The 72,089-nt window shown below is 40.0% G+C and overlaps 1 protein-coding gene and 1 long non-coding RNA gene across 7 annotated transcripts; one reads left to right on the top strand and one right to left on the bottom strand.

Moving 5' to 3' along the window:
• Positions 1-8,947: 8,947 nt before the first annotated feature.
• TMEM144 (transmembrane protein 144) lies at positions 8,948-34,474 on the top strand. 6 transcript variants are annotated; one of them, XM_039322825.1, is made up of 13 exons: positions 8,950-9,354; positions 12,197-12,399; positions 15,236-15,358; positions 16,837-16,936; positions 18,555-18,635; positions 18,984-19,062; positions 21,363-21,448; positions 21,686-21,804; positions 23,329-23,448; positions 26,557-26,654; positions 28,964-29,017; positions 30,023-30,151; positions 34,447-34,474. In XM_039322825.1, the coding sequence occupies exons 2-12, from the start codon at positions 12,261-12,263 to the stop codon at positions 30,104-30,106; spliced, it is 1,083 nt and encodes a 360-aa protein (XP_039178759.1). In that variant the 5' UTR covers positions 8,950-9,354; positions 12,197-12,260; the 3' UTR covers positions 30,107-30,151; positions 34,447-34,474. The 6 variants fall into 6 exon arrangements, with proteins under 6 accessions (XP_039178761.1, XP_039178762.1, XP_039178757.1 ...); XM_039322824.1 differs by having other exon boundaries at positions 34,387-34,449; XM_039322826.1 differs by lacking the exon at positions 34,447-34,474 and adding an exon at positions 30,586-32,661.
• A 13,690-nt stretch (positions 34,475-48,164) lies between these two features.
• Positions 48,165-63,751, bottom strand: LOC120298788. Its single transcript, XR_005554218.1, has 3 exons — positions 63,705-63,751; positions 61,160-61,261; positions 48,165-48,288 (listed from the first exon to the last, which is right to left on the bottom strand). It is a non-coding gene; the product is annotated as an uncharacterized LOC120298788 (long non-coding RNA).
• Between the last annotated feature and the right edge of the window lie 8,338 nt (positions 63,752-72,089).

The raw sequence follows: 72,089 nt of genomic DNA on the forward strand, positions 1-72,089 counted from the left end.
CATCTTTACTACAAAAGAAAAACAACTGAAATATTATTACAATTTGTGGCTACAAAATTAAGCATATTTCCTGAGACAGATCAGATTAACTTTAATGAATTTATTGAATATCAGTGTCCCAAAATACTTACAATTTTAAAATTATCAATAGAGAGAAGCAGCAGAGGAGAGGAACAGAACAGAGGCAAGGATAACTAGAAAACAATGTAATATTTAATTAAATGAAAAATAAATAATCGGGAGGAGAGGAGGCAATGGGCAAATGGAAATTTTGAAAGGAGAAAAATGCCAGGGGAAATTTTACCTGACCATAAATGTTTGCACTGCCAAATGTAGCTAGTCACAAGGCAGACATTTATCAGAATGAAAACTGGTGAGAATGTTGCAGATCATTTGCTTGTCCATCTCCCGACTCTCTTTTTCCAGGACAGGTAGATATTTTTAACAAGATTTAGCAAATATCTTTGGACTGTAGCCATGTATCATTTCTACTGAACTTATTCTTGTAAACAAAATTGATGCTGAAAGCACAAATCCCAGTAAATTCCCAGCATATGCAGTAGAATATCAAGGCCAATGGGCAAACTTAGCGGGATAACAGCATTCCAAGAATAATGGTGAACACACAAACATATGGTACAGTTTTGGTAGAGTTTCCTATATTGTCTAGGGGAAAGTGTGTTAACTTCCATATCAAGAGTGTCTGTAGACCTTATACTATGACTTTACTGCAAAAATTAATATTTAGAATGTATTGGATTCTACTACATTTGAATAGAAAAAAATCTAAGACATCATTTTGTTACAGATGTATTAAGGATAATACTTCTTTAAAGCACATGATTTTACAATCTCCTATACTTACTAAATTTTGTGAAAAGGTAATGGATTATATAAATACGACAGTTCAACAAAAATTAATTTTTCCAAAGGATAATATTCTCTTGAATTACATACCTATTACATAGAATTTGACATCTGGACACCATAAATGGATTCTCTGTGCCTTACTATGGCCAAAAGACTAATATTGCAGCATTAGAAAAATGTATGGCTCTATTCACTGAATGGGTCAATCACCTGATTTTGCTTGCCACCTATGAGCGGATTGCCTATAGATGTAGATTTTGGACAATAATAATAAAATTGGAACTCATTTATACAAAATATAGAAAGTTAAAGATGAATAATAGTCAAAACTTATTTAGAAATAAATATATATGTATTTGAATAATATTTACATTAGGGAGGGAGGGAGGGAGGGAGGGAGGGGGAGGCAAATGCCCCTTCCCCAATCCTGCCACCCTCTTCATGCTCTTTCTGACTTGCAAAGCACCTCCCATGCATCTGTACATACCCTTCTCAACCCTACATTGCCCACCCATGCATCTGCATGGCATCTTTGGCATACACCCACCAACTTTCCTAACAAATATATTATATATAACTCAGCTCATACAACTACTGCATATCCAGAAAAGGGTTGGCTTTTAGAAGGGTAGAAAGAAGATGGTCATGCCAGATCCAAAACACCTCTATTCATTTTGTATCAAAATAATACATTGTTGAAAGAAAAATCAGGTCCAGTTCCAAACTGGGAGTAAGACAGTGGAAATAAAATGGGGGCTAAGATGCTGAAAATAAAATAGAGGCTGCTTAGCAAAGGTTTCTGTTTATTGATGAGCAGAACCAACAACAGCATGTAGTTCTGGGACAGCTGACAAAATGGAGTTGAGAGTAGACGGATTTTTATACCTTCTTTGGGCTTTGTATTTGAGATGCCTGTTCCTGTGCAAGAACTATGTCCTTTAATATTCTAATGGCTGTTGCCAGATTCCTATGAAGTTATGTAGGAGTCATGGCTGGCTCTATAGCCAAAAGGGGAAATGCAAATCTTAGGTGTTTGTCTGAGCTAATCTTGTCAACTTTTGCCTAATTGTGTTGCTTATCTGGAGTCTCTGTTTGCTCTTTGCTTATGAATAGAATAGCCCAATCTTTCTGAATGGATTTCCTAAAGACTGGTCTCTTCATGTTTTTGCTTGAGGCTGGGGCTGCTTTCTGCCTTTGTTAAGATTTTTTTCTCCATTTCTTCTTAAGGAGAAACATTCTATCCTGCCTTTTTTTAATATTCTCCAAAATATTTCATTCTCTGGTGTGTGTCTGTGTGCTGACTTCCTACACATACTACTAATTCCCAATATTTAAGTGAAAGAGAATCAGACTCATTGTTCTTGTGCAATATATGTCAATGGTAATAGTTAGCAACTTTTCTGATGTGCGAAGTTAAAATTGGCTACATGGACTTGGCTTCCAGATTCATAGCATATATTACTATCTCTCAACCTATGCCACAGTGTGTTAATATTAAGTGAGTACTGTTGAGTCCTTCGCGGAAATGTAAGACACGAGAAGCAGTTGTAGTTCTTAGTTTTCTTTATTCTGCGTTCAGCTTACAAGTAGATGGCTTCAGCAGCCCCCAAAACCTCCCAGCTTCTTATATAGACATTTCCCGGGTCAATGCGATACTTTTCCCGCGCCAGCACCCGCGCATGCACACGGCGCTGGCGACAGCCTGTCTGGTCCCGGGCAGCTTTGCACCTGCCCGGGACCGCCTGCAAACGCCCCGAGCCGTTTGCAAGGCTCGGGACATAACACCCCTTTCCCCCGGGCTAAAACTACTACCAACATATAATCATTATTTTATGCAGTGTTCTGCTTCTCAGTGCTCCTATCGTTACCTGGCTTTTGTTTAGCCAGCAATGTTATGTAATCCTTCTAAGTATTTAGGAGACTTCCTTGCTCTCTGTGACCTTCTCAGCTCTGGGTTTCTGACAGGTGTTCCCTGACTGAGGGGTGACAAGAGCCTGTTCCCCTTATCATGCCTTGGTGCCTTCCAAGGACTTTGCCCCGATGCCTGGCCTGCTTGCTCGCCCACCGGGCTCGTCAGGCCAGGGCTTCTGTCACTTTGTGACCTGGTTGACCTGCCTAGCTGTAGGCCCTCGGGCCCCTTGAAGTGATAGCCACTGCTGGGCGTCTCTATAGAACCTCCTAGGTCCGTCCAAGACCTGTCAGGAGGCTGTCCAATCCCTAAGCCCCGTTCTGTGTCCGGGCTCGTGTGGGTCTCTGTACCTTCCCAAAACTCAGTTACTCCCTGATTTGGGCTAGAGGTGTTGCGGTCGGGACTTGGTTCCTCGACCACCTCCCTGTAAGTTTGACCCCCTGTAGGATTAGGGGTAAGGTCAGGCCAACTCTGGGGATTGTGTGCCAGCTCTCTTGCGGGGAATGATTTGTTGGGATGCTCCCGGGTATCCTCCGTGACTGGAGTGTTGTGTGATGTGTGTGGAAAGTGAGTATGCCCCCGGGGTGACTCCCTGGCTGGAGTAGGCGTGAGTGCCTGTTGTGTGGGTAAGCTCCATGAATTCCTTTTCGGAGCACTTGCGGAAGCTTGAAATGGGCCGTCAGTGGCTCCATCAGTGGAGATGGGCAGCAACTCGTGCCCTTCCCTTTGCTCCAAAGGGTCCCCCTCCCCCCCTGGAAAAGACCCAGGAGTCTCATCTGAAAGGTCCCGCCTAGGGCGGAGTTGGTCGATGTGCCGACGCAGGACACGACTGTTGTCCAGGGCTACCTTGTAGGAGAGAGGACCTGTGACCCTGGAAATAGAAGCGGGGACCCATGTATGACCAGGCCCGTAATTGCGAGTCCAGACCGGGGCACCCTCAAGTAGTTGTCTAGGTGCCCTAGGATGTGAGGTAGATGAAGGCAATCTGTCCGGATGCAACCGGTCAAGTTTAGTAGTAAGTTGACGCCACCAACGAAGTTCAGCTGGGCTTCTCCCTGTAGAAGTGGACGGTGTGGTGCGATAAGAAAGGAGAAAGTCAGCCAACCTGTGATGCCAGTCCCCGTAGGTGAGTCTTTTCAAGGCGTCCTTTGTGATGCGCACCATACGTTCAGCCATACTGTTGGTGGACGGGTGGAAGGGTGCAGACGTGGCATGACGAATCATGTTAGCCTGTAAGAAAGCTTGGAATTAGGAGGAAGTGAATTGAGGGCCGTTGTCAGACACAATGACATCTGGAAGCCCGTGTGCAGCAAAAATCCCCCTCAGTACCTGAATAGTCTTTGCAGTGGTGGTGGATGAGACAGGTACAACCTCAAGCCATTTGGAATGGCTGTCAACAAGGACCAAGAAGAACTGGCCCTGAAAGGGTCCAGCGTAGTCAATGTGCACCCTAGACCATGGGGACGGTGTTTCCTCCCATCTATGCACGGGAGCTTGGGGCATCTCTGGGCGAGATCGTTGGCACAGGTGGCATGCATGCACCTTAGCCTCAATATCTTTATCTAAACCAGGCCACCACAAATGGCTGCGCGCAAGAGCCTTCATACGAACAATGCCAAGATGACCCTCGTGGAGGGATTCTAAGACCCTAGTCCTCATTGAGGTGGGAATGACAACTCTGTTTCTCCAAAGCAGACAACCCTGAGAAAGGGACAGCTCGTTCCTTTTGGACCAGAAACTCTGAAACTCAGGACTAGGGCAGTCCTCAGGCCAACCAGACAAAACCCAGGAACGGACACGTGAAAGTGTGTGATCTGTACCTGTTTCAGCGGCAACATCCCTGGCACAAAGAGGGAGCTCGAGCAAGGCTTGGATTGATAGAATGTTGACAGCTGGCGCAGGGTCAGCTTCTACTACTGGCAGAGGCAATCTACTGAGGCCATCAGCATGGCCCATTTCTTTCCCAGGCTTGTGGAGTAAGAAAAAATCATATGCAGACAGAAAAATAGACCACCTAAGCATTCTAGGGGAAATGATTTGGGGAGTTTGTTTACGTGTGGTAAACAGTCCCAGCAGAGGCTTATGGTCAGTGAAGACCGTGAAATGCCTGCCATATAGAAAATCATGGAATTTTTTAATTCCAGCAACAACAGCCAGAGCCTCCCTGTCTATCTGAGCGTAGTTGCGCTCAGCAGAAGACAATGTTCTGGAGTAATATGCAACAGGAACCTGAGTTCCATCAGACCTGAGGTGGCTCAGGACAGCTCCAACCCCGTAAGGGGACGCATCACAAGCGATGCACACAGGAAGGGACTCGTTGAAATGTGGAAGTACACTGTTAGAAGTGAGCAAAGCCTTGACTTTGTTAAAACAACCCTCATGCGTTTGTGACCACTGCCACACTGCATGTTTGTCTAGTAGCCTGTGAAGAGACTCAGCTACACTAGTTTTATGTGGAAGGAAGGAATTGTAGAAATTCAGGAGGCCTAGGAAGGCCTGAAGTTCGGCCTTGGACTTTGGCCTAGGTGCTTCTAAAATAGCAGTTAGTTTGGATTCAGCAGGGTGAATCCCAGCAGCATCAATTTTGAACCCCAGAAATTCAGTAGAAGGCACCCCAATCTTGCATTTGTCTTTTTTGAGCTTGAGGCCTGATTTCCTGAATCTTAACAGAACAGCCCTGAGCCTTTCAGCTAGAATGTGTGTGGAGTCTCCTGCAATCAAGACATCATCAAAGTAAGGGCAAACCCCTGGTATACCTCGTAGTGTGTTTTCCATTACGCTTTGGAAAATCCCAGGACCGACATTCACTCCAAACTGTAGCCTTTTTACCTTGAAGGCCCCTCTGTGGGTCACAATAGTCTGAGCTGTAGCAGCATCATCATCAAAAGGCAGCTGTTGATATGCTTGAGCTAGGTCAAGCTTTGCAAAAACACGCCCCCCCTTGAGGGAGGCCAGGATGTGACTGACCACAGGAACAGGATAGGCATGTTGCTGCAATGCCTTATTAAGAGTGCATTTGTAATCAGCACAAATGCGAATGTCCCCATTTGCCTTTAGAGGCGTGACAATGGGGGTCTCCCAAGGACTGGAATCAACAGGTTCTAGAATTCCCTGTTGGATCAGTTTGTCTAACTCAGTGTCAATTTTACTCTTTAAAGCAAAAGGGAACCTTCTTGCTTTAATTCTAATGGGAGTGACAGTGGGGTCTAGCTTTAAGGACACAGGGGGTCCTTTGAATGTGCCCAGCTGGGGGCTGAAAAATCTGCAAATTCTTTGCAGACTTCCTGTAGGTCGAGTGTTTGTAAACTGTTGAGTCCTGTGACGTGTATCCCCAGGGCCTCAAACCAATCGAGTCCTATGAGACTCGTTCGTTCACCCCCCTACTACTAATAAGTCTAGTGGACCTTCAAAACTCTTGTATTGCACGTTAAGGGTGGCCTCCCCCTTAACACACACTCTTGAATTTTGAAAATCTGTTAACACAATGTCAGAAGGCCTTAGCTTGACCTGAGTTCCACTACCGGAACAAATCTTCCTAAATGTATGGAAGGAGATGATTGAAAGGGCAGACCCTGTGTCTAGTTCCATAGTTAATGGAACCCCTTGTAGCTTCACCTTGAGTGACAGCTTTTTCTTACTGGGCTTGTGTGTGCCTGTCCTAAGGATGCTTCTTCGCGAAGCGCAAAACCCTACCCTATTCTGGCTGGGGAATCTGGTACCTTTCAGGCGCAGTTCTTCCTGAGGTTGTACCTTTCGTCGGCCCAGACACACAGCTGCAATGTGTCCTTGTTTGCCGCATGCCCGGCAGGTAGTGGAGCGGAACTTGCAGTCGGTTCTCCTGTGGCGACCTCCACAGCCGATGCACTTGAGTGGAGCTGAAGAGCTTCCCTTCTGATTTCCTTCCTTCGTGGGGTGGAGACGGTCGACTTCCTCATCCGGATCCTCCTCGGAGTTCCCCTGGACGTCTTCCTGGTGCATGGATGCAACCTCTGGACTGTTTCTGATCGGCCGCATGTTCTTGACGGCGCCGCCTGCTGCTTCTTCTGCGGTGACTTCTCTTAAGGCATCTTGGAAGGACAATTCTTCTTTAGCGAAAAGCCTCTGGTGTAGATCTCGATGCCTTAACCCGCACACGAATCGGTCCCTCAGTCGTTCTTCGAGGTCCTTGAACTCGCAGTGCTTGGCGGCCTTCCTTAATGCGGCGATGTATTCTTTGGCCGACTCACCGGATCGTTGATCCCTCTGCTCGAAGGTGTGGCGCCATGCAATGACGGACATCTTGGGCTGGAAGTGCTCCTTCAGTAGCTTCTTCAGATCTGCGTAGCTGACAGACTCTACTGGAACAGGTGCTGCAAGGTTTTCTGCGATTTCGAAGGCGCCTTGACCGCAAACACAAAGCAGGGTGGCAGCCTTCAAGCTCTCTTCCCTCACTTGGTTTGCCTTGAAGTAGTTCTCCACCCTGGCTATGTAGGACTCCCACCGCTCTGGATGTGAGACGTCGAACTCCGAAAGCCTTCCAACCTTTGCCATCTTCAGGAGACGGGTCTATCAGCCAGCCTACCCCCGAATGCGCACTGGATTGGCGAGTAGCTGCCGAGTCGACACCGTTCCGCCGCTCAGGACTCACTTAGGTAAGCTTACACTTCTTCCTTTCCAGGCGATGTAAGGCATCCCACCCTCGTCGCCAGTGTTGAGTCCTTCGCGGAAATGTAAGACACGAGAAGCAGTTGTAGTTCTCAGTTTTCTTTATTCTGTGTTCAGCTTACAAGTAGATGGCTTCAGCAGCCCCCAAAACCTCCCAGCTTCTTATATAGACATTTCCCGGGTCAATGCGATACTTTTCCCGCGCCAGCACCCGCGCATGCACACGACGCTGGCGACAGCCTGTCTGGTCCCGGGCAGCTTTGCACCTGCCCGGGACCGCCTGCAAACGCCCCGAGCCGTTTGCAAGGCTCGGGACATAACAAGTACTATCTTCAACCCCTAGAGAAGTGATGGCGAACCTTTTAGACACCGAATGCCCAAACTGCAACCCAAAACCCACTTATGCATCATTGAGTGCCGGGTGGGTGTGGCCCATTGGCTGGGTGTAGCCAATTGGGTGGGTGTGGTGCATTGGGTAGGCGTGGCTGCAGTGGTAACGACAGACTGGGTGGGACTAAAAAGTTCAATCAATTCCACCTTTGCAAGATCTTTTTTTTCCCATGAGAAATTGAAATTGACTGATTGATTAAACCTTTTTTTTTGCACATGACCATGGAGGCCTAAAGTGAAAAGATTTTATAATACCCAGCTGAAGGCCTAGGATTGGAGTGACGACGCGCATGCCCACAGAGAGGGCTCTGAGTGCCACCTCTGGCACCCGGGCCATAGGTTCGCCACCACTGCCCTAGAGAAAAGGCAGGTTATACTGTATATCTGATCTGCAAAAATTCAGATGGTGGCAGAGGGTGAAAAATTGAACTTTTTCCTTTCTTGTGTCTAGAGTTTTCCACCACAAAACTAGTGATCTAATACAGACTAGAGCATCTCCCAAAAATGTTGTTCAGCGACCTACTGGGACAAATTCTTATGTCCTGTTAAGCATGGCTTGAAGACACCTCAATAACTGGTTTTAGAGGAAATGCGGTCATGATCAGCTTTTGTCTCATCCACAGCTGATGAGAGAGGAAACAGTTATCCTCTTTTTTGTGCATTGCCATGCAATTTTTTTCAGTGCTAAAAAGCTGTAGCAAACACAAAGCGGCTAATGTCTTCATTTCAATAAGGCACCACATGGCTGCTGGTCATTTAAAATCCAGAACACAATCCTAGTGTTAGCAAGCAGATAGCACGGGCAGATTTCACACGACGCACTGTGCTAAAATGCGACCAGCTGGATTGTGCCATGATGTGCATTGCGAACATACATACTCGCAAAAATCTTTGAAGTCTTTTAATTTTTTTAATCTTTAAGTCTTTAAAAATAGTACAGGATTTCTACTTTTTCTTTCTGCCGCTGTCTAACGCTGCGTGCTCTTCTAAGAAAGCCACATAACTACTCCACCTTGGCAGCCTAAATTTAATACTACTCCCTTTAACCAACCAGTAATATTGCGAAAAGCTACGTTAAACAAAAACTTCTTCTCTAATCTCGCGGGGTCCTAGCTTTAAGAATTGCCGCGAGAGTTTAGCTGTTTGTGGGTGCGCCGCTGGGAGTGCCGAAGTCCTTTGTGTTCGGGGTCTCCTTCCCGCATATTATTTACGGTTTGAACAAAATCATTTGCAGAAACGAGACCCAGGCAAAGAACGCGATTTTTAAGATACGCAGTGTTTCGCTACCTGCCTATTAGATCTGGGCTGCAAAAATCCAAATGACCGGGAAATGGCAGCAAATAGTTACAGCAAACCCTCAGCCATTTCCTGCCATGCCGTGGTCTTCTGAACTTTGGCAGTTGGGATCTGATCTGTGGGGATGCATCATGTGAGAACTGGGCGGAGCTCCTTGTTCCTTACAGCTGTTGACGCTTGAAATAATCGAAGCAGGAAGCAGGAGCCGAGAAGCTGGCTTGAAAGTAACATCAATGTTACTAAAGGTAACGTTTGCCTTTCTACTAAAAGCAAAAGAAGAATTGCAGTGGTGGTCTTTGTGGCTTAAGTTTTGTAAATTGTCAGAAAACAGAAGGGAAGGAAAGATTAAACGAGTAAAGACAATGCAAAGTCGATTGTAATATTATTCAAATAGCAAAGTTTTTGGATAGGCTAGCTAGTTGGTTCCGACCTTGCGCTTTCCAAATGTGCTGGAATGATATATACCAGCATTGCCCACAGAACAAGCTGACTAGGTATTCTGCACGCTGCACTCTAGTCCTGTGGGTTAGAGTCCTGGCTCCAGGAAAGGTGGAATAAGTTCATCCTGTATTGGCAATATCCTAATGATGAGAGATGCTGAGGTTTGTAGTTCAGCCACAATTGTTCCTGGAGTCAAAATGAATTTCTGTGGGAGAGTCCTTTCCTTCCCAGAAGGCACCAGATAATACCTTCTGGTGAATAACCAATGTCTTGTGCAGAATGCTTTAAAAGAAAGTAAGGGCAAAGAATTGTAGAAAATTAAATGGACAACTCATACTTTGAGATAATAGATTCAGGTCAGTGTTTTGAATAAGATTCACATCCTTTTGAGTCTTGTTAGAAAACCCAGCCCCCTTTTCCTGAAAATTTATTTACAGAGTTATGTTGAGAGTAATTATGAAAACTCAGAGTAACACTCAGAAGACTACTATTGTGTAAAAATCACAGTGGAGAAATAGTTCACCCACCCTAAGCCTTGTATTTGCATGTTCTCTGCAATTGCATCTGCATTTGCTACAACTTTTGTTTATTTTTACAGTTTATTCTTGCTGTTTTGCTCAAGGGGCACTCAAGCTGGGTTACAAGAAATAAAGGAAAAGCTGCTGGGTTCTTGGTGTTCTCTGAGCTTGGTTGTTTTCCTGTAAATGTTTCTTTAGCAGGCTAGGTAACATCTTTGATACACTGATGCCAAAACAGAAATCCATAATATAGGTAGTGCTCCATGTATAACCTCAACTGATCTCAAAATTTCTAAGCAAAACATTTGTTAAGTGAATTTTGCCCCATTTTACAACCTTTCTTTGCCATAGTTGCTAAATGAATCACTGGTGGTCCGTCTGTCACATTTAGCAACAATTGAAACTTCCAGATGATGTTTAAGTGGTCACATTAAATCTCAATACACTAGTCAGATAAGCAAGTTATATTCAGTCTGGCCAATGTAGGAATGGTCAAAGCAGCTATACTATAGGCAATGCATTTTTTTGTAAAAAAAGAAAAAAAAAGGTGACGGAACTCACACATGTTATACAACCCCCTTGCCTACCCTACAAGGTTCCATCCCCCAAAATGCCAGAATTCCGTTCTGGGCGTTCTATGACAAAAAAAGCCCTGGATATCGGCCTTGTTGCCGCATCCTGGGGATGCACAGACAGCTGAAGATCAAGGAGTGTCTGAGACTAGATTTATACTTTCAGAAAAGTGCAGCTGAATTCCAGAATGAGATGAATAGCATCAGAATCTGGTTTCCTATTTACCAGTACCATCACTATCAACACATAACTGAGGATTTCACATTACTGGAATTTCTAGCCACAGGCAAAGCTTACATATAAACAGCTGAATACGGATGGGCATCATTTTGCAATGATAAAATAATGTGTGAACTTCAGTGTAAAGCCACTAAATGCACCAAAATCATGAACAGAACTCAAGGGCCTAGTCCCATTTTCCCCTCTATAACGTGACATAGTCTTCAAGATTAGTTTTCTATTGCTTTTGTAAGTGTTTTTACTGGTGGTGATCCATTTTTACAGATTATCTTTACTACTTTACTACTAATTTTATCTTATATCTCAACAAAGAACTTTGGCTGGTGGAGTCCAGAAGATAACATTGTGCCCCCTCAAGTTGAAGTCTTCCCCCACCCTACTGGCCTTCCAAAAGGGCCTGAATATCTGGCTTGGCCAATTGGTTTGAGGCCCCAAGGGGATTATCTCACTTTGACAGTGGTTAATAGATTAGAAGATCCCACCTCTGTACCATTTATGCATTGATCCCTTTTATCTAATTCTGAATAAAATTAGAATAGAATTAGAATTAGAATAGAATAGAACCTTAGAGCTCTTCTAGTCCAGCCCCCTGCTCAAGCAGGAAAACCTATAACATCTCAGACAAGTGACTGTCCAGTCTCTTCTTAAAAATCTCCAGTGATGGAGTGCTCATGATTTCTGAAGGCAAGCTGTTCCACTGCTTAATTGTCCTCACTGTTAGGAACTTTCTCCTTAATTCCAGTTTGCTTCTCTCTTTGATCAGTTTCCAACCATTGTTTCTTGTCCTGCCCTCTGGTGTTTTGGATAATAATTTGATCCCTTTTTCTTTGTGGCAGCCTCTCAAATACTGGAATACTGCTATCATGTCACCCCTATTTCTTCTTTTCTTTAGACTAGCCAAATCCAAGTCCTACAGCCGTTCTTCATATGTTTTAGTCTCCAGGCCTTTAATCATCTTAGTTGCTCTTTTCTGAACTTTTTCCAAGGTCTCAACATCTTTTTTGTAGTATGGTGACCAAAATTGGTTGCAATATGTTTTGATTCTTAATGCTGAATGTTTTTAATGCTTTCATTGTTTTATATTACGCTTTTATATTGTTGTAAGCCACCCAGAGTTGCTTAACAGTGAAATGGGCAGCATATAAATTAAATAAATAAATAAATAAAATCTTTGTTTTGAATTACTACTTTAATTTTACCTAAAAGCTATAATTGTAACAAATCAGAATGAAGGGGAGAATCATATTGTAATAATAGTATGAGGATTTTGTAAATATTGTGATGTGTCGTTTATTCAATGATTTTCTCCTCCTAGTGCTGCCTGAAGAAAAGGAATCCAGAGAATTCTTTACAGAGGTCAAGTCAGGCACTAAAAGCAGATGGAGAGCTGGCAAGGGATCCCCCACTCTGTCAGCAGTAATACAACAGATCTGACCATTGGCTTTATTTCTTCAGCAGTTGCTGTTGTCTTATTTGGATCAAACTTTGTACCGGTGAAGAAGTTTGACACAGGGGATGGTAAAACAAAATTGCTGTTATCATGCATTTCACTTAAAGAGTCCCTTTGAACAATTATAGCTGATATCTATCCATGAAAGGGCAAATAAAAGATACTTTTGGGCTGAAGCATTTCATTACCAGAAGTCCAAATATACTATAAAATTTATATTTTAACATAAAAGAAACTTTATGAAATGTGTCTTTGTAAGTATATAGCTCTTATTGTTTGTGTTTAATTTAAATACAATTAAATTTTGGTTTTGTCATGACCTTATCAAATAATTTGCCCTAACCTAATAATTTTTTTTAGGGAAAAAAATTGAAACAAGGATAACTGCCCTTTAAAGCAAATGAGTAGTTGATATTTCTTGTATTTTGTTGCCTAGTGCATAGGATCTAGATAAATGTCTAGAACACGGGTGTCAAACTTGCGACGTCACATGACGTGTCGTGACATATTGTGACTTTTTTCCCATTGCCAGCAATGGGGTGGGCCCGGTGGCTGTGGAATTCTGGGAGTTGAAGTCCACATGCCTTAAAATTGTCAATGTTGAGAAACACTTCCCTAGATAAAGGAACAAAGTATCTTCTATTTCAATTCAGTTCTATTTCAAGCTTTTGTAAAAAGGATATTTGTTGAATGACCAAGTTGTATGTTATATTAATCTTATTATTTTTAAACAATGCTTATGATCAGCCACTTTTATTTTGAATGAAAAATTGCTGTGGGGTCTTCACTTAGAAATGTGCTCCTAGCTTGTCTCCCTACGCCAACTGCTATTTATCCTCAAGGGTGCTACTTATTGTAGACTTTTGGAGAAAAAGGATATGCTGATGATGTTCAGCAGTATCTAGGTAGGGCACATATTTTGGATCTTCAGAATACAAGAAGCCAGCTTAACAAATTTTGAGTATTTAATATATAGCTTGATCAGATGACCTCTTGCTTCAATGGTTTTACTTCTTCACCTTACATTACTTTTCCTATATTCTTTTTGATCTCATTAGGGCAGGGGTGTCAAACTCAATTTCATTGAGGGCCGCATCAGCATTGCGGTTGCCCTCGGGGGGCCGGGTGGGTGCGACCAGGGTGGGTGCAGCCTACTGGGTGGGTGTGGATGGAGTGGGTGTGGCCTACTGGGTGGGTGTGGCCAGCTCTACATCGTTCGCATCAATGGTGCCTGTGTGGGCCTGGGCAGGAGTGGGACAGACCTGAGGGTCTCTGGCAGAAGGGGGTGGGACCATGGCAAGTGCCAAGGCATGGTCCACTGGAGAAGCCACTGTTCCTCTCAGGCCTTGTGGGGGTGGGCTGGATGGTGGTGCAGGCTGCCCGGTGCCCTGGGCAGCAGAGGTCAAATGCCCAGCCTGGCCCTCAAGCACCCATGGCACCAAGCCCAACCCACTTCCCCAAGGGGGTGCCCAGCTGCACTTACCTCCTCCTGAAGGCTGCTGCTCCTTAGCCAGGTTGTTCATGATGGGTACGAGGGCAAAGTCAGAGGGAGGCCCATTCCCTCTCCATGAGAGGAGACCCAGCTTTGTATCCAAAGCTTCCTTACCAATGGGATGGGAGACCCCCAGGATAGGCCAGGAGGAGGGGGCAAGGGGATGGTGAAAGGACAGCAGGGCAGGACTAAGGCAGGACTTCCTTCAGATCCTCCCTCTCCTTTCCTTCTTTCCTTCTTTCCTAAGTACAGAGTGGTGGGAAAATATTTGAGATGAGGGAGGGAGAAAAATAGGCAAGAAATACAGCTGGGGAGGTGTGGCCAGCATATCGCCCTCACCTACTTCACATATCTGGCTTGGTGGGCTCTGGGGGAGGGGATGCCATGAGCAGCGTGAGAGTCAACGTTACCTGTGCAATGCTGCCCAGCCCCCAGCCTGTCTGGTTTCAGCAGGCAGCAAGGCCCTCTCCTCATAGCGCCGAGCGGCTGAGCCAGGCAGCACAAATTCGAAAAGAAGCGTGATGCTGCCCAGCCCCCAGCCTGCCTGGTCTCAGCAAGTGGCAGGGCACTGTCCTCACAGTGCCAAGAGGTTGAGCCAGGCGGTGCAAAGCTCGCCAGGTTTGCACCTTGCTGCCTGCTGAAACTGGGCAGGCTGGGAGCTAGGCAGCATTGCACTTCTCATCAGATTCGCTCCACCCAGCTCAGCTCTTGGCGCTGTGAGGAGAGTGCCCCGCTGCCTGCAGAAACCCCTTCCCCGGAGCCCATCAAGCCAGATATGTGAAGTAGGTGAGGGCCATATGCTGACCACTTCCAAGCAATGGTGTATTTCTTCATTCCTCACAAAAGGTGACACCTCTCCAGCATGCACCCAGGGGGTGGGGCCGACACGACAGTGGCTGGTTCCTCACTGCTTCCAGACGGCCTTGTGGAGCTAAGACTCAATGCATTTCAGCATAGATGGCCACCACAAAATTGTACATTGGTTCCCTCCCAGCCAGCCTGGGCCAGGGCCAAGGCAGTGGGGGTCATTCCCTCACTGTTTCCAGGATGACTTTGCGGGCCAAATGAAACCACTTTGTGGGCCTCATCTGGCCCCAGGGCCTTGTGTTTGACATATCTGCGTTAGGGCATCTCTGCATATTCTCAGGGTATAGCTTCTTAGTTTACTGCCTCCTCTTTACCATTCTTTTTACTTTTTTCATTTTGAGGATCTCTTTTTTTATTTGTCTTTATCACCAAGACTTAAAAAAAAAAATGATTTTTACTCACCCTTAAAGGGTGAGGCTAAACAGTAGCTAACATGCCCTTTTATTCATTGCTGCAGTTTCATTTGTAAACATTTCATGACATCACATATGTTTAATCAATATTAACTGTACTGATAATTTATAATTTTTGTTCTTTTATTGTAGGAATGTTCTTCCAGTGGATTCTTTGTGCTGCTATCTGGATTGTTTCTTTAATTGTTAACCTGATTCAGAACAGCCCAAAGTTTTGGCCTCTTGCTATGGTTGGGGGCTTTTTATGGGCTACAGGTAATATTGAAATTATCCTCCATCAAATTTATTAGAGAAAGTTCTATCATAATTTGCACAATTTACAGGAGTGCAGTAAAATATACAAAATCTAAGCTTGACAACATACTGAGTTGTAATCTGAGTTAGGACAAACTTTGTGATTATTTATGATTAGGAATCAATTGTTATGTCATTATTTTTCCTCACTGAAAATTGGTGATTTGCAATAGCAGCACTACAATTGGACTCATCTGGGCATTTGCAGGGTAACAAGTGTTCTGAAACCTAAATGTTTTTAATGTTTTATGGTCTCATTTTATGGGGATTTATTTTTTTAATGGTTATATGTATTTGTTTTTATTAGAAATTGTTTATATGACATTCTGAGGTTCTTCAGAAAGAATAATGCAGTAATGACATTAATATAGTAAGTTAGAAAAAGATTGTCATTAATTTTCCATACTAGAAAATGCAAGTTACATTTTAAAGGTGAACAGAATCAGGATAGAGCTGGAAGGGACCTTGGAGGTCTTCTAGTCAAGCCCCCTGCTCAAGCAGGAGATCCTATACCATTTCAGACAAGTGACTGTCTAGTCTCTTCTTAAAAACCTCCAGTGATGAAGCATCCATAACAACTGAAGGCAAGCTGTTCCACTAGTTAACTTTTCTCACTGTTAGGAAGTTTCTCCTTAATTCCAGGTTGCTTCTCTCCTTGATTAGTTTTCATCCATTGTTTCTTGTCCTGCCCTCTAGTGTTTTGGAAAATAAATTGACCCCCTCCTCTTTATGGCAGCCTCTCAATATTTGAATACTGCTATCATGTCCCCCTAGTCCAGGGGTGTCAAACTGCCAGTCTATGGGCCAGACGTGTCATTTGGAAGCCGTGCCCACCCCACTGCCAGCAATGGCAAAACGGCCCGATACATTGCGCAACGTCTCATGACGTCGCGAGTTTGACATGTCTGCCCTAGTCCTCCTTTTCTCTAGACTAGTCAAACCCAAGTCCTGCAACTGTTCTTCATATGTTTTAGTCTCCAAGCCTTTAATCATCTTAGTCATCTTTAATCATCTTAACAAAACACTTAGATATGATAATATAATGGGGTCAGCCTAAAATCTCTCATTTGATGTGTCCTGCCTACCATGTAGTGAGGGTGTCTGAGTATATTAAAATATATGAGGAGAGTTGCTTTATATAGTTTCCTTGATTGTTCAGTGTCTTCCCTCACATGTAGGATTAGAATGTGTAATATTTGTGAATTATGCTTCATTTCATTGTAGTCAGTACAATGCATAGCTGATGAGCATAGAAATAAAGTTACTGTAATCTGCATTTGAATATGAAAGAGTTATGCATACCCAATATTCATACAATTACCCATCAAAACATAATATGCATTAAAAGTGGTGATGGTAATCATTGTAGCTCATTATAATTATGAAAATATAGGTATTACGTCTTATGTCTAATCAATGGGTTTCATTCTTCTGTGTAGGTAATATAACAGTTGTTCCAGTTGTTAAAACCATTGGGTTAGGCCTTGGCCTTTTAATCTGGGCTTCTTTTAACTTGCTAACTGGCTGGGCAAGTTCAAGGTAAACATGCTGCATACTTAACATTTACTCTGGGAGCCATCCATGTATTTGTATCATTTAATCAAAGATCAAAAATAAACTTCTTGGAGAAAGATTTTTTTCTTCTTTATATCAGAGATCCCCAACCCCCACCAGTCCATGGGATGCCAGCAATCAGGACACAAAAACAAGCCCCATCTGCTATATGCAGCCAGCACACAAAACCACAACCCCTGCAGAAAAAACTTTCTCCATGGAACCGGTCCCTGGTGCCCAAAGGTTGTGGGGGGTGCTACCTTATATCATACCGGTTTGTAATGAATTGTACAAGAGGATTATATTCTCTTGCTCACAAGAATAGATTTAGAAATATCTATTTGCTCATTGGTGGCTTCAAGAAGTTATAGACTCTTTTGGAAGATTCATTCTCCTCTGGTCCCCCCCCCTTGGATAAGTTCTCCATAACATAAAGCATGTAGAAATGCTAATAGGCATTAAGCATTTAATAAATGTCAGTCTGTAGAGGCAATTATATGTTTATATCTTAGAAGAATTTTAATTTTTGTAATATCTTCCAAATAGCATTAGCCCTCCCATCCAGGACATAGCACAGAAGTGTTGCTTGAGCAGCAACACTGGGACACTACACATCCTCTTCACAATCTGTTTTCCTTGTTACCTTCTGGGAGGAGGCTTCGTGATATCCATAACAGAACATCCAGATTCAGCCATAGTTTCATTCCATACAGCATTAACCTTGTGAACTCTCAAGCTTCCTCCTTCCGTTATATATTCAAGATGGACAATATATTTATTTGTTACGTATATGTAGGGGTGTGGGTCTATACATATGTTGTATATAGTATGTTTAGGTGTGTGTCATGTATGTGTTTCACTTTGAGAGTGGGAAACTAAATTTCATTTTTTTGATGTGTGCCGTTGTGCCCACAGTAAAAAAAAAAATAACAATAAAGGTTATCTTATGTGGACCTCTAGAAATTGCTGAATGATATGTTCAACATCAGAAATCATTTATTTGTATATCTATATAATCTGTATAATCAAGCTGCAGTTATGGTGCAATGTGAGTACTAGAGTTCAACAACATTCAAGGAGTCAATGTTGCAATCTCTGATCTAAACTTTTTAGCATTTTAAAGCTCTTCTACAATACAAACATAATTGCCTCTAACAGACTGTCATTTACTAAATGCTTAATGTCTATTAGCATTTCTACATGTTCTCACTAAACTTATCCAATTTAATGATGGGAGATTGGGAAAAGACATAATCTGCCAAAAAAGGTCTATAACGTATTCGAGCCATAGGAGCAAATAAATACAGAATAATTACATTCAAATATAACCAGTACACTAAAATTTAAAAATCTAATCTTCTGAGCAAGAGAATATAAATCCTCATGCACAATTCATTACAAGCAGCTATTACATAGAGAAGAGTATGTATTCATATAAAATATGTATATACAAAAATATGTATTTATGTAAGAGTTATTACTGATTATTTGTAACTATATCCTTTTTTTCTTATTCTTTTCCTGTGCTAATTTCATTTCTATAGCTAAAAAGTCATTGTGAAACTTGGAGAAAATAATACATGTTTTAATCAACCTTTCATAGATTTGGTTGGTTTGGAATTGACCCAGAAGAAGTCAGAAAACCAGTTCTGAATTACATCGGAGCAGCACTTTCAGTACTTAGGTTTTTGAAAACATTATCATTCTCTTAATTATTACAGCACTTTGATTTTAAAATATCTGTAAGTAATCATTCCAAATCAGGTGAATCAAAGTATATCTATTTATTCTTGTGATCTAAGCTACAATCTAAGCATGTGTTACTGGAAAGGATATTTCACTAAATTCCCTATATGTGTTCCAAGAAAATAAATATTGGATTGTTTAAAATTACTAATGTTCAGAAAATGTGTAAATATGCTTTTGATTAGATAGTAAAGAATAATATATCATAGCAAGTCAAGAGAAAAACACCAGTTACCTCAAACATATACTACCTATATGGATGACTATTGATGTTATCTCTTTGCAGCTCCATCATATTTCTTTTCATAAAAAGTGAAGTTCAAAACTCTTCATCTTCAGAAAGCGCTCCATTATTAAGAGAACAGGTATGTTTCTTTTTGCTATTGTTACAGTTTTCAAGATGGTGGCTAAAAACTATCAACTAGATTTTTCCCTAAAATAAAGTTTGTTTCAGCAGCAGAATTAGCCCAGATAGTGTCCTTGACTTCAAAGATATTCAACATCAACTATTTTAAGATAAGTAGACTTTAGCTCCCAAGATTCCTTAATCAGCAAAACTTTAAAACGATGTAAAAGTACCATCATATGACATTGGATGTCACCCAGAAAATGTATGCCTTTGTTATGAAACATCATTAATATGAGGTTTTATTCCACCCACTTGCTGTCCAAAGCTTTGTGATAAATCCTATAAGGTGCAAACCTTCTTTTTCCTTGGAGGAATCTGTTTGACTGCCGATTTTCACTATTGTAGATCTACTCAAACAGGAGTTTTAAAAAGTTAGATTACATATTTATTAAAGGCTGAATAACTATGTGCATAAAGTGGGAACATGCCTAACAGCTGGCCTAATCTTTGAAAGAATCTGTTCTGTTGGTTATTTGACAGGTGATTACCTTGTCCTCTAATTTCTATTAAGCTTCAAGAATATAGAATTTCTTTCCATAACTAAAAAAAAAAAGGATGTGGAAAGCAGACAGCATTGAAAATCATAATAAATTAGCATTATATTAATTGTGTTAAAATAAATATTAGTATCACAGCTTTTGTCAGACCTGCCCCAATCTGATCCCTTAAGAAAGAAAAACTTTCAACTCCATTTGGTTAAAGCAAAGGGTTCTTTTACTAAGAGTGATGGTTGCAGTAAAGTCAAGCCAGCTCTGAAATTACCGCGCTCTCTGGATTCAAAAATAAGGTGTAGGTTTATCCCCAGCCCATCCCCTGGGACCAGTCTGTTTCCAGTCAACCGGAGCTTGCCAAGATGTTTTGAGAACTCAAATGTTTGGGGGTAATCCACATATTTTTTCAAGGTGCCTCGCTGTGAGATGCTGATACAAATATGATCTGGCTGCTCTGGTCCTTATCATCTGTCATCACCCCTCCCAGTTTCTATCATGTACACACAAAGCTTTATTGTTCTTTCATCCTTCTCCCCCTTCCATCTTCCCCTCCTTCTTCCTTGATGGCAGGATGTCTATGAGGCCCCAAACCAAGCCAAGCAAATTTTTTCCCCAAACTTTATATTCTTTTCCTCTTTCTTGCTTTATACTTCCAACAGTTATGTGAAATAATCAATGCTGAAAAATAATAAGTGGCCCAATATCATCCAGGGAGCTTTATGATTGAATAGGGTTTGGAACCATAATCTCTACAGATTTATAATGGTTGAAGTTGTTGCACTGCTGATTTTAGAAAAGTCTTATTAGGATACGTGGCCAAAATTGAGAATAGCCAATTCTGTGTTCTCAACATCTTTTTGCTGCAAGAATATTCTGGTACCTGCCAGTACACTATGCTTTCATTTGATTGGCAAGCATAATAGGAACTCTAGCACTATTTGTAGAAGAGGTGTGGAAGTCAATACTACAATTCCAGAATGGAAAGGATTGATAGTACATATTAATTGGGTTTATATCATATCATTACAGTTGGGCTGAACAAGAGTGGCTATGGATATCAATGAACAGCATCAGAAAAAGAAAAAGAGTTCCAAATGGTTGTATTTAGGGATACACAATAGCAATAGCACTTAGACTTATATACCATTTCATAGTGCTTTACAGCCATCTCTCTCTCAGCGATTTACAGAATCAGCATATTGCCCCCAATAATCTAAGTCCTCATTTTATCAACCTTGAACGGTTGGAAGGCTGAGTCAATCTGAGCTGGCAGTGAGCAGAATTTACCCTGCAATACTGCATTCTAACCACTGCACTGCCACAGCTCTTATGTTACAACTGTATAATGTCAGTATAATGTCAGTGAATGTGTTAATAGAATTTACCTGCAACTATTTGGAAACAAGTGGGACAGTTCTTTCTTCCATTAATGTACAACCAACTTCTTTTTTTTACAAAAAAAACATATTAACAGTTTAATTCATGTCCCCTCATATTAGAAAGATGTGCATTGATTTGCAACTAGAAATGAAATGTTACAAAAGAATGTATAATTTGCCTAATTATTATAAATGGTGATATAAAGTCTTCAAGAAGCAGGAAAATGGGATGATCTGGATTTTCAAAACAAAATAATTTTTATTGTACCACTTAATTCCCTTAGGCAAAGTTCTGTCTGTCATGTGTAGACTGAGTCCAAGTTTACATGCATTCAAATGCTTTTGGAAATCTTAAAAAAATTAAATGTTTTGATTTTCATCAACAGTCTATCAACACTTCTGAGTACAGAGTCGAAAACAGGAGTGATGTATCTTGGGTGGACAACCTTTCTCCATTGGGAAAGAGAATGGTGTAAGTTCAGGGCATCTTTCTCTCCCATCTTATTCCCTCTCTTGCGTTATGTGATAGCTGTTAGACAAAAGAGTTGGTAAGCTAAATAGTTGGTTGCAGTCAAGAACTTTTGCTGTTTCCTCATAGATAATAATTTCTGAAAATCAGTGGCTCTTCTCCAGCAGTGTTGTTTTCATGTGCAATTAATGTTGTGACTTAAGTCAACTTAAAATATTTCTGTCTTTCTTTTCCTGCCAGAGGCTGCTTTCTGGCTATGATAGCTGGGATATTCTACGGCTCTAGTTTTATACCTGTGTTTTACATCAAGGACCACGGCAGAAGAAATGGGACTATATATATAGGAGCCAGTCAATTTGGTAAAAGCAGATGACTTCTTCTGAAAGTCATATATCCTAGAAGAGAACTGTGGCAATTTATGGTATAAGGAAGGGAGGGAAAAATTTTACATATGTTTCTTTTTACATTCCTCATGCTACTTTTAGCAGAGTTTCTTGTCCTAAAATCAATTGCTTACTTTAGAAAAATGAATATATATTATTTGGCCTGATCCTAAAATTGCCTTACATTTAAAACTCTTTTTATTAATAGATTTAAAAGTATAGCCATTTGGATGATTTGCCCCAAAATATCACATTAGTAAGAATTTATTGCTACATACAGCTTAACAAAATATGCTGATTTAAATAAAATATAGTATAACATACTGATTAAATTAAAAAAGAGAGAGATTGCCCTTGTTATTTACTGAGGTTCTCTTCAAGCCAAGCAGCTCCAAATAACTAGACTGTGGAAACAGAGACCATGAAAAGTACTTTATAAGTAAAAAGCCAGTCTGCAAATTGTAGGCATTACATCAAAAATTGTGGGAAAATGAAGCTGTTTATTGTAGATTTTGCATTCAATATATATTTTATAACTCTGGATACAAGAAAGTATGGCTCGTGAAAGTAAGGATACTGAAGGCCACGTGTACAGTATTCTCTTTATGTGTGTTTGTTTGTTTTGTGGATTTTAGGGGCAGACTAACATGGTCAGGAAGAGGGGATCCAAAATCTTGAGACTTGCCCTCTCCTTAGCACTCTGGGCAATCTCTGTCTCAGATCTCAATAGATGGCTGCCAGTTCCATTGTATTTTCTGTCCTCTAAAACCTTGCCAGTCTAGCGGAGGAGAGAGAGAGATCCACTATCCTATGCAAAAGAGACATTAGACTTTTTTTCCCCTCTATAGTGAAAATCACAGTGCTCTCTGAAACAATAGTGTTTGCAAGTACTACTCATCCTCAGCAAAAGAAGTGAACATTCTTATGCAGCAATTTTAAGATATAATTTTAAAAATAAAATGACTTCAGTGTATGAATGCATTGTCTTAAAATATTATTCAATATTTTAAAAAACTTTAAAAAAATTAAAGAAAAAGTTAAAAAGAGAGACAGTTGGGAGGATACATATTTTTCTGTAATGTTTCTATTGTTTAATTGTCTTTAGCATCTATAACTATCAGTAGGTCCCATTTTCCAGAGGCAACTCACTGAAGGCTATAATTTTTGCTGCTAGAATTTCTTTGCTTCACAGTTTTCTGAAAAGGTTGTAATAATAGGAATGGGACATTATTTTTAATCAGTGGGCACTGCTATATAACTCTTGTGGTCCAGGGTGTTCCTAACCTTTATGGGTCTTCTATTTACACTTGGCTTATTTTTGTTAGAGATATGAAAATGTTGATTAATTAGAACAAAAATCTCCCAGTTAATAAACAGTGAATGATTGCAACATGTGACCTTGCCTAAGTAATCACATCAATGAATAACATTGGTGAAGTTCCTGAATATATGTCTTAAACATATATTCATATATTGTATATCTTTTGATATTTATTTCAGATTTAGATTATGTATTTGCTCACTTCAGTGGTATCTTCCTTACAAGTACCGTCTACTTTCTGATCTACTGTGCAGCAATGAAAAATAACCCTAAGGTTTATCCTGCAGCTATAATACCAGGTATAATTTTCAAGCAAAAGCAAAGACTTATTCAGATTTATAATCTATTTGGAATATATATCTTGTCAATAAGTACCTTTTAATGAGGCCTGCTATCCTGGGCATGATTCTAGTGTCTTTTGAGATCAAATACCAATATTCTTAAATTAATGTAGTGTGCTTGCTCAGTGTTTACAAAGGAAAGATATTAAGTAGAAAAATAAATCCCTTTAGCTCAGTCTGCTGGAGCTAGACCTTCAGAAATATTGATTCTTGCATATTCTAATGTCAATCATTAGGAAACATAGAAAACAGGAAAAGCTTTTATTTCACTTGATTAGAAGACTAATACAAGTTTATTTCAAGAATCAGAGCTAAATCATGCATATAAATACATGAAAGCCACAATTCTGTACTATATTTTACATATGATCTTAAGATTCAACATGAACTGCTGTTCTGTAGTTTTATTCAAAATATTTTTCCCCAAACAGATGAACGCCACTTTCTTAGGGTAGGGAAGCCATCCAAAGGCTTTTTGCAGAAAAAATATTTGGGGGTAAGAGGGGGAAAAAAATGTCACCCAGATTTCTCTGCAGTGGTTTCTTCACGCTTAGTTGTTCTTTTGACTTTGGCTGGTGCAGCTAGATGATCGGCTATCTTGTAGGACGATCTTTACTCCATTGGCCCTAAGGAGTCAGCTGGGGCAGTGGGCGAGGCTGCCGCCTTCCCGCAGTCACCAGCAAGCCTCGGTGGTTGCCCCTCCAGGGCGATTTTCAACCCCCTTCGGGGTCTACCAGCGAAGGAAAATCGGCCGGTGGAGAGACAAGTCTTTTCATACGACCGCAGTTGCCGCAAAACCGGAACTACTTTGAATAAAACTACAGAACAGCATTTACTGGACTTCTAATTTTTTGGATACTTGGGACCCCTGGAAAAACTTGTATTATAACAGCGGTTCTCAACCTATGGGTCGTGACCCCATTTGGGGTCGATCGACCATTTTTCGGGGGTCGCCAAAGAAGGTGATCCGCCATTTTTTCCCCTCAAGGGGCGCCGCCGCGCATGCGTGCCGCGCATGGGGGCGCCGCCGCGCATGCGTGCCGCGCATGGGGGCGCCGCTGCGCATGCGTGCCGCCCATGGGGGCGCCGCCGCCCCCATGTGCGCGGTGTCGCGCATGCACAGAACGTTTGTGTGACGGGGGTCGCCGTCACACAAACGTTGAGAACCACTGTATTATAGAGTATTATTCTACTTACTATATCAGAGATATTTGCTTCTTCCTGCCTCTTTCTGTTTCGTTCTCAAAATGAGATAAAAGCTTTTAACTTGGAAAGAAAAAAGTTTCTAAGCTCACTGAGGATATCTTGTGGTGAAAGTGTTACTGCAATTGTAATGTAATAATAAAAGAAGATAAAGGCTTGGAAATAGCTGTGGGTTGACTTTGTGATTTAGAAACTGTGAAGGTGGATGTTTATTGACTTTTAATAAATATAGCTTTTACTAAAAGATTAAAAGACTATTTCACTATGGAAATGGAAGAATCTTACCCACAGCTTGACTATGAGGTTATACTGGAAAAAATATTGGAAGCTACAGAGTATGTGAAATCATGGAGAAAAATTAAAGATCATTTTGCAGAACCACAAACTGAGCCTCAAATTTTAAAAGATCAACCTATAGGCCAAGGAGAAGCCAATAAACAACAGTGTACACAATTTAATGAGATGGAAAAAGAACCTATTGACTAATTGAATCGTAGAAAAACTTTGGACCCAAAATCCCAGACTGAGACTTTAATCGACCACTCTACAAATCAACTAATTACTACAGAAGAGGATATCTCACAAGTTTATGTACAAACTATGGAGAATTTTGAAGATCACAGAATATCTTCAACTGAAACACTCTTACTTTTAAAACCAACAGGAACTGACTTCCAGGTGCGATCTATTGAAAGTTATGACAACTTGGATAATCAAGCTGTAACCATAATATGGAACAAAATTGACTATATTACCTACATGACATTGGAAGATGGGGAGGAGAAATTTGATCAGAATGACTTGTGGATAAATACCAGTATTAAAATATGGAGATTTGATGACATAGATGCGGCATCATGGACACCAGCTTGGCACAGAAAAAAAGCCAGAGTTAGATTTAAAAATGTGATTTAAATTTTCATTTATTGGATCAAAAAGGCTTTAGAGATTCGGACTGATTATTTGATAATTAACTGACTATGCGAAATTAGTAAGATGATAATTTGTGTAATGATATGTTTGTCTTAGACATGATAACTATTTTGGTTGAGATTTAAATTTTATTTAACGGGCTGAGATGTTTCTTTATTTTTTATTCTGTTTATTTAAAAAATTACTTTGTAATAGAAGAACTAGAGAGATTTACGATAAGAGAAGAAAGGATATTAACCAATGATCTATTAAATTAAAAAATGGAATATATGTGAAAATACTAGAATGTTATTGTTGGAATACTATGTATGTTGTAGAAGGGATATCTGAAGTCTTATTAATATGTTTACTTAAAATGAATTTGAATATGTTAATCGAAATTAGTGAAGCTTAAAGCAGGATGATGATTGTTTGGACTGATTGAATTTTATGAAGAAATAGATTAAACTAAATTCCTTATATTATGTGAGGGAAGTAGAGAGGGAAATTTTTAATGTATTTACGTATGTATGACTTTGTTTTTGGACGACTAATTTCTCCTTCACCATGGTGTTTTCCTGAGCACTCTCATGTAAAAATTAAAAAACCAATAAAATTTGTTTGAAAAAAAAAAGATTCAACATGAACTGCTTCTTTATTTTTGGAATTGCCCTCCAGCCTTATGTAGCTTTTTTAGCTTAAATTTTGTATATATAAAGAACAAATTCTTTCTCCAGATAACATTGATTTGAGAGAGGATATTTGGGTGAACAGAGAAAGCTCAGAATCTGCAGAAATATCATCTTCCCTCCTACGAATAATAAGGAAAAGAAATCAAGGAAGGAAATCCCAAAGATATTGGAACAGCCATGACTTGGCATGCTGGCAAAAATATTCAGGAGTGCTCCAGGATGTAATACTATAGTAATCTTTTTTCTTACCTTTTGTCAGGATTTATTTCTGGAACATTATGGGCAATAGCCAATTGCTGCTGGTTTATAGCAAACCACTATCTCAGTGCTGTTGTGAGCTTCCCAATAATCACTGCTGTAAGTATCAGAGAAATTGCTTGTTTAATAAATGGGACAAGAGCATTTACTGAAGGATCTCTTTTATGTTCAAGCTTTCTTCCTATGCAATGAATTATATGCTATGTTATTCCTTGGGAGAATATTATTTGATCTCAGATTTTAAATTGACTTTCATCTGGCTCTGCTTATGCAAATGGGTCTGCTTATGCAAGACAGTTGGCTCCAATTGATGAATTAATCAAGAAAGTTCAAAATAGAGTGAGCATTCCTATTTTTTTCATGGTTCTCCTATCTGACATTGCTAGGACAGACATAAGTGTTGGGAACGTCCTGGATGTTTCTGTTGTGGTTTATCTCTAGGGCAGGAGCAGCGCAGTGGCTCAGCATTTAAGACACTGGGCTTGTTGACTGGAAAGCCAGCAGCCCAGATTTGAGACCTGAGTGCCATGCGACAGGGAGAGCTCCCATCCTCGCCTCAGCTCCTGCTAACATAACAGTTCAAAAGCATGCAAATGCAAGCAGATAAATAGGTACCACTACAATGGGAAGGTAAAAGCACTCCACGACATCATGTTAACCATATGATCACAGAAATGTCTTTGGACAGCGCTGGCTCAATGGCCTTGAAAAGGAGATGAGCACCTCCCCCTATAGTCAGCAATGACGAGTGGAGTAAAATCCATAGGTATTTCTTTATTTATTTATTTTTTAACTCTAGGATAGGGTCAATGAAGCCTGGAAGGGAGAGTTCCCAAGCTCAGGATTTCAAAACTTAGTGCTACCCACAAAATCTGTCAAAACCGAAAGCGTCAGATTTCCTTCTGTAACATTTCTGTCTGTAGAGTCTTGCTGTAGTGCTACAATTATCAGGCCCACCAGATAATTCTGTTTGATTTCAAAGTCATTATAGAGAGGGAAAGTCAAGCATTCCTACCCTCCCATGACCCAACAAGGGTCAACATTCACAACTGATGCACTTGACAGACTCTGTGTTATAATTATGATCAGGACTTTTCCTTTTTTTCTCCCACCTCTTCTCCAAGTACATGACACCGTGGAGGGAAGTAATAAGAATGTTGATCATTCCCCACGTATGCAAGTAATTTTAAAACTTGGTGGTAGTACTCATTCTACCAATACATAACAGTGACAATAAAAATAGGAAAAGAGATGCTGACTGTTGAAGAATGGATTTTAAAATTGACGGAAGCAGAGATGGCAAAATTCACTGCTTTGATTAGAGACAATGGACTAGACATCTTTATAAGTGATAGAAACCATTTTTGGACTTTCTACATGTTAAATACAATAGCACTTGGTTAACAGAGGGATTTGAAGATTAGTTAATGTTTGGGCTAACCTGTTGACTTTTTTTCTATTTTCTATATATTATGATTCTAATCTAATCTTAAGTTCAGAACAAAATTGAGGTCATGCTGTTAGCAGAAAAGAAATTGAATAACTTGGAAATGAGTTTTTTGATTTTTGATGCTCGTATTTGTTTAGTTTGTTTTTTTCCAGTTTTGTCAGCAATAAAAACAGCAAAGAAATGCCCCAAGTATATGTTTATCACGACTATATAGCAAGAACTTAGTTTTTTTTTTTCAAACTGGTTTTGCCACAAACTTGAGTAGAAAGATACCTTTCTCTTCTAGAATCTGACCAGTACCATTTCTGTTATATGTTCTTTATCATCACTTTACTACAACTGTTTGTTTTTCAGGAATTTCTAATGTAGTCTTGGTGCAGCTGCAGAAATATATAGATGAAATCAGTTATAAACAACAGAACCAGCTTATTACATTATCAATTTTAGACCATTAAATATTTAGTTAATATAATGCTAACTTAGAAGAAGGCTGTTATTCAGAATTCAGAAAGGGAGGAAACTACAGCTTGGTCTTCTCTCACCTATCCTTTGATGTTGGTCATCACCTCATTTTATTTTTTCACCTGAGCATTTCTCTTTTCTCTCCATTCTGTTTAGTGATTGCTTTTTTCTGTTTTTAGTTGAGACACAATATCAGCATAGCCCTAGCATAATATAGCTAGTTTAAAATACAAGATATAATCAGAGGCCAATAATAACATTTTAGATAATCATAATCCAAAATCTTTTTTACCATTCTTTCTGTTTCCTAAACCGGTATTTTCTTCTGTTTTTTTTTTTTTTTTTGTCCTGTCTTAAACATGTACAACCATTTACCAAATGATTGCATTTTAGTGGTAGCAAGACTGAAGCAAATATTTTGTCATAGATAAAAATATAACAAAAGCATGAATAAAAGGTATATTCATAGATACTGTTCATCAAATTTGCCTTCTAGGCTCCTGGTTTTATAGCCGCAGTGTGGGGAGTGCTGGTGTTTAAAGAAATAAAGGTATGAACAACAAATGAAAGCAATATTGTTCTCCACACAGTACCTTAATCTTTCCCTGTGACATTTGGTGTGTTTTTAATAAATGGGCACAGTAAATTAGATAATTGGGTTGCATGTCTATTTCTTCCATTTTCTCTAGAGCAGTGATGGCGAACCTTTTAGAAACCAAGTGCCCAAAAACTGGCCCCGCCCCCACTCCACCTCCTGCCCGTCCCCCTCCCCACCTGCCCGCAGCGCCACTCACTGCCTCCAGGGACCGCCACAGATCACCCAGGCAGCCCAGCAGCACCATTGCGGCCATCCCCTCTGCCCGTGCCCCGCAGCATCAACTGTGCGTGATGGAGTGTGAGGGCAGAGTCTTGTCTACGTTGCCTCGCTGCCATGTCCTTGGCTGCACTGCTCTGCATGGGCCACGCTCGGGGGTGACTCTCCTCCAGGGGGCTGCTGGTGACGGGGTCACGGGAGGAGGCAAGGCTGGGGCAACGGCACGTGTGTACACAGAGAGGGCACTGAGTGCCGCCTCTGGCATGCGTGCTATAGGTTCGCCACCACTGCTCTAGAGCATTAGTACAGGTAGTCCTCGACTTACAACCACAATTGAGCCCAAAATTTATGTTGATAAGCGAGACATTTGTTATTTTGAACATGACACATGGGAAAAATTATAGTCATGCCTGAAAAATAGTTGGATTAAGAGGCTTACATTTAATCTCCTTTAAATGTATATGAAATTAATTAAAATTTAATTTAAGTCCTATTTCCACCTATTACTTTTAGAAGTGCAGCTTCAGAAGTTAAATATGGCCCTAAAATGTGTATGCCATTTTAAAAAAGTTGGCAATAATAATCTTTCCACTAATAATCTTATAAAAGGTATTCTAGTGCATGTACATCTGTACCAGAAATGTGTTGATTGGCAAATGTGCTAATACTGTTTTCCAGTTCTACAAAATAATGCTATTTCTCTTCTTGTTGCCCCTTTTCCATCCCAAAATGCCTATGCAGGGACTGAAAAACTATCTGCTGCTCTTAACAGCATTCTGCATTATTTTGGCTGGATCCCTCTCTACAGCTTTTTCTAAAGTATGAAGAAACATCTTTTGATCCAGCAGATGGCACCACTAGTTAATACATGTAAGACTTTTGACATTGCTTCTGATCTTTGGAAGCATCACTTATATCTTAGTTCTCACTATAAGAACAGAAACTTTATTAGGAATATTTTTGCTTAACGAAGAATGCTCATTGTGGTTTGTCTTCATTGTTTAAAATAAGAAATCCATTTTTAAAAAGAAACAAACTCAGTTATGATATCAAACATTTTTCAAAAATTTTGATGCTGTAATATTTCTTTATCTTGTGGCTGGTACCTAGGTGGGAAGGATAAGAAATATTTTTAAAAAATGAAAAAAAAATACTTACCAGCTATTTGTCCTACATTTTCTTTTCCTATTCCTTAGTTTCTTTCAGTACACAGATTTACGTAACAAATTTGAAGGACCCCCCCTCCCTAAATTTTTCATTACTGGACTGGTCCTGAATGATTTGAGAGTTTTGTTTTCCTACAGGTTGACATTAGATCCATGAACAGCTAGCTATGTTGAGACTCAATATCAACTGGGCTTCCTGAAGTTAAGCAATATCATCTGGGAACTCTTGTTTATAGTATTATTGATTTTTTATATAAGAGATGTAGAATATATGGATTAAATAAATAATATCCTATGCCATGTATAGTTGTGCAGAGAACTCACTGTGGTCCTTTGACTGAAATAGTTGATTAAATATAATCAGGGGATTGTGGTTAGAATATAAGGGGATTGTGGTTAGTACAAATCCTAAGAAAAAGAAAACAGGAGCAAGTTGAATAGAAATAATAGGAACAGGCCAGTAATGTGATTTGTAATAGAGCAGCTCCATGGTCTCGCAGGAGACTCCATACCCCTATTTTGGTAAATTAGGACCAAAACTAGATTTCCTGACCCTGATGTAAGCAGATCTTGGTGTAGGAAACCACAGATCAAAAGAGCTCAAGCTAACAGGAAGAAAATAAACTTAATAGAGCAATGTCATAATGAAACCAATTACCTAAAGGGTTGATAAGCTTTTGAAACAGAAAGCACATAAAAAGTATAGAGAAAATATGTTCCCAGACAAATGAGGTCAGTAAGGTTTTTAAAATTTGAATAGACTCACTTGTCATAGCAAACAGATGTAGCTTATACATATAAATAAATACAAATTATAAACTTTAGTACAATTTAAGGTGCCTAACCATATGTGCAGAGAAAACCATTTCAAATTATTAAACATTATTTAAAAATGAGTTTTACTCATTGCAAAATGTTCCACATTTCTGTTTTTCATATTTTCTTTAGATCTTTTTTGTGAAGTGTGTAGCTGCTGCAATTGCTGTTTCTTTCTTTGTTCTTGATTACTGTTCATGTAACGGTAATAGTAACACTGAAGAAATATTAAGCAAGTCTTAAACCAGTGGTTTCAAACATGTGGCCCTCCATATCATTTTCTGCACTCTGCCACATTATCAGGGCTGAGGGTGCTGTCTAGCAAGACTAGGGCACTGAGCACTTCATGAAGTGATACCAGGCTTTCTGGGCAAAGTTGCCAGGGAGGCAGGGTTGGTCAGTAGGCTGGGACTGCTTAGCAGGAACCCTGCTGTTGACTATTTAAAGATAGTCCATTTCTGGGCTATAAACGTATTGAGTTCTTTGGTTCTTTATTAGGTAGAATAGAACTGTTACAGCAAAATATCTCTTTTTTATAATATTTTATGAAAAATTGGGAGTGAGAATTTTTTTATCTCTCAAATGCCCATTTTCTCTTTTATATAACGTTTATATACTTTTTTAATTAAAAAAATGTGGTGTGGTTGGGGTATTAGTTGACACTGTCTCCCTTTTCACTGATTCAATTCTAATTCAAGTCGACTTAAATTTCCCCTTATTAAATCTGACTTGGATGTTTGGCAAAGTAAAAACTATTGATCTCTGATTTAGACAACAACATTGGACAAATTGTTGACAGAACTGAAAGAACAGGGCAACACACATAATAAATAAAATTATACTCCTTGCACATTATTTATCCCATTTCTAATTCTAGCCCATCTGCTGTCTTTAATTATATTTCAGACAACTTCTAGGTAACAAAAATGCCATCTGCCATGTCTGTTACCCCACTGAGTTTATGTATTAATGGTCTGATAAATAAAGATCTGACAGTAATTACTTTTGGCTCAAGCAGGAGCCATATCTCAATGTAATCTATTTTTTAGAACCTTTCTATTACATTGATTAAGGTTTATGTAGTTTGTGACCAATTCAGTTATTTCTGGATGAGACATAATTTTGGTGAATTCAGTTCTGGTTATAACAAACATGATTTTATGATTTTCTGACCCTAGAGATCAGCAAGGACAATGCCTCCATGTTAATTCTTTAACGTTATTTAAAATGGAAGCAAGTGGCATATATTGCATATGGTCTCCAAACTCCTTTTTTTGTAGTCCCTTAGAGAGAATACTCTTGAAATTTTTGACAAATATAGTGAGAAAACTAACAAAAAGATATATAATCTGTAAAAAAAAACAACTTCTAAAAGTATAAGTAAATAAAAGCTCATACCCAAATCCAAGATCCTCTTGAGTATTATTGCTTTACCTAGCACAGAACTATTTTGACTTTTGTCACTGACCCTCTCTCACTCTTCCCCTCCCCCCATACACATATTTCTTCTCCATGCCAATTCAGCTCCAATTGGTATCTAGTTGTAGATCTTTTTGGACTAAAAACCCTGACAACTGACTCATGCTACCTTATATCTAAATTACTGCAACACATTCAACACAGGGCTGAAGGTGAGTTGGAAATTCTAATGGTCCCAAAAAGCAGATTTAGCTATGCAACACTAATAATTCATTCAGTGGTTACTGATTTGCCACATAAGTCAGTTCAAAATACTCTGGCTCTTTGTGATATTTGATCAATTAGCATCCAAATTAAGGAACCTGGTGCTTTTTAGACTCCATTTAAGTTTCAGAGAAAATGCTTATGTTGCTTGTTGTAAATTAACCCAAATGACAAAATATAAGATTATATCATTTGTTTATACAGATTGTAATAAAAAAATGGCAGGAACTTTATAATTTATTGATTTTGGAACATAAAGCAAATTTATTTACATTGAATGAGATGGATGATAAAAATATTTATTAAATAAATGAGAATATTCCCCAAATTAATATTTATGGTAATAACTGAATATTTATACTATGTTCAACCATTGCTGTTCCATTCAAAAAATAATGTAATTGGCAGAAAGGATCATATCTGGGTAATAAAGGAAAAAATAACTATATGCCTGTTTCTCAAAGGCCTAACCACATAATTTAGGTTACAAATAAATCAGGCTCCATGACAAACACAGATAAACACTAAAACTTATAGATAGACTTCAGTCCACAGTGAGCTGTCAATTACAGTATGCTTGCTAGAAATAGCATAGTATCAGTACTAACATGGGTAAAAGAATGGACAACTCTTAGAAATAAAAGGTTGTTGTATTTGGAGGGACATGACTTACAACTCGGTTGGCACGCTTTCCTATGGTATGGGGAAAATGAAATTCGTAAATATTTTCAAAACCACTATATTAGAAATGCATTATTACTAACATGGGAAAAAATAAAATGTAATATATACTTGAAAATTCCAGGATGGCTTTCAATAATGGAAGCATTTGTATATCCAAATTTAGTCAGTCTTGAGAAAATATGGACATATATTCTAAACTCTGAAGGGAATTTACAATCTAAACAAGAGATGGAAAATCAGGGTATTGATCTATCATGGTGGGCATATTTACAAATGCAAGTGAGATATGATAAAGATTTTAAATTGTACGGATTTTATAAAGAGCAGACCTTGTTTGATCACATATTATTAACCTCTGATGAGAAATTAAGAAAATGTGTACTTTTTATTAAATTTGAAAATGGAAAATGAACAAGTAAAAGAAACAACGATAACATGGGCAAAGAATTTTGAATACAATACAGACTTAGAGAAATGGCAAAACTTGTGGGAAATAAATTATAAATTGACAATGTCAACCTCTTACAAGGAAAACTTACATAAAATGTTTTATAGATGGCACTTGCCACAGCAAGACTAGCAAAAATGTTTAAAAATATGCCAGATAGATGTTGGAAATGTAATCACAAGTCAGGTACTTATTACCATATACTGTGGATATGTGTTAAAGCAAAGAGATATTGTACAAAAATACATACTTGGCTAGAAAAATGTTGGGAAAACATGTAGATTTTAAACCTGAACTTTTTTTATTAGGTATAATGCCAGAAAACCTTAACAAACAAAGTATATACTTGATTTTATATGTGACAACAGCGGCAAGAATCATATTCACACAATATTGGAAAAATGAAGAAATACCACCAGAGGAAGAAATAATTTAAAAAAAATGCTAAATTGTGCGGAAATGGACAGACATACTCTGAGGTTGAAAGAAAAAGAAGAAACAGAATATTTTCAAACTTGGGACTTATTTTATCAATGGCTGGAGAAAATAAGGGATTAGGAATTCAATTTGTATTAGTGAATGATAAACTCACAACACGTTTGTTGAATAAATACTTTTGATTGTATTAAAAAAATCAAACAAATTCTCAAAAAATAAAATAAAAAGCATATTGCTTCCATGTGGATTTGCAAAACATTCTAACAATGTTCTGAAATTAATGTCATAGTGCAAAGGAAGGTTCATTAAGTTTCTATCCTTTGTTACATGGAACGTTTAACATTCCTTTCAACCACCTGGCAAGAAGGAAATCTCAAAATAACTTTCATTTAACAAAAACCCTATTTAGATAACCACTAAAGCAAAACAAAATTATTAGGGGATGCTTTCCACCTATGTACTGGCATTAATGTTAACAAGTTCATATTGTCCAGTCAGTAGAAATCTTGGCTAGTTGAGGGTCTCAAGTGTCCAAATTGAAGAGTCAATTTATTTATTTATTTATTTGCAATATTTATAAAATACCTTTTGAATGTAAAGTTTTTTAAAGCAGGTCACCATTGTATATTTGATGAGTTGCCAATTCTCTGGTGCCAGCTCCTCAGCAGAGCGGTTGGGCTTACCCCAGGAGACAAGTGGATCCAGTTGTCTTTCAGAGGGAGCTGGTGGTTGTTTGGTGAAGTCCAACATGGTCCAACTGAAGCCTTGGTGGGCACATCATATGGGAGAGTGGCCGTGCCCTTGGAACAGTTCACTCCTGAGCTGCCTCTTTGTGACTGTGGTTCCTGACATGCCCATGGTATAGAGTAGCTGAAGGAGTTAAAGAGGGATAAAAGATCCTAGAGTGCTACTGGTGAATGACAGGGACTAAAGACAATTGACTATTAGAGCTTACCTTGTGGTGGTAAGAGCAGCAAAACATGGTTATTTCTCTAGGTGTCTGTACAGACTATGTGCAGACTATATACAGACTATGTGTCTGTACATAGTTGACCTTTTCTTAGAAAACTATTTAGATTAGTCAGAAGCTATTTGCCCACATTCTTATAAATGCCTGTATTATTAAACTTTTGCTAGTTTGTCTAATTAGTAGTGATATACTTTTCATAATTTCTGGATTTTCCTTCTACCCCAACTGCATTTTTTCCACACAAAGAATTCAATAATCTAATGTGAAACTTAAAAAGCATTATATTCTATTGTTAATCTCTTTTTTATTTAGCTATTTATTTTACTGCTTTTTGATCAATAACAAAAAAGAATAAAGAAGCAAAGCACAAACACAAAAATAATAATGATCAAGATAAATACATTGTCAAAGAGAAGAAAACAAAACAAAACAGGATACCTAAACTTTAATCTGTACTTGCATCAGTTCAAATAATAACTGAATGTGTATTGTACTGACACATGCTGCATTATTGGAGGGCGTGGGGAGGAAACCTGTAAAAATAGGAAGCTTATCAATTTTATAATAAGAAGTATAACCCAGCATAAAAACCACTGGGATTCTGAAATTTACAAGCTGATTGGGATGAAAAAAGGCAAAGTTTATATCAAAACTTTGTTAAGAAGTGAACAGATATGTTAATGAATTTATTTGGATAAAAAAAGACATGGAAATTGTTTTACTCTGCTTTCTAAATATATATTCATTAGGCAAATTTAATTTATCGTATAAAGTCTGAATGTTTGTAGATGATTAGGAAAAAAAAGATTATAGCCCAGGAATAGAATCTGAATAAAAATAACCTGTCATTGTGATTTTCCTCACAGTTTCTGGATATTTAAGAATGAAATGCAAGTGCACTTGAAATATTAAATAAAAGATTAACGGTTGGAAGGGAATTTGGAGGTCTTCTAGTCCAATCCCCTGCTCAAACAGGAAACTATACTATTTCAGACAAATGGTATCCAATTTCTTAAAAACCTCCAGTGTTGGAGCATAACAATTTCTGGAGGCAAGTCATAAATTAGAACAATTAATGTTCTGTTAGGAAATTTCTCCTTAGTTCTAGGTTGGTTCTCTCTTTGATTAGTTTCCATCCATTTCTTCTTGTACTGCCTTCAAATGGTTTGCAGAATAAGTTGACCCTCCTCTTTGTGACAGCCCCTTAGATATTAGAACACTGCTATCATGTCACTTCTAGTCCTTCTTTTCATTAAACTGGACATACCCAATTCCTGCAAATGTTCTTTGTATGTTTTAGCTTCCAGTATCCTAATCATCTGTATTGCTCTTCTCTGCACTCTTTCTAGAGTTTCAACATCTTTTTTATATTGTGGCGACCAAAACTGGATGCAATAATACTAAGGCATTATAAAGTGGTATTAACACTCCTTGATTCTATCCATCTGTTAACGCAGCCTAAGAATGTGTTGCTTTTTTGGCAGCTGCAGCACACTACTGGCTTATATTTAAGTGATTGTCTATTAGGACTCCAAGATCCCTTTCACAGTTACTACTATTGAGCCAGGTATCACCTATTCTGTATCTGTGCAATTTGTTTTTCTTGCCTAAATGTAAAACCTCATTTTTTTCACCATTGAATTTCATTTTGTTAGCTAGAGCCCAGTGTTTAAGTCTGTCAAGATCCTTCTGGATCTTGAACCTATCTTCTGAAGTGTTTCCAGCTTGGTGTTGGCTGCAAATGTGATAGGTTCCCCTTCTATCCCCTTGTCTAAATCATTGATGAAGATGTTGAATAGTACTGGGCCTAAGACAAAACATTGGGGTATCCCGTTGCATACTTGTTGAGTGTGATTTGTCAGCCAGTTACAAATCCATCTGGTGGTGATGCTGTCTAACCCACCTTTTTCTGTTTATTAAGTAGTAGGTTGTGGTCTACTTTATCAAATGTCTTATATCCATTGCATTTTGTTGGTCCACTAATTTTCTCACTAATGCAATTAGATTTGTCTGGCATGATCTGTTTTTGACATGATGTCACAATTAAATTATATGGCCATAAAAATACTTAATGAGCTTTTGCAGCTTTGCTGAAGATCCTAAGATAGGGATAGGCAACATGATGCCTAGGATCAGTCCATTGGCACCTGTCAAGCTTTCTGCACCATCTGATTTTATTTATGATTATTTTAATTAAAACCCCAAATGAATGGGAAGCTGACATTAGGTAAAGCAAAGTTCCAGTCTCTAATACTGTTTTATTTACAAGAATGGCACCGATATAGCTTTAACCTTGGCCCAGTGATGGCGAACCTTTTAGAGACTGAGTGCCCAAACTGCAACCCAAAACCCACTTATGCATCGTTGAATGCCAGGTGCATGTGGCCCATTAGCTGGGCATGGCTGCGGTGGTAATGGCAGACTAGGTGGGACTAAAAAGTTCAATCAATCAATTCCAACTTTGCAAGATCTTTTTTTTTCCGCGAGAAGTTCAAATTGACTGATTTAACCTTTTTTTTTTTTTTTTTGCACACAGCAGCACAGGCCTAAAGTGAAAAGGTTTTAGAAAACCCAGCTGAAGACCTAGGACTGGGGCGACGGTGCACATGCCCACAGAGAGGGCTCAGTGCCACCTCTGGCACCCGTGCCATAGGTTCACTACCACTGCCTTAGCCCCGTAAGCAATTTATAAAGTAAAAATTGTTAGTGGGTATGGTGCAGCACTATGAAATATGCTCATAGGCTGAGAAAAGATATAAATGCATAAATTATAATTGTTTATTTAATTAATTTTAAAAATATAGTATGTATTTATAAGAAAAGCATTTACAAGAAAAAGGTGAAGGAAATGATTGGTCCATTAGTGGGTGAAAGTGGCAAGAAGGTGACAAGCAATAGGGAGAAAGCAGAACTATTTAACTCATTTTTTGCATCTGTCTTTACACAAAGGGAAAAAACCAACCTATCAAAAATAGTGTCATAAAAAACAGAATAGAAACACAAATTAAGATAGGCAAGAAAAGGGGCGTTGTCTTACCTGAACGCTTTTTCTCAGCATGAGGAATGTAGACTCCACGAATGGGGTTGATTTAGTCTTCTAGCCCAATCAGACCAAACAATCAAAGTTGCCACGCCTCTGCAGGGTCTGACCATGCCCCAGTTTTGAAAGGGCGAAGCGAATGATTGTGTGACGTGATGGCTCCGAACTGCTGACACTAACCTAACTGCTAGTAATGATCAGGGAGGGGGTGGAGTCTACATTCCTCATGCTGAGAAAAGGCGTTCAGGTAAGACAACACCCTTCTCCAGCATGTAGAGGAATGTAGACTCCACGAATGGGACATACCAAAGCCCCTATGATCCCACGGGTGGGAAGCAGGTTGGTTAAGTGTTGGTGCTGAAATGGACCACTTGTAAAACCCGACGGCCAAAAGCAGCCTCCGCGGAAGCAAACTTGTCGAGTTTGTAGTGGTGAATGAATGGTGAAGGGGACGACCACGTAGCCGCCTTACAGATGTCCTCTATGGACGCCTGAGTCTGCCACGCCGCCGATGTGGAAGTGCTACAAGTAGAGTGCGCTGACAGGCGGCTTGGGACAGGTAAAGAGGAAGCCTGGTAAGATTGAATGATACAGGCCTTGATCCACCTGGCTATAGTAGAGGAGGAAACCTTCCGTCCCTTGGAAGTTGAGTGGAAAGAGACAAACAATGTCTCCGATTTGCGAAAGGAAGCTGTCCTCTTAATGTAATGACGTAATGCCCTACATACATCTTGCCACTGCTTTTCTAGTGTGTGAGAAGGATTGGGACAAAAGTTTCGTAGTACAATGTCCTGAGCCCGGTGAAACAGTGTATTCACCTTGGGAATGAATGAGGGATCTAACCTCAGCACCACTCTGTCCTGATAGAAGGTACACAGGTCTTCTCTAACTGAAAGAGCAGCCAGCTCTGACACGCGTCTCGCGGACGTGATGGCTACTAGGAAAGCCACCTTATGGGACAAAATGTGAAGAGGACAAGGCCATATAGGTTCAAAGGGAGACCTAATGAGTGCCTGCAGAACATGAGGTAGTTCCCAAGATGGATACCTGTGTACTACCGGAGGTCTGGTGTTGGAGACTCCTTTCATAAAGGATCGGACCCTGGAATGATGGGACAATGGAGTGGCGTTGGCACAGGTGAACACCATGGAAAGAGTGTCCACCTGTCTACGCAAGGTGTTGGGCGCTAAGCCCTTATCCACTCCATCCATGAGGTATTCAAGAATCACTGGAATAGTGACAGAAGAGATAGACAAACCCTTACAGGTACACCAGTCACAGAAGTTCTTCCAAGTGGCATCATAGATTCGGTTCGTCACCGGCCGTCTGGAAGCTTGGATCATAGTTATCACCCTTGAAGAGTAAGATCCGCACATCAGGAACTGGCGCTCAGATGCCAGACGGCTAGTTGTAGCCACTGTGGGTCCGGATGGCATATGGCCCCCTGTGTTAGAATTATCCTCTCTGGAGGGATTTGCCAAGGGGGGGGCTACAGCGAGGTTCACGAGATCCATGAACCATGGATGCCTCGGCCAATACGGGGCCACAAGGATTAGCTCTGCCCATTCCTGTAACAGCTTCCTGATGACGGCCAGGATCAAGGGAAGGGGTGGAAATGCATATAGAAGGCCCACTGGCCAAGGGCTGCGGAGGGCATCTGCTCCTTCCGAACCCTGGGATGGGTACCGAGATAGAAACCGGGGAAGCTGGGTATTCTTTGGGGCTGCAAACAGGTCAACTTTGGGCTGACCAAAACGGTGAGTTATCTCCCAAAAGAGACGAGGATGTAGACGCCACTCTGAATGATCTATCGTAGATCGACTCAGAAAATCTGCCTGGTCGTTTTCCACCCCTGAAATGTGTTCCGCCTTTAGGGACAACAGATTCTGTTCCACCCATGACCCCAGACACTGGGCCTCAGACATTAGAATCCGCGATCGAGTGCCACCCTGCCTGTTGACATGGGCCTTTGCGCCACGTTGTCTGTCAGAACCAGCACATGGCGGCCTGCCAACTTCTTGTGGAAATGGCGAAGTGCTAGGTGTATGGCTCTGAGCTCTAACCAATTGATATTTTTCTTGAGATCCTGTTGAGACCACCGTCCCTGGATGAATTGGGATTGCAGATGTGCCCCCCATCCAAATAGACTGGCGTCTGTGGTCAAGGTTACCCGAGTCGGTTCTCTGAGCAGGGATCCTTTGGACAGTGCTGGGGACAACCACCAGATGAGGGATGTGAGTGTCTGTGGTGGGACTCACACCCTCTGTGGAAAACATGCTACACCCCGTTTCTGGTAAGGGAGTAGAAACCACTGTAGTTGTCTCGTATGAAGCCTGGCCCAAGGCAGTATGGCAATACATGAGATCAGTTTCCCTAACAGCTGTGACAGTAGGAGCAGGGTTACACGTTTCTCCTTGCGCACCCTGGTGACCATCATACGTATGCCGAGCTGACGCTCCTGAGACAGGAAAACTCGGCACTGGCTGGTGTCTATTATTGCGCCTAGGTGGAGCAAACGGTTTGTTGGGATTAGATGGCTCTTTGGGAAATTGATCATAAATCCATGATCCTGGAGTGTCTTGATTGTCAGTGCCATGTCTGAACGGGCGTTCAGTGCCGAGGACGACTGGATTAGGATATCGTCCAAGTAGCACTGAACGCGGACTGGTACCAACCTGAGCTGTGAAGTGAGAACTGCCAGGATTTTGGTGAAAACCCTTGGAGCTGACGATAGGCCGAATGGCAGGGCTCTGTACTGATAGTGATGGTTGGAATACCTGAATCTGAGGAAACGCCTGTGATTTGGATGTATGGGAATGTGCAGGTAAGCTTCTGTCAGATCTATGGATGTAAGAAAATCCCCCGGCCGAATATTGCCCAAAATAGAATGAAGAGATTGCATCTTGAATTTTTGGTAAATTAGGTACCAATTTAGAGCCTTGAGGTCTAGGATCGCCCTCCATCCTCCTGAGGGTTTTGGTACCATGAACAGGATGGAGTAGAAACCCAGTCCCCATTGATCTGGGCGTACCCACTCTATTGCCTCTATGTTTAACAGATGACAAATGGCCTCCTCCATGAAACCTTGTTTCAGGGGATTTCTGGATAGGGGGCAGGAGATGAAGCGCCAAGGGGGGAGTGTGAGGAACTCCAGAGACAGTCCGTCTCTGATAGTGGTTAGAACCCAATTGTCTGTGGTGGTACTTTCCCATTTGTGGAAATATAGTGCCAGTTTTCCGCCAATGTGAGGAATCCGCCTCAAGTCACTTTGACTTTTGGAAAGGACGAGCTCCTCTGCGGTGAAAGGGCCGCTTAGCCTGGAATTGTGGCTTTGGCTTGTCTCTGTAGCCATACCGGTCCGATGAGTGGTCCGGCCCTGCTTGAAAGGGCTGATACCCGCTCCATGTAGTTCAGTCTGAGCCAGACTTGAACGATGGACGCCGGTTGTATGGAGAAAAACGTCTGCCCGTTTTTTTGACATGAGCTAGTACTTTCAACTTTTGTTTGTTTTCAGTCAGGTAAGGAGTGAGAGCCTCTCCAAAAAGGCGACCCTTTTGATATGGTGCCGCAGCTACTCTCCATTTGTGCCTGGTATCGGCCTTCCAATTTTTTAGCCAGAACAACTGGCATGCGGCCACGTTGGAAGCTATGGCCCGAGCCGAATATTTGGCCGACTGCAGAGACACATCCGCCATGTATTCCAGTGCGGCCCTTAGTTTAGTGACATCCTGGTGAACCCTTACTTCGTCTGGAGATAATCTGGCCTGTAATTCCCTGAGCCAGATTAATGCAATTCTGGCGAAAAAGAAGTTAGATGTTGAGGCTCTTATAGCCCAAGCCGATGCCTGATGGGTCCTTTTGAGGGAAATCTCAGACTTCTTGTCCTCAGCCTTAAGGGCCTCAGACATATCTCCTGGGATTTTGCTGTCTGACAGTATGGGGGCGAGAGCCTCGTCTACACTCAGAACTTCGAGGACATCGTTGAGGGAAGGGACCGTATCTAAGAGCTTACGATCTAATCCCCCAAGAGCAGAGAAACTTCCAGGAGATCCCCACTGATCCTGAATGGATTTGAGAAACATGGGGGGGCAAGGTATCTGTAGGTTCTTCTTGACCGGTTCCAGAAACAGTGGATCAGAACTCTGTCCAGAGTCCTGATCAGTCGTCTGTGATTTCACGGGTTCAATTTTTCCGGTGACATAGGCCTTTTGTAAAAGAGAATAGAAGGAATTTGGATTAAACACCCCTACCATAGGAGTGGCCTCCACCTGAATGTCTTCCCCGTCTGACCACATGCCTTCTTCCGGAATCTGAGTGGAAAAATCCAATATCTTGCTCCCTTCAGATTGAGGTGGAGAACCATGATCTGAGATCACATACTTCCTGGGATGCATAGTTTCCATGGGCGTAGGGAGGTTTGACAGTCCTTGGACCAGAATGGCCCTCCCTGAAGCCGCCATTGCCTGAGCCACCGCCTGTGAGATCATGGCTTGGAGCTGGACAGTAAATGAAGGATGTTCGGGGCCCCGAAGACCTGCCGCCGTTGGCATGAAAGATGCTGATGGGATTGGGGGAGGGACGACTGTAGTAACCTCCCCCTGAGACCCACAAGACACTGAGGAAGGTCCTGGCTCAGCAGCTGGAATTGAATCTTGGACCTGTAATCTCAATTCTCGGTCAAAGAGGGACAGATGGTTCCATTCATATCCCAGCAAAGAACCCTGGTCCAGGGTCTGCTCGGGAGACCAAGCCCATGTAAAAAGGGAAGGTCGATGCTCCCCTGATGTGGATGCAAGAGGAGGTGAAGGGATAAGCTGCGTCTCTCCTGTCTGCCACTGGGCTTTGGAGAATTGTTGCTCCAGCGCCCTATGTCTGCTATCTGCTTGCTTGTCATTGGCCTTAGAGGTCCGTTTGACCTTGGCCTTGGCTTTTGCAGGTGTATCCAGACTGGATGGCTTGCGTTTTATATTTCCACTGGAAGTGGAAGCCTGTGAAACGGTGTTATCCGCGAAATGTTTTCTTCTTCCTAGGGGGGCATGACAGAAAATAATTGAGAAGCACTGATCTAATGAGAGATGAAACAAGCTGAAAGAAAAGATCCTCTCCTGCAAGTAATCTGGTAATAAGCTCTTTTAGTCAAACAGTTCACCTGCTGTTTTTTTGGGTAATTTACAGCTGATAATCAACATTAACAAGGAAGTACTTGAGTAGTGTGAGGATCGAGCCTTCTAGAGGCTCAAAATGGCGCCCACAGGTTGTTTGAATTGGTAATGAACCCAGGAAGGTGATTTCAGTTTTCAGCCGAAAATTAGTAGTTTAAAGCTTCTCATTCACAGCAAGATCCTGGAAGGGGGTGGGGGAGGTGGATTGTAATGAGGAGGCAGCAATCTACGATCAGTTGTCTGCCTCTGAAAAACTCACAGAGAAGGGAATTGATTAAGAGAGAAGAAATGGTGCAGCACTGAGCTCAGAGCTGAACCAATCCCCCCCCCCCAAGAAGGAAAAAAAAGAGAGAATCCACGAATGGCAATACCTTTCTGAATCTAAATTGGAGCCAAATTCTCAGGTGTCTTCAGGGCTGAGACCAAATGAAACTGGGGCATGGTCAGACCCTGCAAAGGCGTGGCAACTTTGATTGTTTGGTCTGATTGGGCTAAAAGACTAAATCAACTCCATTCGTGGAGTCTACATTCCTCTACATGCTGGAGAATGATAAGTGAGCACCTCTCCAGGCTAGATGAGTTCAAATCGCCAGGACCAGATAGATTACACCCCAAGGTTCTCAAGGAACTGGCAGATGTGATCTCAGAACCACTGAACTATATTTTTCAAAGATCCTGGGGCACTGGGGAACTACCAGAGGACTGGAAAAGAGCTGATGTAGTTGCCATCTTCAAAAAAAATTACAAGAAGAAATTACAGACCTATCAGCCTGACCTCAATATCTGGGAAGATTCTGGAAAAGATAATCAAACAACAAATCAGCGAACATCTACAGGCAAACAAAGTCATTACTAAAAGCCAACATGGGTTTGTCAAAAACAGATCATGCCAGACAAAACTTATTGCATTCTTTGACCAAGTGACAAAATTAGTGGATAAGAGGAATGCTGTAGATATAATTTACTTGGACTTCAGTAAGGCATTTGATAAAGTAGATCACAACTGATAAGATAGAAAAATGTGGGTTAGACAGCATCACCATCAGAGGGATTTGTAGCTGGCTGACCGGCCGTACTCAGTGTGTGGTCCTCAATGGAACCGCATCTACATGGAGGGAAGTATATAGTGGGGTGCCCCAGCGCTCTGTTCTGGGCCCAGTGTTCAACATCTTCATCAACGATTTGGACAAGGGGATAGATGGGGATCAAATTTGCAGATGACACCAAGCTGGCAGGAATAGCCAACACCCCAGAAGACAGGCTTAAGATACAGGGGAATCTGGACAGACTTGAACATTGGGCACTATCTATCAAAATGAAATGCAACACTGAAAAAAGTAAAGTTCTACATTTGGGCAAGAAAAACCAAATGTACAGGTATAGTATAGGGCAGTGATGGTGAACCTTTTAGAGACTTGAGTGCCCAAACTGCAACCAAAACCCACTTATGTATCATCGGGTTCCGGGTGGCCGTGGCCTGCTGGGTGGGCGTGGCCAGCTGGGTGTGGCTACAGTGGCCATGGCAGATGGGTGGGCATGGCCAGGGTGGGTTTGGCCAGCTCAATGTTGCTCCTATGAAGGGATGCCTGTGGGGGTCGGGCAGGGTTAGGGGAGATCCAGGGGGTCTCTGGCAGGTGGAGCGATGGGTAGGAAGCTCATCCTGCGGGGTGAGGCGAGGCAAGGCAGGGCAGGGGTGCCATTGTCTCAGGGCAAGGCGAGGCAGGGGCCGGGGCAGCTGCTGCCTGACACCATCAGCCCCCGCACATGGAAGCCAGCAAGTGTATGGGTACTGGGATGCATCTGGCCATGTGGGACTTCAGCGAGTTAGCACACAGCTGGTTGAACAGGATGGTTGCCATCTCCAGGGCATGGCATGCATGCCCAAAGAGAGGGCTCTGGGTGCCACTTCTGGCACACATGCCATAGATTCGCCACCACTGGTATAGTGGGTACCTTGCTCAATAGTAGTAACTGTGAGAAGGACCTTGGAGTCCTAGTGGACAATCACTTAAATATGAACCAGCAGTGTGCTGCAGCTTCCAAAAAGGCCAACATAGTGCTAGGCTGCATTAACAAAGGGATAGAATCAGGATCACATGAAGTGTTAATATCACTTTACAATTCCTTGGTAAGACCACACTTGGAACACTGCATCCAGTTTTGGTCACCACGATGTAAAAAAGATGTTGAGACTCTAGAAAGAATACAGAGAAGAGCAGCAAAGATGAAACATATAAGGAATGGTTGCTGGAATTGGGTATGTCTAGTTTAATGAAGAGAAGGATGAGGGGGGACATGATAGCAGTGTTCCAATATCTCAGGGGCTGCCACAAAGGAGAGGGAGTCCAGTTGTTTTCCAAATTACCTCAAGGCAGGACAAGGAGCAATGGATGGAAACTAATCAAGGAGAGAAGCAACCTAGAACTAAGGAAAAACTTCCTGACAGAACAATTAACCAGTGGAACAACCTGCTTCCAGAAGCAGTGAATGCTCCAACAATGGAAGTTTTTAAGAAGAGACTGGACAGCCATTCGTCCGAAATGGTATAGGGTTTCCTGCCTGAGCAGGGGGTTGGACTAGATGACCTTCAAGGTCCCTTCCAACTTTATTATTATTATATTCTATTATTATATTCTATTATATGAAAAAGAAAAACAAGAAATTCAAGAAGAAACCGGCATGGCTGCACAAAGATCTCTCAGACAAACTGAAAGACAAAAAGGACAAGTACAAAAAATGGAAAGAGGGACACATAACTAAGGCCGATTATCAGCAGACAGGCAGAACATGAAAAGACAAAGTCAGGAAAGCAAAGGCTCAGAATGAACAAAGACTTGCAACAGAAATCAAGGATAATAAAAAAAAGTTTCTTTCAACATATTAATAACAAGAAAAAAGTCAAGGAAACTGTAGGTCCACTAAAGAGAGAAGAAGGCAAGCAAGTAACAAGCAATCAGGAGAGTAGAGCTGCTTAACTCATTCTTTGCATCAGTCTTCACACAAAAAGAAATTATATCACAACAAACAAAAAACAAATACTGCAAAAGACAAACTAGAAACAAAAAAATAAAATAAGCAAGAAAATGGTAAGAGAACACCTTGATGAATATAAATCACCAGGACCTGACAGATTACATCCCAGAGTTCTGAAGGAGCTGGCAGATGTTATCTCAGAACCATTGTACCATATCTTTCAAAAATCTTGGAGCACTGGGGAATTACCTGAGGATTGGAAAAGGGCTGATGTGGTTCCCATCTTCAAGAAAGGGAAAAAAACAGACCAGGAAATTACAGACCAATCAGTTTAACATCAATACCTGGGAAAATACAGGAAAAGATAATCAAAAAACAGATCTGCAAACAACTAGAAGCAAACAAATACTATAACTAGTAGCCAGCATGAGTTTGTTAAAAACAGATCATGCCAAGCCAATCTTATTTCATTCTTTGATAGACCAAATTAGTAGACCATTGAAATACTATGGACATAGTATACTTAGATTTCAGTAAGCATTTGACAAAGTAGACCACAATCTACTCCTTTGTAAGCTAGAAAAAAGTGGAATAGACAACATCACCACCAGATGGATTTATAGCTGGCTGACAAACTATACTCAATGAGTAATCCTCAATGGTACTACATTCACATGAAATAAACAGTAGGACCACAAGGCTCCGTCTTAGGCCCAGTACTCTTCAATATCTTCATCAATGACTTAGATGAGAGAATAGAAGGGGAACACCTCAAATTTGCAGATGACACTAAACTGGCAGGAATAGCCAACATCCCAGATGACAAGCCAGGATTCAAAAAGATCTTGACAAACTTGAACAATGGGCCCTATCCAACAAAATGAGTTTTAATATGGAGAAAAGCAAAGTTTTACATTTAGGCAGGAAAAATCAAGGGTATAAATACAGATTAGGTGAGACCTGGCTCAAAAACAGTAACTGTGAGGGGGACCTTGGAGTCTTATTGGATGACTATGAGCCAGCAATGTGCAGCAGCAGCCAAAAAAGCTAATACAATTCTGGGCTGTATAAACAGAGGCATAGAATCAAGATCACGCAAAGTATTAGTACCACTTTATAAAATCCTAGTGAGGCCACACCTGAAATATTGCAATGAATTTTGATCACCATATTACAAAAAAGATGTTGAGACCTTGGAAAAAGTTCAGAGAAGAGCAACTAAGATGATCCAAGGCCTGGAGACTAAAACTTATGAAGAATGGCTGCAGGACTTGGGTTTGGCTAGTCTAAAGAAAAGAAGAACTAGGGGTGACATGATAGCAGTATTCCAGTATTTGAGAGGCTACCACAAAAAAAGAGGGGGTCAAATTATTCTCCAAAGCACCAGAGGGCAGGACAAGAAACAATGGATGGAAACTAATCAAGGATAGAAGCAACCTGGAATTAAGGAGAAAGTTCCTAACAGTGAGGACAATTAACCAGTGGAATGGCTTGCCTTCAGAAATCATGGGCGCTCCATCACTGGAGGTTTTTAAGAATAGACTGGACAGTCACTTGTCTGAGATGGTAGAGGTTCTCCGTTCCATTTTTTTCTTTTTCTTTCTTTTGTCCAGTTGCCTATTAACATCTTTGTCAGCATATGCCAAAGTTAAAATAGGTATAAGTCAATAACATTCTGCAACAGTAACATATTCACTTAAATCAAAAGCATCTACTCCAGGGGTGTCAAACTCGCAACATCACCTGACGTGTCATGACGTATTGCAACTTTTTTGCCATTGCCGGCAATGGGGTGGGCACAGTTTCGCTATGATGCATCTGGCCCACAGGCCAGCAGTTTGACACCCCTGATCTACTTTCTTGTTATCTCTGTGTGAGATGAGAAATTGAGGTTTAGCCAATTTAATCAAAAGCCAGATGGGTGTAATTTGACATGTGATTTACAATTACAATAGTTCTGGGTAAGATCTTGTAAAATATTTGAAAAAAGTGTTTCACAAAGTAAGTGTCAATGCTGTGACAAACCAAACTGAAACAATTTTCATTTTGTCTTTGTTGCCACATTTTAGTTGGAGATTTTTGATGAAGGGAAAGGGTGGCGGGCATGTGTGTGTAATTCTCAGTTAGCCAAAACAATTCCTAATTGTGACAACCAAGGACAGTGCTGATAAGATTTTGGCGGGCTGGAGGGCTGAGAGGAGAGCCCGCATTTTGCAACAATAGGTGAGTGTGATTTATGACAGCAATTTGGGGTGGGAATTGCAATAGTAATTTTGTAACCAGGGGGAGGGGATTTTTAGTCTTGAGTTCACCTACGTATGTGCTGATATTTTGTTTCCTAATAAAATGTATCTTTAAGGAAGACATTTTTGCCTTGAAGTTCTTTTAAACCGTTTCATCTATCAGAACCATAACATTAACCCAAGACTCACATTTAATTTAAAATAACAGGGTCCTGAGCTCCGGTTGCCTACCCAAAGCCATGGGGAAGACAACAAAAACTCAGGGAAGATCCATGATGGAGAAAAAGGAGGAACCTGTCACCAGCACCGTAACCACACGGACTACATTGGTGGATGGAGTGCAGGCCATAGCCCCGATAGTGTGGTGTTGACGAGCACACTGGTGGTGGGCACGTGGCAGGAATGTGAAATCCAGCAGGAACTCATCTGGTCATAAGAATGGACCCTGCCTAGCAGAGATTCTTTGCGTTCAGAGGTTACCCAGCTGAAAAAGAGTACTGCAAAGGCTGCTGAAGCCGAATTCCCACTGACTGCCACCAGCGGATCATGATCTCCTGATCAGAGAGGCACTAAACTTGCAGCACCTTGGAATGAGTCGGGTGAGTGGAAATATTTGACAGCCATTCGGAGCCAGTCAGTTGAATGTTTGAGAGAGACGTTTGAGGGGCTGGATGTGAGAGGCAAGGAGCAGATCACTCGTCATTTACTCTCCAGTGAGCAGGATCACAGACTCCCCCAAGGCCATCCCCATTCCAGAAGAAGCCCTAGTCCCATAACCAGAGCTAGAGCCACATCCCCACGACCAAAACAGCCAGCTTTAACTTTGAGTCCAGTTTGAGGCCGAAGCCCAGATTGGCATCAGCGTCTCATTAGCCCCAACCGTCGATGGCAGCCACTAAGCCCTGATCACCATCAATGTTATGTCAGCCCCGATCATCATAAGCGATATGTTAGCCCTGAACAGCACCATCACTACATGAGTCCTGACCGGTACTGGCACAGAGCAAGCCCTGACTGCCGCCGATACTCTGATAGCCCTGACAGATACCCATGACGGACTAGCCCAGATTGCTATTGGTACTAGGCCAATCCAGACATCGTCATTACTGAGTTAGTACCGAGCCACCCCCCTCAATGACTCAGTCCTGACTGCCATTACTGGCATCACACCAGTCCAGGACCCTTGCCAAGAATTGATCAGGCAGCGGGGTTCCAAAGATATCAATTGCAGCAGTATGGCTGACTGCATGCTCTCTTAGACAGACAGCAGCCCGTGGCAGCTCCTTCTTTCAAATCTAAGTTTGATGGTGACCCCAAGAAGTAAACTTTCTTCTTGACCCAAGTGCGCTCTCACATAAATAGAAATGTCAATGGCTATCCCAACCATGCCGCCATGGTCGATGTGATAGCAGCTAACCTAGAGGGGGAGACAACAGAATGGCTAAACAGCTTGTACAATGAGCAAGCACCTGAGCTATGGGGCTACAATCTGTTCATCCAAGGGTTAAGAACCAGATTTGAGGATGGATCCATAGTTTTACAGCCTGAAAAGGATATTCATGAAGTAAAGCAGAGAGGTCGACCAGGTAAGGAATATGTGCGTGAATTCCAAAGAGTAACTGGCAGAATTGAGCAGTGGCCTGAACAATCCCTAATTCATCACTTCAAGAACGATCTGGACCCAGATCTATTCCAGGCTTGTGTCTAACGGGAGATCCCTGATCAACTCTAGGAGTGTTATCACGGCCATGCACTTAGACATTGAGCTAATCCACTACAAGAAAACACCAACTTCTGGACCTGGACCAAGACCAGACCAGACATGATGTCCACCTGCCTGACAAACCCCACCGACAGAAGTGACTGAACCTTCAAAAGCACCTTCAGGACCGCCAATCAAGTGTTTCAGATGTGGCCAGCCGGGTCACCGGTCAGCGGTTTGTCCAGTTCCTTTCCCTCAGCAAAAAAGCGCCTTAGCTCCACCAGAAAGAAAAAAGGGAAGCCAGTCGCCCACTAGAGAGAAATCAAATTGGATTACTCAGGAGCAAGCTACTCAAGTCACCTCACCTACTCGAGAGAGAGTCAAGGCCCCAGCTAAAGCTGCCATCTCACTTGCTCCATATGACAGTGGTCATGAAGGAGAGAATGACCCAGTGGTGAGTCAACCTGTTCCACCTTTTTCCCTCTCTACCGAACTCATAGTTCCCAAGACGGGCGTCCAAATGGACTTAAGGGTGTTAGTAGACTCTGTGTGTTTGCGATGCCTAATCAGCTTCCCAGCTGTCCTCAAGTTAGGCATCAGGGCAAGAAAACTTTCCACCTCCATGAAGTTTGAGCAGGCAGATGGATCTTTAATGGGTGGAACCTTAATAACCTAGCTGATGGAGCCGGTGCAACTAGAAGTGGGGGAACATTGGGAATTTATCTGATTTGTGATGGCCCCAAAAATGACTGAAGCAGTAATTTTAGGTTTAGCTTGGTTGGACAAATGGAAACCCTTGATATAGTGGGAGGAAGGAATGAGAACTCTGAGGTTACCCATAGGACCATCACCCCCAACTCCTCCCACAATGCCAGTGGAACAGCAAAACCACCATCTGAGACACTAAAAACGGCCTTGAAATTCTTTTAAATGGTTTCATCTTTCGTAACCATGACAGTAAGTATGTGTAACAAGGCACTTCTATACAAAGCATAAAGTGCCCCCTACTTTGCAAGGTTTAAAAACCCACTGCTTCAAAAGCTGACCTTTTCCCATGGTTTGCATATGCATGTACAGAAAATACTTCTAATTGAAGAGGTCAGTGGCTATGCATGTACATATATGCCAATCCTAATGAAAACAACCCCTTTATGGATTACTGCCTTGTCGTGGCAAAGGAGCTTGTGTAATTCAATGAAGCTATGAGCTAAGCCATGTAGGCCACCCAAGATGGACAGGTCATAGCAGAGAGTTCTGACAAAATGTGATCCACTGGAGAAGGAAATGGCAAACCACTCCAGTATCTTTGCCATGAAAACCCCATGGACAATACTAAAAGGCAAAAAGATATGCTGGAAGATGAGCCCCTCAGGTTGGAAGATGTCCAATATGCTACTGGGGAAGAGCAGAGGGCTACTACTCATAGCACCAGAAAGAATGAAGCGACTGGGCCAAAGCCAAAAGGACGCTCAGCTGTGGATATATCTGGTGGTGAAAGGAAAGTCCAATGCTGTAAAGATCTTTTCTCCATAGGAACCTGGAATGTAAGATCCATGAATCAAGGCAAGCTAGACATAGTCAAACAAGAGATGACAAGACCGAACATCGACATCTTAGGAATCAGCAAACTAAAATGGACAGGAATGGGTGAATTTAACTCAGAGGACCATCTTCTGCGGGCAAGAATCCCACAGAAGAAATGAAGTAGCCTTCATAGTCAATAAAAGAATAGGAAAAGCAATATGGGGATACAATTCCCAAAATGACAGAATGATCTCAGTTCGAATCCAAGGCAAACCATTCAATATCACAGTAGTCCAAATCTATGCCCCAACCACTGGTGCTGAAGAGGATGAAATTGACCAGTTCTATGAAGCCCTACAGCACCTTATAGAATTAACACCAAAAAATGATGTCCTTATCATCATGGGGGATTGGAATGCTAAAGTAGGAAGCCAAAAGATAACCGGAATAACAGGCAAGTTTGGCCTTGGAGTACAAAATGAAGCAGGGCACAGGCTGATAGAATTGTGTAAAGAGAATACAATGGTCATACTAAACACTCTTTTCCAACAACCCAAGAGACAGCTCTACACATGGACATCACCAGACGGTCAACACAGAAATCAAATTGACTATGTGCTCTGCAGCTAAAGATGGAGAAGCTATATAGAGTCTATACAGTCAGTAAAAACAAGACCAGGAGCTGACTGTGGCTCAGATCATGAGCTTGTTGTTGCAAAATTTAGGCTTAAATTGAAGAAAGTAGGGAAAAGCACTAGGCCACTCAGGTATGAACTAAATCATATTCCTGATGAATATACAGTAGAGGTGACAAATAGATTTAAGGAATTAGATCTGATAGACAGAGTGCCTGAAGAACTATTGGACGGAGGTTCACAACATTGTACAAGAGATAGCAATTAAAACCATCCCAAAGAAAAAGAAATGCAAGAAAGCAAAATGGTTGTCTGAGGAAGCTTTGCAAATAGCTGAGGAAAGGGAAGTGAAAGGCAAAAGAGAAAGAGAAAGATACACCCAGCTGAATGCAGAATTCCAGAGAATAGCTAGAAGAGATAAGGATACCTTCTTAAATGAACAGTGCAAAGAAATAGAAGAAAACAACAGAATAGGGAGGACCAGAGATCTCTTCAAGAAAATTGGAGATATGAAGGGAACGTTTCATGCAAAGATGGGCATGATAAAGGACCAAAATGGCAGGGACCTAACAGAGGCAGAAGAGATTAAGAAGAGGTGGCAAAACTACACAGAAGAACTATACAAGAACAAGCTTAACGTCCCAGATAACCACGATGGGGTGGTCACTGACCTCGAGCCAGACATCCTAGAATATGAAGTGAAATGGGCCTTAAGAAATCTGAGCAACAACAAAGCTAGTGAAGGTGACAGTATTCCAGCTGAGCTATTCAAAATCTTAAAAGACGATGCAGTAAAAGTGCTACACTCAATTTGCCAGCAAATCTGGAAAACTCAACAGTGGCCACAGGATTGGAAAAGGTCAGTTTACATTCCAATTCTAAAGAAAGGCAATGCCAAAGAATGTTCAAACTATCGCACCATTGCACTCATTTCACATGCTAGTAAAGTTATGCTTAAAATCCTACAAGCTAGACTCCAGCAGTATGTGAATCGAGAACTACCAGAAGTACAAGAAGGATTTCGAAGAGGCAGAGGAACTAGAAATCAAATTGCCAACATACGCTGGTTCATGGAGAAAGCTAGGGAGTTCTAGAAAAACATCTACTTCTGCTTCATTGTGTGGATCACAACAAATTGTGGCAAGTTCTTAAAGAGATAGGAGTACCAGACCATCTTATTTGTCTCTTGAGAAACTTATATGCAGGTCAAGAAGCAACAGTGAGAATTGGACACAGAATCACTGATTGATTCAAAATTGGGAAAGGAGTCCAACAAGGCTGTATACTGTTGCCCTGCCTATTTAACTTATATGCAGAGCACATCATGAGAAAGGCAGGGCTAGATGAATCAAAAGTTGGAATTAAGATTGCCGGGAGAAATATCAACAACCTAAGATATGTAGATGATACCACTCTAATGGCAGAAAGTGAAGAGAAACTAAAGAGACTCTTGATGCGGGTGAAGAAGGAGAGTGCAAAAGTTGCTTGAAACTCAACAGTAAGAAAACCAAAATCATGGCATCCGGCCCTCTCAATTCCTGACAAATAGATGGGGAAGAAATGGAGGTAGTAGCAGATTTTATTTTCCTGAGCTCCAAGATCACTTCAGATGGGGACTGCTAGCCAAGAAATTAAAAGACACTTGCTCCTGGGGAGGAAAGCTATGGCAAATCTAGATAGCACAGTAAAAAGCAGAGGCATCACCCTGCCAACAAACTTGCGTATAGTCAAGGCTGTGGTTTTCCCAGTTGCAATGTATGGATGTGAAAATTGGACCATAAGAAAGGCTGAGCGCCAAAGAATTGAGGTCTTTGAACTATGGTGCTGGAGAAGATTCCTGCGAGTCCCCTGGACTGCAAGGCATTCAAACCGGTCAGTCCTAGAAGAGATCAACCCCAACTGCTCTTTAGAAGGCCAGATCCTGAAGTTGAAACTTAAATACTTTGGCCACCTAATGAGAAGGAAGGACTCCCTGGAGAAGAGCCTAATGCGGGGAAAGATTGAGGGCAAGAGAAGAAGGGGACGACAGAGAATGAGGTGGCTGGATGGAGTCACTGAAGCAGTAGGCGTGAACTTAAATGGACTCCAGAAGATGGTAGAGGACAGGAAGACCTGGAGGAACGTTGTCCATGGGGTCGCGATGGGTCGGACATGACTTTGCAATTAACAACAACAATGAAAACAATTTTGAAACAGCTTGGCAAACTTTGCAAAAAACATAACCACTTTAACACTTTAAAGAAAAGTGTTTTATTTGAACTATGGTGCTTTGCTTAGTATTTCTTTCAATACTCTGCAAAGTACTAATTTATAGGAAAAATTAATATCTTCAAGGCTGGCAGAAATATTCTAAATATATTGCTAAGAATTAACAATATTGTTTGTTGAGACTTCCGGTGGTTAGCGGCGATGATGGCGGTTACATTGTAGCTGTCCTCCTGGGACGGCATCAGAACCGCGGAGCACAGCGGTTATCAGCTGTCCCGCGGCTCGAAATCCCCCTCCCGGGCGAAGGGAGGGAGTAGAGAATCACACGAATAGAGGTAGAGCCTCTTGAACCCCCCAGGGATTTTTTTGGGGGGGGGTGAAAGAGAGCTCCCTCGGAGTTCGTTTTGCCTCTGCCTCCCAGCTGTTTTTGTTTCTTTGGAAGCAAAGTGAAACGCCGCTACCATCTCCGCACTTAAAGGGATCGGGTGAGTGAATTTTAAAGCGGACAGAGCTGGATAAAGGATTGAACTTATTGAGTTTTATTTGCCTTTTAGTTTATGTTGATCTTTTTTTCTTTTTTTTCTTTTTTTGCTTTTTGCTGGTGTGGAGAGTGAAAGTAAAATGGCGATTTGAAAGTGCTTTTTTTTTTTTCTTTTCTTTTCCGGAAAGAAGCGAGTTAAATGGAATGTAATGGACTACATAGTTCTTTCTTTTTAAACTTTCTAAACTTTTTTTTGAAAGTGGTTCTGTGGTTTTGAAATCTCTTTTGTACTCTCCTTTGTTTTTTTTTAATTTTTTGAGGGAAGAAAGAGGAAATAAGACTTTTTTAAAATGGCTTCAACGAGGCAAGCAGCTTCCACAGTTCCTAAGGTGGCTTCTCCTGCAATCTTACCAGTACAACAACCTAAAGCTACACCACCATCTTTCCCTCCTCTGCCAGTTTTATCTGTACAAGATATGAAAGATATAATGGGAAATGCTGTATCCCAAATCAGAGAGGAAATGAAGGAACTTCTAGATCAGAACAAATCTGAAATTAGAGGAGAAATGAAGAATCTCTTAGAGCAGAATAACACTATTTTGAGGCAAGATATAGTTATGGCTCTATCAGGACTTGCTTCTGTGGTTGAGAAGCTTGATTCTAGAGTGGAAGAGGTCGAAGATAAGGTTGATATCCTGGAAGATAAATTTGAAGGTATGGAAAAAAAGATGGAAATTTCACAAGATGATATTGTTATGTCTCAGTATAGGGAAATGGAATATGCCTTAAGAATCAGGGGCCTGAAAGAGGATATGAATCAAGATTTGATAGAGATGGTGGTTAATGATCTTGCCGTTGCTTTGAATAGGGAGAAAGAGGGAATACTTAGAGAAGTGGAAAAAATTTACAGAGTTAACTCCTGGGTCGCAAAGCAGAAGAACTTACCAAAAGATGTGGTGATTTATTTTGCAAAGAGAACTCTGCGCAATGAAATTATACAAGCTTTCTATAATAAGAGGTTTCAGATTGCTGCTCAAGATGTTATCATTTTAAAGGAGATCCCATCCAAAATTCTAAGAAATAGAAAAGATTTTGCTTTTTTAGCCAACGAACTTAAAACAAGAATGATGCCATTTAGATGGGAGCTTCCAATGGGTATTGCTGTGAGCCATGCGGGGACGCGTTATAGACTTAACACAGTCACTAAAGCAAAGGAGTTTTATACTTCGGTCCTGGGAGCAGGCTCATCATCATCTATGATGCAGAAAGTCTTGGATGGTAAAGAGGCGGAACAGCAGTCTGAAGGACTAGGTGTGATGGTTGCTGGAAAATTACAGATGGAATGGTTGCGACAAACAGAGATCAAAGAGCAAAGAATGACCCGGGCAGCACATAGACGCAAGGAAAAGGAACAACAGAAGAAAGAAGTTAAAGAATCTCTTCAAGAAAGTGTTTCGTTGCCGGTGGGAGGAGCAAGACCCAAGAGTTCTGCAGCACATTCTTCAATGGCAGATCTTCAGGCAGTCTTCTCCAGGCTTCTGGTTAAGGGAGATGGTAAAGCTCCTGACTTGGAATGCTAACGGCCTTAATTCCCCGCAAAAGAGAAAGAAAATCTTTCATTACTTAAAACAACATAATAATGACATTATTTGCTTGCAGGAAACACATATTTTACTTAAAGACCAAAAATATTTAGTCAATGCTCGTCTGGGATCTCATTTTGTATCTTCTGCTCCTGGGAAAAAAGGATGTAGTCATTTATGTTAAGCAAAATTTATCAGCCTGTTTGGTAGAATCTGATCTTCAAGGGAGATATGTTATGATTGAAGTTGGTTTATATGGTAAGAAAATACTTATAGTTGGACTGTATGCACCAAACCAACAACAGGAACAATTTTATAGATTGCTGCATCAGAAACTAACTTTGTTGGATTATAGATCTGTGATATTAATGGGAGATTGGAATGGTGTGTTAGATATACAAAGAGACAAAAAAGGATCTTCCACTTTTTTCAAACAGGCTAAACTACCCAAAGCTTTTTTTGACTTGAAAGAGGACTGGGAGTTGTGAGATTACTGGCGTGAACGCAACCAGGAGGAGAGAGACTTCACTTTCTTTTCAGACAGACATCAATCTTTTTCAAGAATTGATTTTTTTTTATTACAACTGATTTATATTTTAGGGTAAAGAATGTGAAAATTTTTCCTAGGACATTGACGGATCACAGTCCAGTCTGGATGGAGTTGGTTGATGAAAAAGAGGAGAGGAGATTGTGGAGGGTGAATGAGAATTTATTTAGACAAGAAAAGAATATTCAAAAATTAAAGGAGCATTTAAAGGATTATTTTGTTTTAAATATGCATAAGGGAACTTCAATCTCAATGGTATGGGATGCAGGTAAAGCTTTTATGCGTGGGATTTTGATACAAATGAATAGCGCTCAGAGACAAAAGCAGATTCAGAAACGTAAGGATCTGGAAGATGAGATTAAATTAAAAGAAAAATCTTTGATTTTAAATCCCACAGATGAAAAGGTTAAAGAATCTATAAAATTGCTTAAAACACAATTTGATATGTTGATGGCTGATCAAACTGCAACTAACTTATTGTATATGAAACAAAATACATTTTGCAATGCCAATAAACCAGGGAGATGGTTGGCTTACCAATTGAGAAAGAAACAGAGACAGAGAATTATAGATAGAATAAATTATAATGGTAAATTGGTGTATCAGAAGGAGCTGATTAAGAAATCCTTTTTAGATTATTATCAAAAGCTATATAAGAGTACTAATGTACAAACTTTGGATATAAATAATTATTTAAATGAAGCCAACTTCCCCAAACTAACAGAAGATCAGAAGCAAGAAATTAATGGTTTAATTACTAGTGATGAAATTGTGACAGCCATCAAGGAATTAAAATTAGGTAAAGCACCGGGTACGGATGGCCTGACATCTATTTATTATAAAACTTTGGTAGAAGAGATGATTCAACCTTTATGTGAGCTTTTTAACAATATATTACAGGGTTTAGAGATTCCCCCGTCTTGGGGTAGAGCCTTTATATCTTTAATTCCAAAAGAAGATCAAGATCTTACTTTACCGAAGAATTATAGACCTATATCTCTTTTAAATGTAGATTATAAGATTTTTGCAAAAATCTTAGCTAATAGACTTATGAGGGTTTTGCATCAGCTTATACATAAGGTTTTATAACTGGTAGGTATATGAAGAATAATGTTAGACAAATCATTAACTTATTAGAATATTTAGATAAGAATAATCAAGTTTCTGCAGGACTGTTATTTTTAGATGCTGAAAAAGCTTTTGATCAATTGAATTGGCAGTTTATGTTAAGATTAATTGAGAATATGAATTTTGGAGAAAAAATTTCACAAGCTTTTGGTGCTATTTATCAAAAACAAACGGCACAACTTATAGTTAATGGGGGTTTGTCAGAGGTTTTCACAATAGAAAAGGGGACTAGACAGGGATGTCCATTGTCACCTTTGCTGTTTATTTTAACTTTGGAAATATTGCTAATTAAAATTCGAGAATCACAGCAAATAAAAGGAATAGAAGTTAATAAAAAAGAATATAAACTAAGAGCTTTTGCAGATGACTTGGTGGTTACCCTGTCCCAACTTACTCACTCTGTAGTAGAGCTATGACAATTGATATACCAATATGGACGGGTTTCGGGTTTTAAAATTAATAATAATAAGACTAAAATATTACCCAAAAATATGACTAATTTGGAAAAGCTGACTTTGGTTAACTTGACAGATTTCGAGGTTGTTGATAAGGTAAAATACTTGGGGGTTATTTTATCTGTTTCTAATTTTAAATTGTATAAAAACAATTATGAAAGGTTGTGGGTCAGGGTACAAAGAGACTTGAAAAATTGGGAGAAGTTCCAATTATCTCTTTTGGGAAGAATTGCCGTGATTAAAATGAATGTCCTGCCAAGGTTTCTCTTTTTATTTCAAATGATACCTATTTTAAAGAATGAGGTTAACCTAAATGAATGGCAGAAAGGTATCAATAAATTTATTTGGGCAGGGGAAAAACCAAGAGTAAAGCTTAAAATTATGCAAGATATTCGTGAGAGAGGTGGACTCAAGGTACCGAATCTGAAATTGTATTACGATGCTGTGGTTTTAACATTAATTAGTGACTGGGTTAATCTAACAAATGTAGAAATACTCCACTTGGAGGGTTGGGATTTACTTTTTGGATGGCATGCCTATTTAATTTTTAATAAAAAAGTTGACCGGGTTTTTAAATCTCATATTATAAGGATCTCTTTACTTCGGGTTTGGAGGAAATATTATAGAAGTGACCTTAAAATACCATTATGGGCTATACCTTGGCATGCAATAGAGGGGATAAGGAGAGGAGTTAAGATGGATAGTGTTTCTTATGCGCAATTACTCAGGTGGGATGGTAAAAATTGGCAGTTAAAATCTTTGGAAGATTTAGCACATGAAAATATTATATATTCATGGTTTCAGTATAGACAAATAGCTGATAGATGGAAGATAGATCGTAATGTGGGTCTGCTCAGAGAAGATGAAAATTTCTTTAAACAAGTAAAAGATCAAAGGCGAACTCACATTAAGAGAATTTATGGGGTGCTAGTAGAACTGGACTCAGAACCAGAACTAATTAAAGAATGTATGATTAAATGGGCACAAAATTTTGGTGAACCAGTTCTACTAGATACCTGGGAAACCATCTGGGTGAAGAATGTTAAATTTACACAAGCCCAGAACTTAAGGGAGAATTTTTACAAAATGTTTTATAGATGGCACCTTGATCCACAAAAAATGTCTCGTATGTATCCTGACTTACAGCCTAAATGTTGGAGATGTGGTTGTTTGGATGCTACTTATTATCATATTTGGTGGTCATGTAAAAGTATAAAAACTTTTTGGATTAAGATATGGTGGAATATTCAAAGAATCTTTAGAAGGAGGGTAAAATTTACTCCACAATTGTTTTTGTTAGGTATTATTACTGATTGTGATACTAAGGAGGTTATACTGATTTAATTTAAGTTAAATTTAATTTCAGCCGCAAGGTTGTTAGTAGGGCAATATTGGAAGAAGGAATCTCTGCCTACCTTGCAAGAGTGGTTTTTTAAAGTTTCTTATTTGGCGGAAATGGCAAAGATTTCGGCTTTGTTAAAGGACCAATCGCAAGAGAAGTTTTTTGCGGCATGGGAAAAATGGATAGATTTTATACAACGTAAGTTGGATATAAAAATATTACTTAGTTTTTCAATAACTTATATATAAATTTTAATATTTTATGGATTGTTTCACTTATATATTATTGTTAATCATTTTATAAGTTGTTTATGTAATGTATTTAGATTTATCTATGGTCTATACTTTTTTAATTTTTTTTTTAAGATTTGTAGAAATTCTAATTAAGCCTATATTCAGCTCTGGGAAGGTTGGGGGGATGGAGTGGGAGGGTTGGGGTGGGTTGGGTAGGGTTGTTTTTTCTTTTTCTTTTTCCTTTTTCTTTATTTGTAAAAATTTCAAAAATTTTCAATAAAAAAAAACAATATTATTTGTTTTTGTCATTTAATCTTAATTTCCATCATTTAGGAAATGATACTTTCATCTCCTGCAGTAGTTTTAGCTGTAAGTAAGAATTTTCAGTGTGCCAGAAAAGAACATTAAGTTTCTAACCATTCGTCAAGATCTGCTATCCTCCAGAAGTGATCGACTTCATCTAACTTCAAAAGCCTAGGTTTCTGGTTGTAGAAGTACAGCACATCAGGAGAGTCTCAGCTTCAGATTAAATACAAATAATCAAAATTATTAAAATACACTAAGTTGTTAAAATATTTTACTATTTCAATATTTTGAGGAGAAACAAAATCAGATTTCTTTATGAAAATGGTTTCTCTGCTCTCAGAGATCAGCTGAATTATAAATAGAAGATTTTTACTTGAACTAACATCTTGTGACATATTAAAGTTTTATATAGATTATAAGTGTTTTAATGCTACAAGTATAAGAGTAGGTTATATTTTGCATAGCTATCTATTTTTACAAAAAGAGTAACTGAGGGAAAAACAGTAACATTTGGATTAATGGTTCATAGAGAATATAATCACTGGGCATAAAAATATCTTGGCAGAAATGACAGCTTTCCTGCCAGGAAGGAATATTTATATCATAAATATAAATATTATATCATATTCAATAGATTAGCTTGGCCTAGTGCAGTGGTGGCGAACCTATGGCACGCATGCCAGAGGCAGCACTCGGAGCCCTCTCTGTGAGCACACGGGCCGTTGCCCCAGCCTTACCTCCTCCTGTGACCCCCTCCTCACCAGCAGCCTCCCAGGAGGAGAGTCGCCCCCGAGCCTGGCCCACGTGGAGCAGTGCAGCCAATGACATGGCAGCCAGGCAGCATAGACAAGACTCTGCCCTCACACCCCATAGCGCACAGTTGATGCTGCGGGGTGCGGGCAGAGGGCATGGCCGCAATGGGGTTGCTGGGCTGCCTGGGTGATCTGTGGCAGGCCCTGGAGGCGGTGAGTGGCCCTGCGGGCAGGCAGGGTGGGAGCAGGGCAGGGGGTGGAGTGGGGGCGGGGCCAGTTTTGGGGCACTTGGTCTCTAAAAGGTTAGCCATCACTGGCCTAATGATTAGGGCACCAGACTAGAAAGCAGGAGATTGTGAGTTCTTGTTCTGCCTTAGCCATGGAAGCCAGCTGAATGACTTTAGGCTAATCACTCTCTTTCAGCCCAACCCACCTCACAGGGCTGTTGTGGGGGTGGGAGTATTTGATCTTCTCTCCCTTATTTTGCCATTAAGTCCCTGGGAAAGAGCCCCAAAGCAAAAAACCTCCGAAAGTGAGGGGAGGGGACTACATTCCCATTCCCCCATAGATGGAAGCGGTGAATAAACCTTTAAGAAGGAAAGAAACATATTGAAATTAAATTTAAAATACCGTAAATGCCGGCGTACAAGGCGACCCGGCGTATAAGATGACCCCCGTCTTTATAGCCGGGCCGCATTCCTAGAACGTCGTCTTATACGCCGGAAACTACCAGTATTTCCGGCGTATAAGACGACCCCGTCTTTGGCGCCGATTTCAGCGCTCGCGGAAGTCGCCTTATACGCCGGCATTTACGGTACTACAAACTGATCAAACTTAGAAACTAAAACAAACTGCTAAGATTATATTCTAAAGGATTTTAATGAAATTATATATAAAAAAGAAAAATAAGAAGAACTTCTTGTCTGAAAGAGCTGGAAAACAAATATTTGCTGACATCTAATGACAATTAGAATATAGCACATTAAAGACAATGCCCAGAAACAAAGAAAAATCTGTTCCCATGAACTCTAATAATCTTTAAGAAGATAGTTGCCAGGGAACAAAAAAGAGATTGTATACTGGGCCAGCTATACTGGAAAGACTGGAAAGTGTTTGAAGGAAAATAAATACTTTGTGATCTAAATTTATGAATTGTTTAAAAACTTTGATCTATGACTAATTTTTGAGAGGGAAAGTTACAGGAAGGATTTAAGGTAGCTAAATATATTGAATTGCAATTCTGACTGGTTGACAATTGACTCCTGAAAGAAAGAACTGTTATAAAACATTGATTTTACTGAAACCTTGACAACTGAAAATTACAGTGGCTTATAAAAATTATATATAAAGACAAGAATATACAAAATTGGACTGTTTGGATTTTGAGTTCTGGTCAGCTTGACAAGGCTAATTACAGAGACTATGGCATTTATGACAAATTACTCGACAGGGGGAGATAAACATGGGTATGACACAATCATCAAAAAATGATAGAAAACCACACTTTATATTTACTCTTGAAGGATTTAGCTGGAAAGATCAAAGACCTCTAGAAGCAACATTTCAAGACAAGACAAATACTTTCCAAGAAGCAATTTATGCAATGCTACAACAGATACAAATCACAATAGCTCTAAACCATGAGGAGATTAAACATAACTTTGACAACATAAATGAATACACTTCTAACTTAAATTTACAATCAAAAAACATTCAAAGAATGATGGTAAAGAATGAATAAACAAATCAGATAACAGAATGTGAACTAGAAAAAAATGACTTAATTGGCAAAGTCACAAATGAAGGGAATTATAACTTAATACAAACAAGAAAAAACTCACAAGATTTGGATGCAACAATAAATATGGAAAAGATACCTTATGCATTAGAACATCAAAACAAACCTGAGAAGAAAGAAGACTTAACAAAATCGACACTGCTGGGAGAATCACTGTTTGGGAGACAAAAAGCATGCATTTTACATATTATGTATCCTCTATGCCTAACAACAACTACAAAAATACAAGAACTGTTTGATAAATCGAAATTATTAATTTGGAAAACAATTTGGCAAAGGAAGAAGATTAGAGATGGGCTTAAGAGACTTGACTCGCCCTACCAGATGGAATATTATACAAGCAAACACTTGTTTGAATATGGCTAAATAGGGCTTTAGCATAAGTGGGATAAGAGATGTAAGTAATACAGTATTTTTTGATAAGATACAAAATGTAAAAATATTGGGATGATGAAAGTGAAGGAAAAGTTTGAACTTTAAAGACAAATTGAAAAGATTTAGGATTAAGGAATGATTGAAATATTAAGGGGAAATTAGGCTTAAGAAAAACTTTGAAAAAAGGATATATAGTGATTCAATCAATTTTTATAAATAGGTGAAATATAAATTGATTAGAAAAGATGTTAAAGGTAGATTTTATGATAGATAAATAGTATAGTATTTCTATAATATATGAAATATGAAAATACTGGGATGATATATTTAAGTGGAAAATTTGGATCTTTAGATGTTAATTACTGAGAAAATTAGGATTGATAAGAATTGTTTGAATATTATGGAGAAATTGAGCTTAAACAAGATTTATAAAAAATAAGATATATGGTGAATCAATAAGATGACTTACAAAAATAACATAAGTTGATAAGAAAAAAATGCTATATATGGAATTGTTAGAGAATTTTAATTTCTCTATTGGTGATAAATAAATCAGAAGCTCTCCCAGTTGACTGCATTTAGCTGATTCAAATAACTTTATATTTATATAAAAATATTTACAATACCATTCTTCTTTACAGCAACATAGCTTAATGAAGATTTCTTACAGAGACAGACCAGAGACAAACCTTGAGACTGGAAATCCAGCTCCTAACTCAATACTCTTTTGCACAGACTCAGTAGCATTTTCTTCCCATTGGCTGACTGAGTTACCACATGACTCTTCCTGTTCATGAATATTCCAACACTCCTCCCTTCATGACAGGAAGAGACATCAGACCTATTAATACATTCTTTAATTGCAAAAAACCTTGTGCCACTAACCTGGCCTTATACTGTACATCATTATTTGGCAATACCCTTTTCTTATATACCCATTTACAACCCACAGCTTTGGTTCCCTGTGGCAAAGTCACTGATTTAAATACTTCATGGTCTTCCATGGATTTCATCTCTTTATCCATGGCCTCCTTCCATCTTTCTTGTTCAGCCTTTGGTAATGCCAACACTTCTTTATAACTTCTTGGCTCATACCACACATTGCAAACCTTTACCTTGCTGGCAGAATACCTGTCAGGCGGAATTCCTTTGTTACATCACTCTGACCTATGTGGTATTAACTGCTCCTATGTCTCAATTCTTTCTAGTTTCATGTCTTGTTCAGCTTCTCCTCCCTGAACATTGACATCTTTTATAATGATTTTTTCATCATTAGATGAATTATTGTCACTAAACAGATCACCGTCATTAAGTGAGACATACCCAGAATTTGCATTAATTCTGTCCCAATTTTGTTCTGCAAAATTAGCAGACCTTGAAATTATAATTCTTTTACTTCCATCGCTAAAGCGATATCCTTTTGACCCTGGCTCATAGCCCACAAACCTGAGCTTTCTTGCCTTTTGCTGTCCCTTTCTTCTGATTACTTTCGGAATATGTACCCATGCAGTACTTGCAAAAATTCTCAAATATGCCAGTGATGGCTTTCTCCCATATAGAATGGCATATGGAGTATTATTAATGGAGGAACTCCACAGCCTGTTAACTATATAATTGGCAGTCAATATGGCTTCTCCCTAATATGACCTGCTCAAACCAGAATCCTCCAATAATGAATCTTTCATTGTTTGCAAAACACCATTCCTTCTTTCAGCTACACCATTCTCTGCTGCTGTGTAAGGATTTGTACGTCTGTGTCTTATCCCCAACTGCCCCAACCATTGTTGGAATTTAGTTGACATAAATTCAGTACCTCTGTCAGTTTGCAACTGACACACTTGTTGTCTGTACCTTCTCTCTACAAAACTTACCCACTGTTTGAATTGTTGTAGCACCTCTGTCTTTGCTCTAAGCAAATAGCAAAATGAATACCTGCTATAATCATCAACAATTACCAGTGCATATTTTGCTCCTCCCAAACTGGCTTGCATAGGTCCCACCAGATCTGCATGGACCAGCTCTAGAACTCTTTTTGTTTGTCTTGTGCTATATTTACTAACTGGGAATGCCTTTGACTTTGATGCTTTGCATACTGCACAGTCCAAGTATGTTTTGCATCCCTTCAAATTTAGCCCTTCTGCAAAATTTTGCATTTGCTGCAAAACTTTAAAGCTTGCATGGCCAAGTCTTCTATGCAGAAGATGAACACATGAATCATGCTCTGCAACATTCTTAAATATATGGGAACATTGAACCTTTTGTCCCTGCAAAACATATAGATTACCTTCCTTTATGCCTTCTGCACAAATATTCCCATTCCTTTTGATGAGACATTTCCCATTTACAAAAATGACCTCAAAACCTTGTTTGTCCATTCAGATAGGAAATCCCGATGGGTATTGTTCTGAGCCATGCGGGGACACGTTACAGATTGAATACGGTTGACAAAGCCAGAGAGTTGTACAATACGGTCCTGGGTGCAGGCTCAGCTCCACTTGTTCAGAAATCTTTGAGTGGCAAAGAGTCGGAGCAGCAATCTGAGGCATTAGGTTTGGTCTCTGCTGGGATGCTGCAAGCTGAATGGCAACGTCAAACGGAGGTTAAAGAGCAGAGAATGACCCGTGCAGCTTATAGACACAAAGAGAAGGAGCAACGTAAGAAAGAGGCTAAAGAAGTTTCTTCTGAAAGTGCATCACTGCCGGTGGGAGGAGCAAGACCCAAGAGTTATGCAACACATGCAGCAATGGCAGATCTCCAAGGTGTCTTCTCCGGGCTCCTGGCTAAGGGAGATGGCAAAGTTTCTGACCTGGAATGTTAACGGATTGAATTCTCCTCAGAAAAGGAAAAAAATCTTCTATTATTTGAAGCAACATAACAATGATGTTATTTGCTTACAGGAAACTCATATTTTACTTAAGGATCAGAAATATTTAGTTAATGCTCATTTGGGATCTCATTTTGTATCTTCTGCTCCGGGGAAAAAGGGGGGAGTTGTTATCTACGTGAAGCAAAATTTACCAGCTTGTCTGGTAGAATCGGATCCCCAAGGAAGATATGTGATGATTGAACTTGGCTTATATGGTAAGAAAGTACTTATAGTGGGACTTTATGCACCAAATCAGCAACAGGAACAATTTTATAGGTTGTTACATCAAAAAATAACTTTGCTGGACTATAGATCCGTGGTATTAATGGGTGATTGGAATGGTGTCTTAGATACACAAAGGGACAAGAAAGGTTCTTCTCCCTTTTTTAAACATGCAAAATTACCTAAAGCCTTTTTTGACATGAAAGAGGACTGGGAACTAAGGGACTATTGGCGGGAATGTAATCAAGAGGAGAGAGATTTCATCTTTTTCTCAGATAGACACCAATCCTTCTCAAGAATTGACTTTTTTTTATTACAACGGACTTATATAATAGAGTAAAGAATGTAAAGATTTTTCCTAGGTCGCTGACAGATCATAGCCCAGTTTGGATGGAGCTGACTCAAGAAAAAGAGGAGAGAAGATCCTGGAGAGTGAATGAAAATTTATTTAGACAAGAAAAGAATGTTCAAAAGTTAAAGGAGTGTTTAAAGGATTATTTTGCTTTAAATATGTATAAGGGGACTTCAATGTCAATGGTATGGGATGCAGGTAAAGCATTTATGCGTGGTATTTTGATAAAAATGAACAATTATCATAAGCGAAAGCAGACTCAGAAACGTAAAGAATTGGAAGATGAAATTAAATTAAAAGAAAAGTCTTTGATTTTAAATCCTTCTGATGAAAATATTAAAGAATCTGTAAAGTTATTAAGGACACAATTTAATATGTTGTTAGCAGATCAAGCTGCAACCAACTTATTGTTTATGAAACAAAATACATTTTGTAATGCTAACAAGCCAGGGAGATGGTTGGCTTATCAGCTAAGAAAGAAACAGAGACAGAGAATAATAGATAAAAATAAATATCAGGGTAAACTAGTTTCTCAGAAGGAATTGATTAAGAAATCTTTTTTGGAGTATTACCAAAAATTATATACATCTACCAATGTTCAAATTTTAGATATAAATAAATACTTAAACGAGGCTAGTTTTCCCAAATTGACAGAGGATCAGAAGCAGGAAATTAATGGCTTAATTACTAAGGAGGAAATTGCATTAGCAATTCAGCAATTGAAACCAGGGAAAGCACCGGGTACGGATGGGTTAACAGCTGTTTATTATAAAGCTTTAATGGAGGAGATGATTCAGCCATTAGGTAATCTTTTTAATGATATTTTACAGGGTCTAGAGATTCCTCCTTCATGGCGTAGTGCTTTTATATCACTGATTCCAAAAGAGGATCAAGATCTTACTTTACCAAAGAATTATAGGCCTATATCTCTTCTAAATGTGGATTATAAGATATTTGTAAAAATTTTAGTAAATAGGCTTATGAGGGTTGTGCATCATCTTGTGCATAAAGATCAATTTGGGTTTATAACTGGAAGGTATATGAAAAATAATGTTAGACAAATTATTAACTTATTAGAATATTTAGATAAGAACAACCAAGTCCCTGCAGGGTTGATATTTTTAGATGCTGAAAAGGCTTTTGATCAATTGAATTGGCATTTTATGTTAAGAGTAATGGAGGAGATGAATTTTGGTGAAAAGATAGTACAAGCTCTTACGGTAATATATCAAAAACAAACGGCACAACTTATTGTTAATGGAGGGTTGTCAGAGGTTTTCACAATAGAGAAAGGTACCAGGCAGGGATGTCCATTATCACTGTTGTTGTTTGTTTTAACATTGGAAATATTGTTAATCAAAATTCGAGAGTCGCAGGAAATTAAAGGAATAGAAGTTAATAAAAAAGAATATAAGTTAAGAGCTTTTGCGGATGACTTGGTGGTTACTTTGTCGCAACCTACTTATTCTGTAGTAAAGTTATTACAATTGATTCATTATTATGGTTTGGTCTCAGGCTTTAAGATTAATGTTAACAAGACTAAAATTTTATCTAAAAATATGACTAGCCAGGAGAAGCAGACCTTGGTTAATTTGACGGGTTCTGAAATTGTTAATAAGGTAAAATATTTGGGGGTGATGTTATCTGTTTCTAATGCAAAACTATTTAAAAATAACTATGAAAGGTTGTGGGTTAGGGTACAGAAAGACTTGAAGAATTGGGAGAAGTTGCAATTATCCCTTATGGGAAGAATTGCAGTGATAAAAATGAATATTCTACCCAAGTTTCTCTTTTTGTTTCAAATGCTACCGATTTTGAAGAATGAGATTAATCTAAGCGAATGGCAGAAAGGCCTTAACAAATTTATTTGGGCAGGGAAAAAGCCAAGGGTTAAGTTTAAAATTATGCAAGACTTCCGTGAGAGGGGTGGACTCAAGGCACCGAATTTGAAATTATACTATGATGCGGTGGTTTTAACACTAATTAGTGACTGGCTAAATTTGACAAATCCTGAGATACTCCATCTTGAGGGATGGGATTTACTTTTTGGGTGGCATGCCTATCTAATATTTAATAAAAAAATGGATTGGGTTTTTAAAGCTCATATCTTAAGAACTTCTTTACTTAGGACTTGGAGAAAATATTATAAAAGTGATTTTAAAGTACCATTATGGGCTATACCTTGGCATGCGATAGAAGGAATAAAAAGGGGTGCTAAAATGGATATGGTGTCTTATAGACAGTTACTTAGATGGGATGGACAAAACTGGCAGTTAAAATCACGGGAAGAGTTAGCACAAGAAAATATTATTTATTCTTGGTTCCAATATAGGCAATTAGTAGATAGATGGAAGGTGGATTGTAAGGTGGGTATTCTTAGAGAAGATGAAAATTTTATTAAGCAAGTGAAGGATCAAAGACAAACCCACATTAAGAGGATTTATGGGATCTTAGTTGAATTGGATTCAGAAATGGAACTAATTAAAGATTGTATGATCAGGTGGGCGCAGAACTTTGGTGAGCCAGTTTCATTGGACACCTGGGAAACCATTTGGGTCAGAAATGTCAAATTTACACAAGCACAGAACTTAAGGGAGAATTTTTATAAAATGTTTTATAGATGGCACCTTGATCCACAAAAAATGTCTCTTATGTATCCTGACTTACAACCTAAATGTTGGAGATGTGGTTGCATGGACGCTACTTATTATCACATTTGGTGGTCGTGCAGAGAGATAAAAGCATTTTGGATTAAGATATGGTGGAATATCCAGAGAATTTTTAGAAGGAGGGTAAAATTTACTCCGCAATTATTTTTGTTGGGTATAGTTACTGATTGTGATACAAAGGAGGTTATATTGATGTTAAATTTGATTACAGCTGCGAGGCTGTTAGTAGGACAATTTTGGAAGAAGGAATCTTTGCCTACATTGCAGGAATGATTTCTTAAAGTGTCTCATTTGGCGGAAATGGCAAAGATTTCAGCTTTTTTAAAGGAACAAACGCAAGAGAAATTTCTTGCTGTTTGGGATAAGTGGATAAAATTTATACAATTTAAACTGGATATAAAAAAAATATTATATAGCCTTTTCATAATCTTCATTTTTATATATATATATGTTTTAATGTTATATTTTCTTTTTTTATAAATATAATTTTTTAATTGTTTTTTAATTAAGCCTATATTCTGCTCTGGGAAGCTCTGGGGGGGGAAGGGGGGGTATTTGGGTGGGGGGTGGGGATAGGGGGTTTTGTTGTGTAATGTAGTTTTTTTTGTATATGTTGTTTTTTGTCTTTGTATGGTTTTGTTGTTTTTGTAAAACTTATAAAACTTTTTAATAAAAAAAAAACCTTGTTTGTCTAATTAGACACACTTAACAAATTATGTTCCATCTCAGGTACACAAAGCACATTGGTAAACTTTGATTCCAAATATGGAATTTTTACATCGCCTCTTCCAATGACTTTTGCTTTCTGGCCATTTGCCAAAGCCACAGCTTCTTGTGCTACTAGAACAAACCTGCAAAATAATTCAGAGTCATTAACAATTGTTTGCCTTGCCCCACTATCTATTAGCCACTTGTCTCTGTTGTTGCTATAGCAAACTTTTGCAACACCAAAATGTTCTTTTTGCAAAGCCTGTTGATTTGCCTCCCCTGAGATGTGTTCCACTCTGATGGACCCCAGATTGGACTCTGCCCACAGACCTAGGTCCAGGGCCTCCTGCATGAGCAACCAGGACCGGGTCCCTCCCTGCTTGTTGACGTGGGCTTTGGCCGCCACATTGTCCATCAGGACTAGGACGTGCTGTCCCTTGACTAGGGAGGAGAACTGTTGGAGAGCTAGGTGTATGGCCCTGAGCTAGAGCCAATTTATGTTGTGAGCTATGTCCGATCGGGACCACTGACCCTGGGCCAGGTGAGTCTGGATATGGGCGCCCCAACCGAACAAACTGGCATCTGTGGTCAGTGTGAGCCTGAGGGGCTCCTTGAAGATGGTCCCCTTGTTCATTGCGGATGAAGCCCACCATAGGAGAGATGACAAGATGTGATGTGGAACTCTGACCTTTTTATTGGAGGAACTGAGGTTCTGTTTCTGAAAGGGAAGGAAGAACCACTGAAGGCATTTTGAGTGAAGCCTGGCCCACAGAATGATCCCCATGCAAGAAACCATCGTTCCCAAGAGTTGGGACAGCTGTACCAAGGGCACTGTCTTGTCTTTCGGATGCTGACCCGACATTCCTGTGAAAGATAGACCTTTCAAATGTCTGAATCTATTATCGCCCCAAGATGTAGGAGGCGCTTTGTTGGGATCATGTGACTCTTTTTGAAGTTCACGGAGAACCTGTGATCCTGAAGTGTATGAATCGTGATCTCCAGATTTGACTGGGCCAACTGGAAGGAGCTGGACTGTACTAGGATGTCGTCTAGATAACATTGAACCTGCACCAGTCTCAGTCTGAGGTGGGCTGCCAAAACTGCTAGAATTTTTGTGAAAATCCTCAGTGCTAAGGTCAGACCGAAGGGAAGAGCTCTGTATTGGTAGTGCCGGCATGCGTAGTAGAACCAAAGGAAACTGCGATGTTCTGGGAGAATGTGTATGTGAAGGTACGCCTCCGTTAGATCTATGGATGAGAGGAAATCCCCTTTCCTGATACTGGCGAGAATGGACCTTAG

The sequence above is a fragment of the Crotalus tigris genome, unplaced genomic scaffold (genome assembly GCF_016545835.1).
Source record: "Crotalus tigris isolate CLP2741 ecotype Arizona unplaced genomic scaffold, ASM1654583v1 scf7180000024133.156889, whole genome shotgun sequence".
NCBI classification, from domain to species: domain Eukaryota; kingdom Metazoa; phylum Chordata; class Lepidosauria; order Squamata; family Viperidae; genus Crotalus; species Crotalus tigris.

Coding starts and splice junctions, on each gene's coding strand:
- TMEM144 (XM_039322823.1), top strand. CDS start 12,261: ATGGAGAGCTGGCAAGGGATCCCCCACTCTGTCAGCAGTAATACAACA. Junction 18,636..18,983: donor GCAGCACTTTCAGTACTTAG/GTTTTTGAAAAC, acceptor ATCTCTTTGCAG/CTCCATCATATTTCTTTTCA. Junction 21,805..23,328: donor TATAGGAGCCAGTCAATTTG/GTAAAAGCAGAT, acceptor TATTTATTTCAG/ATTTAGATTATGTATTTGCT.